The sequence below is a fragment of the Pistacia vera genome, unplaced genomic scaffold, assembly GCF_008641045.1.
Source record: "Pistacia vera cultivar Batoury unplaced genomic scaffold, PisVer_v2 Contig953, whole genome shotgun sequence".
Classification (NCBI taxonomy): Eukaryota; Viridiplantae; Streptophyta; class Magnoliopsida; order Sapindales; family Anacardiaceae; genus Pistacia; species Pistacia vera.
Genome location: NW_022196838.1, coordinates 1 through 72,089, shown reverse-complemented (window position 1 = coordinate 72,089; position 72,089 = coordinate 1). Strand labels below are relative to the sequence as shown.

General features: G+C 34.2%; 4 protein-coding genes and 1 pseudogene across 4 annotated transcripts; 4 read left to right on the top strand and 1 right to left on the bottom strand.

The window, feature by feature from the left end:
- The first annotated feature begins 27,720 nt into the window (after window positions 1-27,720).
- Window positions 27,721-33,259, top strand: LOC116120967 (pyrophosphate-energized vacuolar membrane proton pump). The gene is made up of 8 exons (XM_031406938.1): window positions 27,721-28,088; window positions 29,593-30,167; window positions 30,298-30,680; window positions 30,806-30,892; window positions 30,972-31,302; window positions 32,064-32,474; window positions 32,639-32,698; window positions 32,773-33,259. The coding sequence occupies exons 1-8, from the start codon at window positions 27,818-27,820 to the stop codon at window positions 32,980-32,982; spliced, it is 2,328 nt and encodes a 775-aa protein (XP_031262798.1). The 5' UTR covers window positions 27,721-27,817; the 3' UTR covers window positions 32,983-33,259.
- Window positions 33,260-40,531: 7,272 nt separating this feature from the next.
- On the top strand, window positions 40,532-43,850 carry LOC116120968 (arogenate dehydrogenase 1, chloroplastic). Its single transcript, XM_031406939.1, has 3 exons — window positions 40,532-41,702; window positions 42,108-43,084; window positions 43,547-43,850. Exons 1-2 carry the CDS (start codon window positions 40,618-40,620, stop codon window positions 43,078-43,080), a joined length of 2,058 nt encoding a protein of 685 aa, XP_031262799.1. The 5' UTR covers window positions 40,532-40,617; the 3' UTR covers window positions 43,081-43,084; window positions 43,547-43,850.
- Window positions 43,851-47,118: 3,268 nt separating this feature from the next.
- On the bottom strand, window positions 47,119-49,878 carry LOC116120970 (protein SRG1-like). The gene is made up of 4 exons (XM_031406941.1): window positions 49,523-49,878; window positions 48,367-48,614; window positions 47,831-48,164; window positions 47,119-47,693 (listed from the first exon to the last, which is right to left on the bottom strand). The coding sequence occupies exons 1-4, from the start codon at window positions 49,733-49,735 to the stop codon at window positions 47,457-47,459; spliced, it is 1,032 nt and encodes a 343-aa protein (XP_031262801.1). The 5' UTR covers window positions 49,736-49,878; the 3' UTR covers window positions 47,119-47,456.
- A 15,471-nt stretch (window positions 49,879-65,349) lies between these two features.
- Window positions 65,350-67,400, top strand: LOC116120965 (annotated as a pseudogene).
- A 1,126-nt stretch (window positions 67,401-68,526) lies between these two features.
- LOC116120969 (probable anion transporter 6, chloroplastic) lies at window positions 68,527-71,813 on the top strand. Its single transcript, XM_031406940.1, has 4 exons — window positions 68,527-69,067; window positions 69,573-69,718; window positions 71,319-71,418; window positions 71,715-71,813. Exons 1-4 carry the CDS (start codon window positions 68,672-68,674, stop codon window positions 71,775-71,777), a joined length of 705 nt encoding a protein of 234 aa, XP_031262800.1. The 5' UTR covers window positions 68,527-68,671; the 3' UTR covers window positions 71,778-71,813.
- The last annotated feature ends 276 nt before the right edge of the window (window positions 71,814-72,089 follow it).

Genomic DNA, 72,089 nt, shown 5'->3' with positions numbered 1-72,089 from the left:
AATAAGTACATTGCATACATTCAAAAAACAATCAATTTTTGAATTGGGTGGGTGAATTCTCAATTACCTTCTGACAATTTGCAGAACTACATTTTGTCCAATAGTTTTGAAACTTTTCACTTTGGCTCCTGCGCACTCGAAAGCATGCTCATTGCAACGATGGATTATATCACCGCGGCGTGCGCTGATTTTCGTCGCGTACATGCACCACGTGCGATCGCCGTAGTGATGGGTTATATCGCAGCGTCGAGCGCTGATATTCAATCAGCAATCACATTAAGGACGATCGCCGCGGCAATGGATTATATCAATGCAGTGAGCGCTAATTTCCAACCAACGAGTACGCCAAACAACGATCGTCGCGGTGATGAGTTATATCACCGCAGCGAGCATACACAGTGAGCATACACTGATCTACAACAAATCAGTTCAACTAGCAACAATCAAAATGCCAATAATATTTTGCAATCAATCTAAACATCATATCTCAACAAAAATTTAGATTTCAATATACCAATCTTGCAGATCATCAACAAATTAAATTAATCAAGTATACTGATTTCTTAAAACGTGCTTTCAAGGCAGATTTTATACAGATTCAACAAGGCAACATGTTATCAATCAAATACATGTACTCAACCATACATTAAACTGTGAAATTTGGTACCCTAGGCTCTAATACCACTGTTAGGAAATGACCAAACTCATGGCAGTGGGAAAAAAAAAAGTTTTAGAGCATAGATTGTTTCCCATTAAACCAAGTTCAGGGCACAAATTATACAGTTTATATGTTAAATCAAAATCTGCAGTAATATGAAGAATCAAAGTAAAGTTTAGAGTTCATACACACGTTTGGAGGCTCCTTCAAACTTGTCTCTGGCTGGGTTCGCTACCAATTCAAAATAGAATCGAATCAGCGGTAATCCACATGAAGATAACCCAAAGAGCTAAAGAGAGATTTGCTAGATCCTCTTTAGCTTCAAGAACCAAATCAAGAATCAAGAAATTTTGATTCAATATAACAAGGGTGGCGTGAGACTTGGGGGAGGGCTGTGTGTTTTTGTTTTCTTTCAATGAATAAAATGATTGAATGAAATAATCTCTTCACACCTTAAAAAAAATCACAAAACCCTATTCCATTAAGGAATAGGCTTGGGCTTTAACCCAAACAGCTCCTATATCCAAACACTCCCAATCATAATATTTTAATTATAATTATTATTATTTCCAATTAAACTCAATTAATGTATTTATGGAAATACATTAACATATAAAAATAATAATAATAATCCATTTAAATACATGTGTACATATATTTAAATATAATCTCACTTATTTAATTTTAATACCAAATTAAATATAGGCAACAACCTCAGCAAATTTAATTGCACTGTGAGATTACCAAAATACTCTTTTGCCCTAAAAGACGAAAACGCCCCTTGTGTAAACTGATTCTTAGATTATCTTCTATGTGTGTGACCTGTAGGCTCCTCATCATACCAACAATGTGTAGTATCTCGATTAACACCAATTAATCGTCTCACTACACACAGACCAAGATTGGCCCTTAGTAAGGCATCATGGTCTCCTGATATATTTGGATTCAGTGAAGCGGCTACCTATCAACGATATGGTTACCGTGCAATCAAATCATTTCATCATGCTATCTCATCGAGACTGAGGTACAGAAATAGTGTCAACCTCAGTTACTCTTGACATGTATGTATTCAGTTACTGGACCAATGACTAGAATGATAACTTAGATTGAGCAGCAACTCAATCCCATTGTGGCCACAGTTTTAGTGTCATTGTCATTTACTAAATTACGTTATGAGATAACTTCTCCCGTACCTAGGAGTGATGAATCCTCTGTCGATCCACCATAGTCTTGATACACTTCTCGATGCAGCTAATCACTAACGTATTAACAACTTTGAATAGAACTGCATTAAGCTAGTGTCAAACTGCACCAATCAATACGCAAGACACTCCGGTGATCTCAAGTCTAAGGATCACATGCAAGTACCCATGTGTTGTACAAGGTTGTCACCCAACAACCTTGACAAGTGAGATCTGCCACTACCTTTCAACAGGGTCGTTCAATACTATGATAGCCTTACAGAGTAATATTGGGGCTACGGATAGAATGGCCACAATATGTGCTCATAGGGTTCTCACTATCAAGATCTGAAACACTTGATACCCTCGTCACGGTTCTACCATTCTAAGGACATATATCAATACATATAGATATAATTTACACGATATAGAATAAAAATGTCTTTTATTGATCAATGAACATTATTACAGAGCGTCAATTCTACAATAATTGATTGGCTCTAGGACACCTACTCTAACACTTGGTGCGTGTTACTGACCCAAGGAGAAGTCAAGAGAGTAGAATTGGTTTACCTTATCTTGGAGGGCTTGCTTTTCCGCACGAATTGCAGTGTTCTCAGCTTATAAGGCTTTGCACTTTTATTGTTCTCTTGCACAAGTGCGGTGAGGGTGGCGATCTGAGTCGCGATCAGGTAAGGGGGTTTTAGTACTTCCAATCATGATGATGGTTGAGTGAACGGAATGAGAGCAAATGAAGCAGGTCATTGATAGTCGGATGATTGTCAGGGCCCTATGGTGGGCGCCAAACTGTAGAAAGTAAAATTTATGGCTGATTCGGAAGGGATAGATCTTGTAAGGAACAAGCCACTGACAATCATGTAGACCTACAAAGACAAAAAAAATGAACGTGAAGACTCGAGGGACACTGGTGTGATGTTTGCCGTAGGCATTCCGACGCTCAATCAACATGGTTGAAGAGAATATTTAAGTATATCAATTGGCATCATAGTTGAATAATCCTTGCATCCACCTTTCAATTCTCAATAAATATCTTTCAAACACCCTTCTTCTACACATACCAACCTTCCACCCAATCCTAAAAAAAAAAAAAAAAAAAAAAAAAAAAAAAAAAAAAAAAAAAAAAAAAAAAAAAAAAAAAAAAAAAATTTCTTAAACCTTGTGTCCTTTGTTAAAGTGAGTTTGCTAAAATTCAGTTTGTCTTACTGGGTCAATGTTATTCAGTACTCTTTGTTTTATGCAGTTCCTTGGAATACCCAATTTCTGTTTTTTTTTTTTTTTTTTTTTTTTCAAGGTAATTTCTTTGGGTTTTTGAAATCTATAGAGAAGAAATGTTGTGTGAAAGAAAATCATCCAAAAAGTTGGTGTTGCCTAGAAGACAAAACAGATCGAGAGATATTGTTTTTGAAATAATGCATATTATTGTTGGAATAAAAGAGAGACTATCAAATTTTTGCAACAAGAATCAACCAAAAAAAAAAAAAAAACAAGAAAAGGAAAAGGAAGACGAAAGGAGATTGTTAGCAACAATGAGCACTTCAATGATTATTTTTTTATGATCATGGACAACCACCACAATTCAACACTAAAATCCTTGAAAAATAATCAATGCCAAAAGAAGAAAATTGTTTTAAAGTACACATGAATGAGTGCGAAAGAAATTCTTTCGTCAATAAATTTTGTGAAAATTTATGTGATCACTCCGACAAGATAAAGATGAAGGATTTTTTGCTTCATGACTTTTGTTTCAAACAGTTGGACCGATTGGATAGATGTTATCACAAATATTGGGAAATTTAAAGCTCAAGCATATTACTTGAAGATGAATTTACTAGACTTTCAATTGTAGCTAGTTGAAGATGAAGATGAAGATGTTCGTGTAAGAAATTCGAAGGCAAATTTCCTCCATCTTAGGCGTTTCGTGAATCTACACTAAACCCCTAAAGTTACAATGTATTAGGATAAAAAGCTCCTTACCTTCGTAGAATATTTCAATAGATTTTTAACGAGGTAATATCATTCCGCAAACACAAAGACAAAAGACTCAACAGAAAAAAAAGAAAGAAACACTTTGAATTTAACTGGGACTACCAAAAAAAAAAAAAAGAGAGAGAGAGAGAGATGAGAGGAAGAAGGGTTGAAAAAGAATGAAAGAAAAATATGACGGCGAAACAAAAAGTTTAACTTTATGGGAGCGTTTGGATCATATAATGTTTTATTATAGAAGTATATTATATTAACGGAAAGAAAGATCGTCTTAAAGATTATTGGGAATATTTAGAAAATGTGTTTGGTTGGTTCGAATAAATTGATGAATAATATATTTGGTTGGGAGGATAAATAAGTAGGTATGTTATATAAATTACTAAATTGCCTTCCTTTATAAATATTAATATAATAGTATTTATTATTATTATTTTTTGAGTAATTTCTTTTAACCCCCTACATTTGAAATTTTGCTAAAACACTCCAGCCATATAAACTTTAATTTATAGCAAAATCACCCCTACCCACCCCAAGCCACTGCCCGCAGCCAGCCAGCCAGCCAGCCAGCCACCACTGCCAACCATCATCGACAGTAAATGGAATGGCACACAACTGGCCATATATGGCCGGCCGTGCTTCGGCAAAGCCGAAAATGGTCATGGATCACAAATCCATGGCCGGAAAATAGCTAGATCTATGGCCATTTCACGGCCATAAAAACGCTAGATCTAGCCGTTTTCGACGCACGACTAGCTAGATTCAACCGATCCTACATCATTACCATGATTGGCGCTGGCAGCCAACGATGGTGAGTCTTGGCCGGCGGTGGTCTTGGGTGATTGTGGGTATTTTGTTAACTTTTAAACTTTTTTGTGACTATGGTGTTTAAGTTAATTTCTCAACTATAGGAGAGCTGGGTAATTATTATTTGGTAAACATTTAAGTGCAATTGTGTCCGAAATAGTTTTTAATTAAGGGCAAAATGGGTAGAAAAATCATATTATCCCGGTAATGTTTTAACAACACCCCCTAATAAGGTAATAAGATTACCCCCCACATTACCAATAGTAAACACTATTTACAATAAAAGATTATCATAATATTTTATTACTTGCAAACCAAACACAGGAATCTTGCCAAATAAACGAAGATTACCCTCGTTATCTTATTTACCCCCAATCCAAAGGGCCCCTATGGTGTATCAAAAACTCCTTAGTAGAATATTTCAATAGTTTTGCAAAGGGGTAAGATGATTGCGCGGACACAAAGACATAAAAACTCAATGAAAAAGGACACATTTTTTTTTTCTCAATGAGAGGACATATAACAACCTGAAGGTGCTCAAGTTAACTAGTTGGGGGTATTATGGTCTTTATATCAATTACTTAAAATTGAATAATATATAAATATAATTAGGTTTAATCTATCCAATAATATTGCAACACATGGAAAAAAAAAACTTAAAATTTTGAAAAAATTAAATAATATTAAAGTTTGAAATAAAATGAAAAAAAGTGAAAATTTTGAAAAATAAGAAATCAAAATAAATTCACTTAAGCAATATGAAAAATAAATAAATGAAAAAAAACTAACATTAAATAACCAAAAAAATAAATAAAATATAATTTCAAAAAAATAAAACCCAAAAATAAGGAAAAAAAAATTAAAACATCCAAAAATATATATAAAATTTTGAAAAAAAAAAAAAAAAAGGTTAAAAACAGGAAAAAAAATTTTGCTCGGGATCGCACTTGGACAAGTACAATCTTTCATGAGTTGCACCTCACTTGGTGCGATTCAAGCCAAATTGCACCTGGCCAAGTGTGAGCTTGCCTGGATCGGACCTAGCCAGGTGGGACAAGGCCAAGGTAGCCAAAAATCGATCGATGTCAGTGGCCTAGTCAGCATCCAAGTCTTGGTTAGCTAGGATATTAGAACTTGTTGGTTTTCGACAACCTTTTTTTCAATTCTTTTTGTAATTTTATAATTTGTTTTTCATATTTTTCAATATTGCAAACTTCCTTTTTTAAAAGAATTTTTTTTTCTTTTTTCTTTTTTTTTGTAAAATATTGAGATTTTTTTTTTTCAATTTTTTTTTTTTAAATTTCTCCTAACTTAATATAAACTTTGCAGATTTTTTTTCCCTTTTTTTTTTAATTCATTTATTTATTTTTTCCATTTTTTTGCTTTATTATAAATTTTTTAAAGTCAAAGGGCAAAGATGGTACTTCATATTTGTAAAAGAATATCATTGTCTTTTGTAAAACAATTAAAGAACCTATAAAGGTATTTAAGTTTTTTCGCCTAACCAAGTTAATTTTAACACCTTAGGGTGCGTTTGGTTGTGGGTTATATGGAATTATTGAGGTAATGTCATCTTCTATTACTTGATTACCATGTTTGGTTGTCAAGTAATATAAGATTCCGATAATCTTTCAATATCAATAGCAGTTACTATTAGGTAATATAAGAAGTAATCTAATTACCTCCATTTCTTAGGTATTTTAAGATTACTTAGTTATCTTCCTTTTGTTACAATTTTACCCTTTATTAATAAAATTTTGGGACAATAATGCCCTTGTTTTAAAAACGATTTACAGAAAAACCAATTGACTATTTTATCCTTATATACAAAGTTTTTAAGACATAAATACTCTTGAAATTATACAAAATTACCCAAGGGTGGTGGCTAGATTTGGCCACCACTGCCAGCCGCTAAAAATCGCTGCCAACTACGGAATGGCGCACGACCAGCCATATATGGTCGGCCATGCCCCTATAAGGCTGTTCCATGGCCCGAAACAGCCAAATCTGGCCTTTCACAGCCAGATTTGTGGCCATTTTTGGCCATGAAACGACCGTCGTTTCACAACCAAATATTTGGCCTTTTAAGGCCATATCTCCACTTTCGCCGCTGCCGACAGTGATGGTAGGCCGCCAGCAGTGGCTTTGGGTGGGTGGAGGTGTTTTTGATAAGTTTTAAACTTTTTTTGTTTTTGTTTTTGGGGTGTTTTAGCTAAATCTAAAATGTATGGGGTTAAAAGAATTGTTCAAAAAATAAATTGTATTAATATTTAAAAAGGAGGGCAATTTAGTAAATTATATAACATACCTACCAATTTATTCCTCCCAACCAAACATATTAATACAATATATCCACCAATTTATTCTAACCAACCAAACACACTTCTCTAAACATTCTTAGTAATTTTTAAGGTAGTCTATTTTTTCATTAATATAACATTCTTAGTAATATAACATTCCATGAACCAAGCGTACCCTTAAGATCGTTAGTTGTCTTCTCATTTAGAAAAAAAAAATGCTTTGTTTTCTGTTGAGTATTTTGTCTTTTAACTCCACCAAATGATATTACCTAGGGGTGTTATCGAGCCGAGCCGAGCCGAGCCGAGTTTTCGGCTTAACGAGCTCGGCTCATGAAAGAGGAAGATTTAACAAGCTGAGTACGAGCCAAACCGAGCCATAAATTATATGGCTCGGCTCAGCTCGTTAATGGTTTTGACATCGAGCCGGCTCGCGAGCCAACTCCAAATAATTCAATTTTTTTAAAAAAAAATTTGTTGGGTAGTAGTGCGCATCTGATTGTCAACTAATGTATTTCACTTTTCATTAATTTGCTAGGTAGAGGAAGAATTACTAATGTCTAATGCTTTTTGTTAAATTTTCCACTTTTCATTTATTTTGTCAAACTGATTCATTTATTTTTCGCCATCCTCAAACTAAATTCTAAATTCTAAATTTTCACTTTTCATTTATTTATTTTTTTTAATTTGTTGGGCAGCATACATGTCTGAATCTGATTGTTTGAATGTCTTCTCATGTCCTCATACATCACCCAACAATTAAACCTACTTAAAATCAACATTAAATGAAATGCTATTGCTATTAACAATTTATCATTCAACATACTGTATGTACCACAAATTAAGTTAAGTTAACTAAATATTTTTTATTTAGTTCACTTGACTTAATTAAGTTTTCATCAAAACAAAATGGGGGGTTAGCATAACTATACATCAAGCGACATCCCCATCCATCAAAAAATATATATAACAGCAAAAGATAATTGGTTGTATGTCCATTATAGCCCCACTCCTCCTACAAACAAATTAATGTGAAACACGTTAAGTACAATTGTCATTTTATATAAACTGCAAAGATGAAAATGCAAACCTAAACACAAAAGTAATAAATATAGACCTGCAGAATCCTACTACCACAGCCAATAACTCACGAGTGAATCAAGCAATCTGCTGACTCCCATCACCTAACAGAATAGGAAGCTGAATCTCCAAGTGATCCTCATCCTCCTCTTTCTAAAATGAAAAAGAGATAAAAATAATCTATATGTTAGAATAAAGTAATTTTAAATATTGAATTAAACAAAACATGTAAGCAATGGAACTTACTTTGCACCCTTTCTTCACTCCATTCAAAGTGCGACACCAGTCACATCCACATAACAACATATCCACCGTAGCTCGTGACAAAGAAGCTCGATAACTATCAATAACCCTGCTCCTAGCACTGAATGCAGACTCTGAAGCAACCGTAGTGATCGGGATGGCTAGTATCTCTCGAGCCATCGTAGACAATATAGGAAACTTGGTTGAATTTGCCTTCCACCACTATAAGGCATCGAATGAGTCATGATCCCCCACACACTTATGGCATCCCTCTCCCAAATAACAGTCCAACTCAGACTTACTAGGGTCAACAGTTTCAACCATGTCCAGAAAAGTGCTAAAATCATCCCAGGCCTCGGCTCCCTCAACCGCAGCCACCTCACCAATGGCTCCATGTCCATCCCTTTGTGATGTAGAAGCACGGGTGATAGTCACACCTTGGTTAGCTTGAACATACTCCCCATATAACTCATACAATGCATCCCGGACCGTCATCATATTTGCTTGTCCTTCTGCCTCAAAATACATCTTAGGGAATGCCCACTGAATAACCCTCATTTTCAACCGAGGATCCAATACAGCAGCCACAGACATCAACACATTACATTCCCCCCAATATTTATCAAACTTTTGTTTCATTTTCCTAACCATTACTCTAATAAACTCATCTTCAGATTCACTTTTACTATCCAACATACATTTCACTGCACACACCTCCTTTAAGAATAAATTAGACGTTGGATAATCACTTCCTGAAATGAGTTTGGTTGAACCACTGAATACTTTTAAAACTTCGCAGACTTTCTCCACTTTCTCCCAATCCTCGTCACTCGGATTATTATGATAATTGATATCCCTCTCTTTCAATCTTGGAAAAACCTTTTTGAACTTAATTGTCATTGCCAACATTTCATAGGTAGAATTCCACCTTGTTTTACAATGGAGAAAAAGTTTCTGATACGGCAATTTAAGTTGTTGAACAATCTCAGAAAATACTTTCAGCCTGATTTTTGAAATGTTGATATACATAGATGTCTTCAATGATGTGCCTAATTTGATGAAGTCCATCTTGAACAATCAGGTTCAAGATGTCACAACATCTCACATGAAACGGTTTACCTCCACAAAGGAGTTTCCCCGAAACTTCAAAATTTTACTTCAAAATTTTCCTTCAAAACCTTAATCGCAACATCATTACTTAAAGCATTATCCACAGAAATAGTATATACCTTATTTTCAATTCCCCATCCCATTAGGCACTTGAAAATGTCGTTCGCAACCGCAATACTAGTCCGAGGAGGAGGTAGACGAACAAAGTTGAGGATACGTCTATTCAGCCTCCAAGTACTATCTATCCAATGCCCGATCAACACCATATACTCCATCTTTTGATTTCTTGAATTCCATAAGTCTATAGTCAAACTGATTTTTGTCACACTCTTCAACAAAGTCTTCAATTTGGCCTTCTCACTTTCATATACCTTCATACAATCTTTTTTACAAGTATGGCGAGAAACCGAAGTCCATCCAAGAATCCCATACTTCATCATATTGTTCAAGCCCTCTTCCTCCACAATTGTAAATGGATGCTAATGCATAAGCACCCAATGGGCGATCAACTCCCTGATTTTTGACATGTCAAACTTCCCACTTAAAGCAAACAAAATAGTAGTTGCAACATCATTACCGGCACTCGAAAAACTAATATGTTGTTACCTCATGGAAGCTTTTCTCCTTAAATACCAGCTTAAATGTTTATTGAACTGGGCGGTGCTTCCGGTGGCATTAATACACAACTTGACTTTGCAATGGATACACTCAGCCTTTTTGGTACCATTAGGGAGTACCACCTCCTTGAACTCCGTCCATACCACTGATGTCTTTGCTCTTTTTTGCTTCTGAATCAGATTTTGATTTTCATCACCATTATTCGGGCTACTAATACTTTGCTCCGTATTTATTGTGGTTGCATTCAAGTTAAGGTTACCACCAGGTGTATTGGTAATTGTATCTTGTATTGTAGGGGTACTTGAGGAATTACCCTCCATTTACAAATATATAAATGGAAAAAAAAAATCAGCAATTTAATGCAAAACCAATATGAAATAATGTCAAACTACTATATTGCACAAACATCAAACCAATACATTATACATTGCACACCAATATTAATTGTCACCAATACATCCCAACATTCATTTATTCTTTAATTAGAGATGTTGGTTGAAGAATTAAATGCTCTATTTCTTCATTCAAACCCATTTATTCTTTAAATGACTATGTCGAATTATGTCTTATGCCTATTTATTGTACTACATTAATCATAATGTCTTTAATACAATTTAGAATTAATCAAATTGTATTAAAGACATTATGATTAATGTAGTACATTAATCAAATTGTTTCTTGCTTTGATCAAATTGTTTCTTACTTTGATAGAGAATTAATTCTTATATCTTTTGAGTATAAAGGCAACCCAAACAGGTCAATTTGGAGATATTTTCAAGTTAATTAAGTTGGGTTTTTTAATCTTTTCCCCAAATCTGTATTTTTCATTTGGGTTCTGTCAATATATGAGATTATATCAGTTTCCCTCTCCATTGAGATAAAAATGTTAAGAATTTTTTAGTATCCTATAATATTTATGTTATCCTAGAATTTTTTAGTATCCTAGAATTTTTTCAGTTTCCCTCTCCATTGGACTAGTTGGAGGAGTTGCATTATCAGTGAGACAGTGAAATTGGTTTATTTTGCAACTGTGAATATGTATGAAGCATGGTCTTGGCTCGACAGCTTCCCAAAACTGATACAAAATGAGCTGACATATTTTTAAATTGCCCAGTCCCCACCACCAAATGCAGAACCACATTCCCACAAACATATTTATAAATTGCCCAGTCGGCCAGTACCCACCACCAAATGCAGAACCACACTCCCACAAACATCTTTATAAATTGCCCAGTCGGCCAGTCCCCACCACCAAATCCAAAACCACATTCCCACAAAAAAATTTATAAATTAACAACCATTAACAAACTCCTTTGCAATTTAAATTTTGTCCCACAAGTCCACAACGCAACCACAATCACAATTCACAAACAATAACAATTTCAGTAAAGCAATTTAAACAAACAGTGAAACAGAACCAATACACGGCAGACTGCTCTTCACAGATAGTACACAAACATTAGCCTTGTATGGGTTTCACAACAACACCACCATGGTCAACCACCACAACTGTAAATAGTCTGCTCTTCCCTGAATTCTTTCACCAGAAAAAGCCCCCTGTTACAGACAAATAATTCACGAAAAAACAAGTTAAAATTTCATTGACATCATTCACTTTTTGTCAATCATAGACGGGTTTCAGAAGCTACCAAACCGATGAACAAACCCCAAACAAACAACCTTACCCCTAAAGTATTTATACAGTTTGAAGAAACTCAATACTCACTGATTAAAATCTGACAAAAATCCCACAAATATGACGAAGATCCCATGAAAATCTGACGAAAATTTTGTGCTGATGATGGAAAACCAAATCATGAGTTTGAGAGGAGTTTCAAGTTTGAACTTTTATTGCAAGGGTTCATCTAGCGAAGGAATTTGACGATTTGGGGATTTTAATAACGGGGGCCATGTTGTTATTTTTTAAAACGTGTATTGCATTATTTTCAATTAAATCCCGGTAGTTCAGAAAACCTCAAAAAAAATCCCTGGTATTTCGAGCCAAGCTCAGCTTGAGAGCCTAACAAGCCGAGCCGAGAATGGCTCGAACTCGGCTCGTTATCAAACGAATCAAGCCGTTAACAAGCTAGACTCCAGCCGAGCTGAGTCGGCTCGCGAGCGGCTCGGTTCGTTAAGCAGCCCTAATATTATCCCTTTCTAAAATTTGTGACCATGTTCCAAATAATTAATCAATCTTACCAGGCTATATGAAATTTACCCAGTATGTTAAATCCACTTCCACTTGTCCCTAATATATTCATTCAAGAGGATTGTTATGACATATACGTGTGGCTTTCCACCTTTACACATGGACAAAGCCTTAACAAGTGGCAAATTGTAATTAAGACAAATTAAGATGTATTTGACGTGTGCAAATGCATTTGTATGAGATATCACATCTGAAGAAGCAATATGAGAAAGCAATTATGGAGAAGCTTTCTACTCTTTTTTTTATTTTACAACATATTATTAGCAGAACAAAGTTATGTAAGCATTCTGATCTTATATTGTATATTATTTGGTATAGTTATTCTTAGAAGTATGCTCTGTAATTACCACTAAGCTAGATCTGTCACATCAGAAAATAAATTACTAAGATAAGACTAAACATATCAAATCTTGAAAAACTTACCATTAGGACATTTGATAATTGACCCAAAGTTGTGTAACTAAATATGTGTGGCTTTCTACCTTTACACATGAACAAAGTCTTAACAATTGAGAGTTACGGAAAAATATATATCAAATGCATACACCAACAAACATGACACCATCTTCTTTTCTTAAAAAAAAAAAAAAAAATTATAATTAATAGACGGCCATAATGATGCCATACCTTTTGATGTGTGAATTCGGTTTATGTTTTTCGAGAACTATACCATTTTTAAGTGAGAAATTGTAATTAAGACGAGTGAACAAATATTTGACATGTGTGCATGCGGTGTCAAGCAAACGGGCTTGCTTTGTAGTTTTAATGTTCTAGAAATATGGCCCTAATGCGTTTGTATGAGATATCACATGTGAAGAAGCTATATGAGAAGGCAACACTGAAATGCCCTTTCTATTCTTCTTCTATTGTGGTTTAGTCATTCTTTTGTTAAATATTACATTCTCACCCTCTCATAATTTATTTTTTATTATATTTATTTTACAAGAAGGATCAAATTTTTTTCAATATACGTGTAATCAACTCTAGCCCAATCAACTCACCGAGATTGTTCTTGCCACACGCGATATACATAGCCACGGCTATCATATCCGTGTTGAGCATCAGCTGTAAAGGTGCGACCCCAAAGTGATTAAGGATCAACCTTATAAAAGGATGAAAAGGAATCAGTGCTTCACATTTGAAGATATTCTCAGAGATCACAATCATTCCCTCTGGCGAATTCCGACCTGTATGCGTCCTGTATTGGTAGATGTCTACGCTAAGTGCATATTGGTCAACTGCTTTCTGTATTTTCTATCCTATGGCCACCGACAGAATTTCCTGTGAGGGACCACTGGAACGTCCTCCACTGGCAAGCTCGTCCCCTCGCCTATCCTGGTCGTTGAAGGGTCCATCTCTTCTGCGGTCTGAAAAAGAGCAACATGTAGGGATGACTCGGTCTTCATAAAAAGTTTTGTACGATGACATGAAAGAACAGAAAAACACAATGTGTCTTCCTTAAACCCTAGAAAAAACCTAAGAATCCTTGGGGACCACCTCCAAAGATTCATGCCCTAGAAAAAAGCCCATTCTCAGTTCGATCGCCCACAAACACCCACTGTTATCGCATGGTTATCTACAAAACATAAAAAGGAAAGTAATGGAAAGGTCTTCCTTACCTCTTAGGTGTGGGGATTGAACCTCCTACTATGAACGTCAAATGTGCACCAACTCGAAAGATGGAAAATTTGGTCTCGCGAAAGCTTTTTGCTTTTTCTGAAAGAGTGAGTGTTGTGACATTGCTTAAGGCGAGCCTGGGATTTTATAGTGGAGACAGTCGCAATTGGTTTTCCCGAAGCCAAGCGACATTTGGACAGAAATCATCTCCCATTGATCACGACCACGTGTCGTCAATCGACGAGAAGGAGTAACCGCCACACTTCGAGAAATTCAATCGTCGCTTCTCTCCATTGAAATAATCAAGCGATGGCTCGTTTCCCTCCTCCAAATTAAACGCGCTCTCATCCGCAGTTAATGCCCTGATAAAGAATGTCGTTTCAGCATGGCTTATATTTAATGCGCATGGCTGGCATTTATTGCGCACATGACACATTTGTCATAATAAAGGATACTTCATTAATGGATTAGCTGCAAAGTGCAACGGATAACATCTGAAGAAGTCGTTGGAAAAGAACACTCTTCGTCGCATGTCAACTGCGGAGCGATCTGATTCCTTGCGTTCAGCAGAAATATGCTAAGTATAACTAGGACGTAGATCTCGGTTAAGATAAGAGGCAATCGATACGACACTGAATAAGGTCTAATCCAGGTCGTCGACCTTGCGGAAGGAGACCATATCAGGTCGCTCATAGGAAAGTGTGTTGCGACCTCCTTGTAGCTAAGTCGGATTGACCAAGCATCATTCGGGACATATCAATTCAAGGCATAATTGTAAAGTTCTCAAGGTTAGATTCTCAAAACCTTAAAAACTATGGGACTTCTGTTATGCCTGAAAAAGTAGGGCTGACGCGGAGTCTTGTCAGCATGGGGCTGTCAGAACTTGGGAAGGTTCTGCGACTGTTCAGACGCAGCCACGTCGCGTAATGACGCAAAAGTGGGTGAGTGCCAGGTTAGCGGATGGTTGGAAATCATCCACGTGTCCAATCCCTGCGAAAGTTGAGGAAATCACTCGGACAGGTGAGCAATGGGACGCAGAGAATGATTTGCACGAGACCTATCCAATTGCAAATTTAGTAATCATTACCTTGGTTTATCCCACTATAAATAGAGGACTCCCCTCTCATTTGTGTGATTAATTAATTTCACTCTAGAATAGCTTACTCTCTCTCTCTCTCTCTCTCTTGTATTCTCTAAATTGTAATTCAGCTTGCTGAATGCGACATGACCTTACTCTCATTAATACAATATCAATGGATGTATGATTCGGCTTTGAGCATCTGAACCACTTTAAACATTGTCTTTCACTCTTTTTTTTTTAACTAAATATTCTTATATCGCGTGTGACTTCGCTTAGCATTTCTCACATGTGAATAATTAGTATCAAAATCAAGCATCAATATTAATCAATCTTACCAGGCTATATGAAATTTACCCAATATGTTAAATCCACTTCCACCTATCCCAAATATATTCATTCAAGAGGATTGTTATGACATATAGGTGTGGCTTTCCACCTTTACACATGGACAAAGCCGTAACAAGTGGCAAATTGTAGTTAAGACAAATTAAGAAGTATTTGACATGTGTGCAAATGCATTTGTATGAGATATCACATCTGAAGAAGCAATATAAGAAAGCAATTGTGGAGAAGCTTTCTACTCTTTTTTTTATTTTACAACATATTATCAGCAGAACAAGGTTATGTAAGCATTCTGATTTTATATTGTATATTATTTGGTATAGCTATTCTTAAAAGTATGCTATGTGATTACCGCTCAGCTCGATCTATCACATCAGAAAATAAATTATTAACATAAGACTAAACATATCAAATCTTGAAAAACTTACAATTTAGGGCTTTCGATAATTGACCCAAAGTTGCGTAACTAAATATTTGTGGCTTTCTACATTTACACGTGGACAAAGTCTTAGCAAGCGAGAGTTACTGAAATATATATATATATACCGAATTCACACACTGATAAACGTGACATCATCCTCTTTTCTTAAAAAAAAAAATTCATAATTAATGGATAGTTATAATGGTATGTTTTTCGAGAACTATACCATTTGTCAGTGAGAAATTGTAATTAAGACAAGTGAACAAATATTTGACATGTGTGCATGCGGTGTCAAGCAAATGGCTTGCTTTGTAGTTTTAATCTTCTAGAAATATGGCCCTAATGCGTTTGTATGAGATATCACATGTGAAGAAGCTACATGAGAAGGCAATACCGAAATGCCCTTTCTATTCTTCTTCTATTATAGTTTAGTCATTCTTTTGTTATATATTACATTCTCACCCTCTCAGAATTTATTTTTTATTATATTTATTTTACAACAAGGACCAAAATTTTGTCAATAATTAAGTAGGGTGAGTGAAGGTGACTCTTTCAGAAACTGATTTTACTTGAAAATATAAATATGCGATGTTCAATAACTCAAATAAAAGGTGAAAGCAACTCTATATGTAATATCCAAAGTTAAAATAATCCAAAAAGAAGAGGACCAATCTTAAAAAGGTAAAATGGTATCAAAGTGTTTTACTTTATCAAAGTTCAAAGGCATAGTAAGATTGGCCCAAATTTCTATATATTCTATTTTTGGGCCAATCCAAAAGGATTTCACCGTATAAAGGTTCTAAAGGAACCTTCCTGGCATGAATTTTAAGAATATGACAAATGGCAAGTTTATGATTGATAAATAGAACTTTCCTTTGATTTTGATTGCTTCCAAACCCGCTTATTTCTTCGAAACACTAATCATATAATGGTACTTTTAATTAACAAAGAATAAACCTGGTGACCAAAAGCACTTGATTCTTTTGTTTATTTTAACACTTTCATATGCTTTTTATTTGTAATTTCTCAAATGGGATTCCTTATTTTCCTTTTTTAAAGAAGAATAAATTTAGGGCAGAATTCTCCAACATTTATCTTTCACTTTTTTTTTTTTTCCCCTCTTATGGATTAGACACCTGGCATAAGTTTGTAGTAATGTATTTGACTTATGTTGAAAAGAGGGGAAAAAAAAAAAAAAAAAGTTAGTTCCGTGAGCAACTCATTTAAATATAAGAAAATATTATTGGCACTTCCTACAATCATATTAGCAATGCATGAATGATGAGTAAGATAAGGACGAAAAGGTTACCATTATCTCCTAAATTGGATGATATTGTATAAATTTCGAAGGGAAAATGACAGATACATAATTTTTTTACCTACCCCGTGTTTTGGAAACTAACAGCAATACCCCTGGATTTTACTCACAGTTTAGTAAAGTTGCCTCTAAGACAGGTTTAGAGAGAAATCTCTAAAATGACCTTAAGGATTAATTTTTTTAATAAATAAAATATTGTTAACAGGGAAAGCTTGATAAAGTGAATGATAAACCCCTTGAAAAACAAACTCAAATCAAATAACATTTCAAAAAATAAATTTACAATTAAATTCAATCTACATAACAATATCCATCAGTAATAAAATAAAAATAATTATTTACAATAAAGTTCAAATTCAATATAAAAAAAACGAAATCATTCCATAACAATTACACATCACGATTGCAGAAATAAAAAAGGGTTAAAGACATGTATCACCCAAAGTATGATATAATAACAAAAATTACCCTAAGGTTTCTGAAATAACAAAAATTATTCTGTCATTAATAAAATGTTAGTGTGTCGTTAAACTTTGCTATGTTACTTGTTAGTAAAATTTACCAAATTACCCTACTTTCTTTTATTTTAAGACGCTAATTTTTTTTTTATTATTTCTAAAATTTTAAGAAGATTTTTGTTATTTTATCATCCCTCGAGAGATTAATTCATTAATCCAATAAAAAACACTGGAGAATTACGAAAAATATAGGAAAAAGAAAATTTCACATCTAGCAGACCACATTGTTCCGACCATGGCATCTGACAAACAAGCTATAGCCACTTGCAATTTGGGCTTGTGAGTTGCGATCCATGACCAGCCATGTTGCAAGGTTATCACGTCGTTGTCACTGGTCCAAATTTGAATTTTTGGCTATTTGAACTCCCACACCAATTTTGCCGCCACGCCACCACCATCAAAGAGTTGCTGCGAACATAACCAACTCAACCTAGAGAAATATGTATAATATGTTTTTCTTAAGTGCTGAACTACTTGAGAGTTTGATCTTTTGGTTTGTTGATGTCGTTCTAAGGTAACTATAAACAAAATACAAAGTTACTTAATTAGCCTTCTACAGTTATAAGTGTGGTTTCCACCACATTTTCTTCTTGTGTACTTGGCGGCATTTTTCGTTGACACTTGGGGAGGCCAATTCATTTCTTTTGGCTACCACTTTGGCTTAATTTCGTAGCTAGGGCTTGTACCAGTATAATTATAGCTTAACTTAATCTTCCTAAGGTACGAATATAAGGCGAACCCAGCACTTGTTGAGGGTGAGCCAATTTTTTTTTTAAAAAAAAAAAAATACTAATTTCTAGATTTTAGCTCATCTTAACAAAAATATTAATGTATAATTAGTTTTTATTTTAACTTATCCTAACAGAAATTTCTAGATCCACTACTAGGTATGGTATAATAACAAAAATTTCTTTGAAGTTTTAGAAATAACAAATATTTTTACCATTAATGATATGTTAGTAAATCGTTAAAATTTACACTTTTATGAATTAGTAAATATTACTAATTTTTTCTTCGATCATTTATTTTAACACTTAAAACTTAATAGTAAATGGATTTTTGTTATTTCAAAAAACTCAAAGGAATTTTTATTATTATATCATATTTAAGGAGATTAATGTCATTAATTCTTTATGAAATAAGCATCTTTCTCTCAGTTTACTTACACTGTTACTTTGTTATATTATTTATTTTTGATGACTCATTTTGCTTTTTTTTTTTTTTTTATCTTTTTTATAACTGCTATAAGAAGATATTTTGCTGAATATCAAAATTTTGTTTTTTTCATCTTCCTATTAGGAACAAGAGACAAAAATAAAAAAACTTGGATGAATGTAGTAATTAAAGTCATGAATTATTTTAATGATTCTATTTATAATATTTTCAAAGATGATGATACATAAGTGATTTGAATCTATACCCGATATCTGTGAAGATATTTTTGAAAGCCTATTTAAAATCATACTTTTTTCACTAGAAGCCCTCTTCAACCTGGAGATAAATTTACAGATCTAAAGAGGTTTTCTTCTTTTATTTGGTCAAATTTAACCATAATTTTACTAATCATTATTATTTATTGTTGACACTGGATTTTGGACGCCAACGACTCGTACATACAAAGTGTTAAGAGGGTCTTAGAAATTACACATGATAGATCTATGAGATTTGAATACGGAACTGAGATTATATATGTTGCAAAAAACATAAATAATAGGCTGACAATAGAGATTTTTATAGTGGTTCGAATGCTAAAAGCGACTCCTATATCCACTGTTATTTTATTAATCTCTAACTATTTCTATGATATTGCCCGTAAGACATACAAAGATGAAGAAATACAGTGTTTACAGAGAGAAAGAATTGAGCTCAAACTATGGTTAGCTCTCATATGCTCAACCTCTCTCTTCGGGAAGAGAAGTGCCAATTTATACACATAAATACTCAATGTAATGAGTGTTTTGTAAGTTGACTTGACACATGGAAGGCTCTCATACATTCATTTCTTGAAATGAGATAGGGTTGATAAGAATATCTTTAAGAAGATATGAGCTTGGCAGCTAGTACAAAAAGATATTTATTAGGCTGATATAAGCGTGACTTTTTACGCATAACATTTATTATCGAATAATGTTATAAAGATTGTAACTAAAATAATGCTAAACGGTGGAATAGATAGGAAACCCATTTGGTAGATTTAAGGGGCAACAGAGTGGCCTCGGATTCGAATACCTAGTCATATTTTAAAAACCCAAAGCCGTTTGGTACACAATTTTTCAGTATTTTATTTTCTATTCTATCTAAATTACGCATTTATTCTCTTATTCTCAAAATATTATTCTATATTATTCAAATTTTTTAAATCCCTTAAATTTGTTAATTTAACTAAACACCCCCCAATTTTTTTTTTAGAAATTGACAAAAACACCCCAGCAACCCACATTTGCCAGATTCTGACCACAATCGTCAGAAGCTAGCCAGAATCTGGTATAATGGCTCACTACTAGCTGAATATGGCTGGCAGTGTGCCACCGATCTAGTCTTTTCTAGCCAGATCCACTGTGGATCTGATCGAAAAATATCCTATTGGTACACAACCGATCAGATCTAGCCGATCGTGCATCAATACGGTGACTCTAATCACCCTCCGACGGTAGTGATCGACTGTCGGTATTTAATAGATGGGTTGAAAATGTTTTCGTTAATTTTTAATATTTTATTATAAGAGTATTTAATAAATAAATAAATAAACATAAGAGAATATTTTTGTTAATTTCTAAATTCTTCGTCCTATTACCCACTTCATTTTATTTTTTTAAAATATTATTCAAAAAATATTCATAATAACCAAACGAACGCAGGTATTTAGGAAAATAAGTAATATTATACTTACATTATTTTTTTACATCATTTTGTAAACATTATGATGTGTCATATGTTACAATCACATAAATTCTATTATAATATTAAAAATTTAAAATAATTAAAAATATATATAATTTGATATATATCATATCATGATGTAATAAAAATAATATAAATTGTGTAAAACAATGATTAAGTATAACATTACTATTAGGAAAAGTAATTAATTACTTGATCTTTCAAAATTCAAAAAAAAAAAAAAAAAAATTAATTGAGATCGAGGGATGGTGTCAGGTTGGCCCATTATTAAATGTCTAATCACTCACTCAACGGTAGCCTCTTCCCTGTCTCTTCTACTTCAATACTGTGGTGACAAATCACATAATTAGCCTCTCCCATTTTTTTATAAAAAAAAGAAAGGAAAATGGCTATAACTTCTAAGTACGGGATTTGGCACTATAATCGTTAAATAACTTTAATCTGATATTCGTGTAGATTTAGTATATAGCTTTTATCAAGTATGATATTTGTAATTTTCGTATCATACTAAGCAAACTATATATCAAATCTTGAAACTATTTGATAATCGAATCATACTAAACAAACTATTTGAGTCCATCTTACAATTTTTGGTTTTGTTATAAGAAAATAAATAATTAAAGTTTTGGGTCATGGTTGCATATACGGACACTATAGTTAATAGACACAGGCTGGCACGTGCCTTTCCCACGTTTCCTAAAATCTTATTAATAAATGTTCATAATTATGATTTATGGGTAAGGTTATTAAATTAATTAAGAGACCCTACCAGTCATAATTTTTAATATTAATTACATAATATAAACTAATTAATGTAAGAAACATGAAATTATAAATTTGAGAGATAATTTCATTTTACCATTAAATATTACTAGTTTTCTAATTGATTAGATTACGAGACACTTCGATTGAATTTCAAAATTGATTTGATTTTCTATGGTAAGAAGGTGCATCATTTGGTGTATTATTACTACTATCAAGTACCATTTGACCATAAACTTCTTTGGCTTCTAACTTGGAGGAATACTTTCCAGGTGGTGCTTCAATTGTTGAAGTTTGTGATCTTTTGCCTTTTGATACCCTCAAAAGGGGGGCGAGTGACCAGCCCAGCAACGATTTACCTGTGGATGGCCATGAAGGGTCATTAGCCATGGTGTCTGTTGCTCATTACAATTCAAACGCCGAAGATGCCAAAGTGGATTTCTACTCTGACATTGAGTGGCTCATGCTCCAATCTCAGCACTGTAGACCTTCAGATCCACTGACATCTAAGAGTAAGAAGAATAAGAAGAAAGGGGGACGATCTTATTCTCTTCCCTTTCCTTTGTAAAGTCTGCATGCTCATTTTTGGACGTCTATGCCTGATTTTATTTTATTTTTTCGAGTCTTTGTGCTCTTTTGGGTGATTGTACCTTGTTCGAGCATAAGTGCTCTTGTGTTTGGGCCTTTGTGTCTCAAGTGTTTTTTGTTGTTTTCTTTGGTCTTTATACTAATCATGTTACTTTGTTAAAAAAAAAAAAAAAAAAAAGTAAATTGACCGAAATAGATTATTTAGTGATAACATCAAATGAAAATTAACAAGAATAGTTGGGAACCGACTAATAACACCAACGGCCTAATTTTAAGGGTTTTTTTTTTTAAAGAATTATTTTTGGGCATATTTATGGTATTTTAATACCAAATTTATTGTATTTCATTTTTTGAACTACTTGAAACTTACACCTTTTTTTTTTTAAAAGAGGGGGGGGGGGGGGGGGGGGGGGGGGGGGGGGTGTACTCAATTAATTATTCAGACCTTGAAATACGATTGAATAAATCTTCTCACTAGTCGCCTCTATTATGACCTATGAGACTCGAACTCAAACTTATGTTGGATACTTTGCTCTTTTACCATTAGACCACTCAGTAATAATTGAACTTATACCTTTTTTTTTTTTTTTTTTTTTTAATAAAGAAAATTATCCCCTAGACATTTCTTATTAGTTTATGTGGGATATTAAGAAAATAAAATTAGAAGTTAGAAATTTATATTCCGGAACTTAGCATGATTAGGAAAATAACACTTTATGGTAGGACAATTATGTCAATATTGGTAAATCTCAAAATGACATGAATTCTGAAAGAATAAATCTAACCAATGTTCATTCCATCGAAAGATTGTTATGTCAATCCCATGACCAAACTTTAGATTCTTAACATGGGTCCATTCCATATATATTATGCCCTCGGTTTGCTGTCAGGCTATTATCGAATTTGGGTGGACGGTCCTGATTTTTTTGCCCCAATTTCACACCACCTAGTTGCATCATTCACCCCGAAAGTGAAATTCCATCAATCAACCCACACTACAAATCAAACACATTTTGATTTGGGTACTTATTAATCATTGATTTAGAATTTTTTTAATATAATATAACTTCGTAATTTAAAATATCTAATATGGATATTTTTGTCAATAATTTATAAAATCTAGCTTTTTTAAAAACTACCTGAAGTTACTTTTCAAATTGGTTTATACACGTGATGATATTATAAATAGCTTGACACTTTAATCAATTTTAAAAGTTATTTATCCGGAACTTATTAGTATTGTGCAATGTGCGTTCGAAGTTTTTTCTTTATTTTTTTTAAATTGATAAAATTAGGTACATAATTTTAAAGGTAGGGAATAAAACCAAGGGATTTGTCATCTTTATAGAAAAATAAATCAAAAAATGAAAAGAGAAAAAAAACAACGGAACAAAGGAAAAGCAAGATGAGAATGAGAGATATATTCGGCCACGAAATGCGTCTAAGTTACGCCGTTTTGATGGCTCATCCGAATAATGAACATGTCAGCTCCAACTCTAATTTAAAATTTAAAAGTTAAATCTGTAGCCCTTCCAAGAGAGACATTTTATTGGAATAGTTGGGTAGATGATAAGGCTTATTTCCTGAGACGGATGTCATTTTCATTTCCCTCCATTGGCCATAAATTTTCTCCATATCAAAAATTGTTCATTTTAATTAATTTAATAATGTACCAAACACCTCTTATATTAATAATTAATTTAACTTAAAATTTGTAATTACAATGTGATTATTCCCTGCCTAAATGGTTTATCCGCCCCCGCTAAATGGTTAAAGATTTTTGAAAGTATTTTGGGTGAGTTTAGTACATTATTTTTATTCATATTCCCAAAATATTGTTTGATATATTATTTGAGAAATATTAATATTTTTTTAATTATTTTTAGACCCTTTGAGTTTATTAATTTCATTAAATACCTCAGAAAAAAAGTTTAAAAATTAACAAAAATACCCCCACCCCCACCCACTCATACTTGCTAGATTCTAGCTACCACCATCGGTGGTAGTCGGAATCTGTCATAACAGTGAATTAATGATCGGAATTGGTCGTTAATTCACAGATCTGGCTGTCAGCGATGGCCAAAGAAATGGCCGTCGTTGACCGACAACGACAACCATATCTTTAGCCGTCGCTAAAGGCCAGATCTAGACTTTTATCACTGTTGAGATCTGACATTTTTTGACCAGATCCATTGTGAATCTGACCAAAAAAAGCCATATCGATGCCCTATATATCAGATCTGACCCCATTTTCCAGCCAGATTCTGGCGGTGGTTACCAGAATCTGCCACTGTGGTGGATGAGAGTATTTTTGGGTGCGTTTGGTGTAGTATTTTGGATAGGATTTTGAGGATAGTATTGGATTGTTGGATAGGGGAGTATTACGAGGTAAATTTGAAAAATTTATGAAAAAGCCCTTAGGTTTACTAATTTAATTAAAGACCCTACTATATAAAATGACAAAAACACCCCCACCACCTGCAGTGTCAGATTCCGGCCGCCACCGCCGGAATCTGGCCGAAAAATTTCGTTACGGCACAGACCGATCGGATCTGTGCCGTAACGCATCATTATGGCCTTTTCCGGCCAGATCCACCACGGATCTGGCCGGAAAAGGCCAGATCTAAGGGCCTGTTATGGCCGTCGACGGCCGAAAAGGCCAAAACGACGACCATCTTTGGCTGTCAGCGATGGCCAAAGATGTGGCCGTCGTTTTCGGTCAACGACGGCCATTTCTTTGGCCGTCGCTGACGGCTAGATCTGGCCTTTTCCGGCCAGATTCGTGGTGGATCTGGCCGGAAAAGGCCAGATCGGTGTAATTTCGGGCATTATGGTCGGAATTTAGGCCGTTGTATAGATTCTGGCTATCACCGGCGGTAGTTGCTGGAATCTGACAAGTTGGGTTGATAGAGGGGTTTTTGTTAATTTAAAAAAAATAATTTAGGGGGTATTTAGTGAAATTAATAACCTTATGGGGTCTAAAAGTAATTAGAAAAATAAGGTAATATTTCTGGAATAGTATGCCAAACATTATTTGGAGAATAGGATTGAGAATATGGATAAAAATAGGGAGCTAAACGCACCCTTTATCATTTTATAAAATTTTTCTATATTTAGGTGTTCAGTTAAATTAACAAACTTATAAAATTTTTAATACTCTTTTATTTAATTAATTAATATTATTTCTAAAATTCAATTCAAAATAATAATGGCAAATGTTCGGTGACACTAAATATGATTGTTAATTTGTTTGGTAATTAATGAAGGGTCATGTTGGCTTCGTGTACCACACTTTTAATGAGGAAAAGGGGGCCCATCTCAACAGACTCTTTTATTTTATTGTAATCAAATATTTGTATTGATGAATGATGATGTGGACGTGTTGTGAAACTGCCAACTTTCAGAAGGTGAAGCAACGATTTCACTTTCAATATTCTCTAATCTTTATTGCTCTTTTCCTTTTTCTTTTTTAAAAGTTAATTTCGTAGACTTTCCAAATTCATATCCTTACCCAAATAACATTTATAAATTACCTTTTTTTTTTTTTCTGAGTTAATTTGTATGTATCTCAATTAATTCCTCCAAATCTCTGAAGTTAATATACTCTTTATTAGTAAATCGTACAAATTCAAACTCAAAATTTTTTACGTAATATATTTAAAAGTCTTNATAACATTTCTTATTAGTTTATGTGGGATATTAAGAAAATAAAATTAGAAGTTAGAAATTTATATTCCGGAACTTAGCATGATTAGGAAAATAACACTTTATGGTAGGACAATTATGTCAATATTGGTAAATCTCAAAATGACATGAATTCTGAAAGAATAAATCTAACCAATGTTCATTCCATCGAAAGATTGTTATGTCAATCCCATGACCAAACTTTAGATTCTTAACATGGGTCCATTCCATATATATTATGCCCTCGGTTTGCTGTCAGGCTATTATCGAATTTGGGTGGACGGTCCTGATTTTTTTGGCCCAATTTCACACCACTTAGTTGAATCATTCATCCCGAAAGTGAAATTCCATCAATCAACCCACACTACAAATCAAACACATTTTGATTTGGGTACTTATTAATCATTGATTTAGAATTTGTTTAATATAATATAACTTCGTAATTTAAAATATCTAATATGGGTATTTTTGTCAATAACTTATAAAATCTAGCTTTTTTAAAAACTACCTGAAGTTACTTTTCAAATTGGTTTATACACGTGATGATATTATAAATAGCTTGACACTTTAATCAATTTTAAAAGTTATTTATCCGGAACATATTAGTATTGTGCAATGTGCGTTCGAAGTTTTTTCTTTATTTTTTTTAAATTGATAAAATTAGGTACATAATTTTAAAGGTAGGGAATAAAACCAAGGGATTTGTCATCTTTATAGAAAAATAAATCAAAAAATGAAAAGAGAAAAAAAACAACGGAACAAAGGAAAAGCAAGATGAGAATGAGAGATATATTCGGCCACGAAATGCGTCTAAGTTACGCCGTTTTGATGGCTCATCCGAATAATGAACATGTCAGCTCCAACTCTAATTTAAAATTTAAAAGTTAAATCTGTAGCCCTTCCAAGAGAGACATTTTATTGGAATAGTTGAGTAGATGATAAGGCTTATTTCCTGAGACGGATGTCATTTTCATTTACCTCCGTTGGCCAAAAATTTTCTCCATATCAAGAATTTTTCATTTTAATTAATTTAATAATGTACCAAATTCTGATAACCCACCTCTTATATTAATAATTAATTTAACTTAAAATTTGTAATTACAATGTAATTATTCCCTGCCTAAATGGTTTAAGATTTTTGAAAGTATGTGTGTTTGTTTTATTATTTTTTATTTTATTGTCAAAATACATATTTATTTAATTATTTAAAAAATATTATTCTATTTATTTAATTATTTTTAAAATCTTTAAGTTTATTAATTTAATTAAATATCTTGAAAAAAAAAAAAAAGTATTTTAAAAATTTCCCTAAATTAATGGCAAATGTTCGGTGACACTAAATATGATTGTTAATTTGTTATGGTAATTAATGAAGGGTCATGTTCGCTTCGTGTACCACACTTTTAATGAGGAAAAGGGGGCCCACCTCAACAGACTCTATAATTTTATTGTAATTAAATATTTGTATTGATGAATGATGATGTGGACGTGTTGTGAAACTGCCAACTTTCAGAAGGTGAAGCAACGAATTTCACTTTCAATATTCTCTAATCTTTATTGCTCTTTGCCTTTTTCTTTTTTAAAAGTTAATTTCGTAGACTTTCCAAATTCATATCCTTACCCAAATAACATTTATAAATTACCTTTTTTTTTTAATTTTTTTTTTTCAGGTGTCCAAACTAATTTATATGTGTCTCAACTAATTTCTTTGAATCTCTAAAGTTAATATACCCTTTATTTGTAGATCGTACAGATTCAAACTCAAAATTTTTTACATAATATATTTAAGAGTCTTAAACAAACCATAAAAAATTATATAATAGAACATTAGTCATCCAATTATAGAACATTATATAAATAGATAAGGGATATTATTATGAATGGTAAAATATTATTTAAATATTTAAATATTTATATACTCAATTAGCTTAATTTTTCCACAAAAAATAATTATTATTTTTGAAAAAAAAATTGATATCCAATTTCATGGCTAAGTTTGAAGGCTCCAACTAAGGTTTGATAAAATAAATTGACTAATTATACTTCACTACAGAAACGGATCAAGATTAAGAACATTGTCATAAATTAAGATTAAGATTAAGATACATAACAGAAACGGATGAGTATAAAACTCAACTTGGCAGATGACTATTTTTATGTTTAACCTTTGACTAATTATAATTTAACAGCATTTAGACATTTTCTTTTTATTTATTTATCTCTCTAATTATTTATTATTATTTTTATACCACCACCACCACAAGCTTTCTATCACAGCGCTGCTTCTATATATAATCGCACTGTCTTCTTCGCAAAACTCACATGCGTTTCTTCCTCCATTTCGTTTCTCACTTCCTTCTGTTTACTTCCAAATAGTGTGAATGGGTGCCACAATTCTGCCAGATCTCGGAACCGAGATTCTGATTCCGCTTTGTGCGATAATTGGAATCGGCTTCTCTTTGTTTCAGTGGGTGATCGTTTCAAAAGTCCAGTTATCTCCTTCCAGAGCCTCCTCCACGTCATCGCCTAACAGTGGAGCCGGAGCCGCTAACAAAAATGGCTACTCCGACTATCTCATCGAAGAAGAGGAAGGCATTAATGACCATAACGTCGTCCTTAAATGTGCCGAAATCCAAAGCGCCATTTCTGAAGGTACATCGTTTTCTTAAAGTTTTTGACTTTTTGTTTTAACGTTTAAAACTTTAACACTGAACACATTTTACGTGAATTAGAGCTAGATCTTTTCATGTTAGGAAACATTCGTCTCTTGAATTGGTGTCAAAGCTCACAAGAAGACGAGGAATGAGTCGTTCTAGATGAAATATATTTATATTTATTAATTTTGATCGGTGGATATATTTTTTGGGGGGAAAGGGTTGCTTAGAGTTAGAGCATGTGTAAGGTGGCTTCATTATTATTATAAGTTTTGTGTAAATGTTTTTGAGAACAACTGGTGGCTGATCCTGAAATCCGGGACCACAAGTTTTATTAATATATTTTGTGATCAACATTGATTTTGTTTGCTGTAAAATTGACGGTATTGTTGAGATCTAGTGCTTGTATTATATAATTTATATCTGGTCCACTATGATTTTTGAAATCTAGCACATTGGTGTGCAGAATAATAATAACAGAAGGAACTTTGTATTGTTGTCTGGTTTGATGTTTTAATATGATGCTGGATGGCTTCATTGAAATTATACTTTATCTGGTAACTAGTGTTATTTTATTAAAGGAATATCGTCGAAAATTTCAAAACTTAATCGATCTAAGCCTTTTTTTGACTGACCAGTGGTTTTTTTCTCTGTTCCCTCGTTTTCAATATTGCTTCGTGTCTGAAATTGAAATCATCAGATGTGAGGATGTCAGCAATGAATAGACTTTGTGTTGGTTTTGTGAGAAGCATGAAAATGAATGATACAATAAGGATCATTTGATGACCCTGTTTTCCGAGGATATATATATATTGGACACGATACTTAATTTTGAGTATTTTTTTCGGAGGCCACATGTGCAAGATGATTTGCGTTGGGGAATTTGGAGTTTGCAAGATATGAGTTGCATGAAGGAAACTATGATTTTTAGATCAAATTATTGAAAGTAAATATATAATAATTAAATCCAAATCTTTTCTTCGTTCTATTTTATTTTAGGCTAAGAACATCTTCTACATGTGCAAATTATTAATTTGGGTTATTTTTTATTGTTTTATTTCCTTTGTGCCCATATAATTTTGCTTAGAATTCACATTTGTGTTGAATAAAATATTTTTTACAATATCAAGTAAGTACCTATTTTTATATATTCAGAAAAAAAAAAAAAGTAGACCAATTTTACCAGGAAAAAATTATTGAAAGAGTTAAGTAGTATAATACATGAAATTCTATAAAGTTTGTATTTATACTGGTGTCAATTGTCAAGTAATTAGTAGAAGCACCATATAAAATGCAACAGAGACAATCAAATGCAATGCATATGGAAATAATAGTGTGTACAGATATAAACATTCTGATGATGGTTATTGAAATTTTTTTTTTTGGTTGCATTATGTTATTTATCAATTTTTTTCTTGCATGCTACACAAATAATATCTTACTAAGTTTGTCAGTGGAAAGACCTTTCAGTTTACTAACCTTCGGTTGTATTGATGTTACAGGGGCAACCTCATTCCTTTTCACTGAATATCAGTATGTTGGTGTTTTCATGGTTGTGTTTGCAATCTTGATTTTCGTTTTCCTTGGTTCTGTTGAGGGTTTCAGCACAAAGAGCCAGCCTTGCACATATGATCCATTCAAGATGTGTAAACCTGCTCTTGCTACTGCTGCCTTCAGCACTATATCTTTCTTGCTAGGTGCTGTAACTTCAGTGGTTTCTGGCTTCCTTGGGATGAAAATTGCTACCTATGCTAATGCAAGAACCACCCTGGAGGCAAGGAAGGGAGTTGGGAAGGCTTTTATCACTGCATTTAGATCTGGTGCTGTTATGGGTTTTCTCCTTGCTGCAAATGGTCTTTTGGTGCTTTTCATTACCATTAACCTATTCAAGCTATACTATGGTGATGACTGGGCTGGCCTTTTTGAGGCTATAACTGGTTATGGCCTTGGAGGTTCCTCCATGGCTCTCTTTGGTAGAGTTGGTGGAGGTATCTACACTAAAGCTGCTGATGTTGGTGCTGATCTTGTTGGAAAGGTTGAGAGGAACATTCCTGAGGATGATCCGAGAAATCCAGCTGTAAGGAGCACCTCTGTTTTAAGATACAATTTTGTGTTGTACAATGTTAAGATATTATGTTATGTCATATGATGGAGTGGTTTTCTTTGTAGACTTTTATTGATCTATATTTCATATTTGTATTTTTCAGGTGATTGCGGACAATGTTGGTGATAACGTCGGGGACATAGCTGGTATGGGATCGGATCTTTTTGGCTCATATGCCGAGTCATCTTGTGCTGCCCTAGTTGTTGCATCAATCTCTTCCTTTGGAATCAATCACGAGTTAACAGCAATGTTATATCCTCTCATTGTTAGTTCAGTGGGTATCATTGTTTGTTTGCTCACCACCTTATTTGCTACCACTAGTGCCTTTGAGATCAAGACTGTAAAAGAAATTGAGCCAGCCTTGAAGAGGCAACTCATCATCTCCACTGTTCTAATGACAGTTGGAATTGCAATTGTTAGTTGGATAGCTATTCCTTCCTCCTTCACCATCTTCAATTTTGGAACCCAGAAAGTTGTTAAAAACTGGTAACCTCTACAGTGCTTGTTCCTTTCTGTCGAGAATGGAGAAATATATACCTGTCATTAATATTTTTGATAGAAACCTAACAAACTTCTGATTTGTGAATTGTAACATGAAATTGTGGTTGCAGGCAACTGTTTTTATGTGTTGCTGTTGGTCTCTGGGCTGGGCTTATTATTGGGTTTGTAACTGAGTACTATACAAGCAATGCATACAGGTAAAAAGTTTTTGTTGCAGTTAATTTTCCTATTTTTTATATCTTAATAATCATTCATTAACTGTGGTCTATGTTGCAGCCCTGTGCAAGATGTTGCTGATTCCTGCCGAACTGGAGCTGCTACTAATGTTATTTTCGGCCTTGCGTTAGGCTATAAATCTTGTATTATTCCTATTTTTGCTATCGCAATCAGCATTTTTGTTAGTTTCAGTTTTGCAGCGATGTATGGTATTGCTGTTGCGGCCCTTGGAATGCTGAGCACTATAGCTACTGGATTGGCTATTGATGCATATGGTCCTATCAGTGACAATGCTGGAGGCATAGCTGAGATGGCAGGCATGAGTCACAGAATCCGAGAAAGAACTGATGCTCTTGATGCTGCAGGAAATACCACTGCCGCTATTGGGAAGGTTTGAAAATTTCTTTCACTCAAATTGTTATCAGTTGATTTTTGATATATGGCAGCTGTTTTCCCATAACTTACCATATTAAAAAATGGAATCATTTCTTCAATTGAAACAGGCTAGATATGCTTGCCTAGTAGAAAATTTTCTGAAGTACTGATCTCAAAATGGGTATAAATTAATGTTGTCTGCCACTTATTTTTCTTCAAACATTCACTTAAGCATTATCAGCTGATTTTTGAGATCTGGCTCTGTTTTCCCCTGACTTACCATATTGAAAAATAGATTATTTTTCCAATTGAACAAACTAGATTTGCCTGCTTCCAAGGATATTCTTTGGATTACTAATCTCAAAATGGGTATAATTTAAGGTTCCCTGCCATTTCTTTTTCGTCAAACATATGGCTTTAGGAACAGAGAAAGACCCCTCAATGTGTTTTCATGGTTCTGAAGTTTGTTCTTGACTGATGTGATTTCTTTCCCAGTAAAAGCCCGAAGGCATCTGTAATACTAGTTGTAGTTATAAGAGTAAACTTCTCTATATTTCTGTGGCCTATTACTCTGGTAGAAAAAATAATAATAACACACGATCAGCTGCATTTAACAAGAAATTGTTGGAGCAATTAACACCAGATCATGTATTTGAGTCTAAAATGAAAAAGTAAAACACACATGTACACTTATACACCCCAATATAAAATTGCTGTATCAATAAATATTAGATCTTTATCCAAATGACCTAATATATGTTTTATGCTTGTGTCCAGGGATTTGCTATTGGTTCTGCAGCTCTTGTGTCTTTAGCCCTCTTTGGTGCCTTTGTGAGCCGTGCATCTATTTCAACAGTTGATGTTTTGACTCCAAAAGTTTTCATTGGTTTACTTGTTGGTGCTATGCTCCCTTACTGGTTCTCTGCCATGACAATGAAGAGCGTGGGAAGTGCAGCTCTAAAGATGGTTGAGGAAGTGCGCAGGCAATTCAATACCATCCCTGGTCTCATGGAGGGCACTACCAAACCAGATTATGCTACCTGTGTTAAGATTTCCACCGATGCATCCATCAAAGAGATGATCCCACCTGGTGCCCTTGTCATGCTCACACCCCTCATTGTTGGAATCTTCTTTGGTGTGGAAACTCTCTCTGGTGTTCTTGCTGGTTCTCTTGTCTCGGGTGTTCAGGTAAATGCTAAATAGTAACATGGTTCTCTCTGTATTTGGTGACAAGAATTTTATGTGCCTTTTTCATTATGTTTTTGCCTTCTACAGTGCAGTCTTAACCATTTTGTTTGGTGTAATTTACTCTATTAACTTGAACTTTAAATTTTGCTCTGATACTTTTACAGATTGCTATCTCTGCATCCAACACTGGTGGTGCCTGGGATAATGCCAAGAAGTACATTGAGGTATAAATATGACTTTACTTATTGTATATGCTTCAAAATCTTATTTTGTATTATTGCTTATGCTGTGATGACAGGCTGGTGCTTCGGAACATGCAAGAACTCTTGGTCCTAAAGGATCAGATCCACACAAGGCAGCTGTTATCGGAGATACAATCGGAGATCCTTTGAAGGACACATCTGGACCGTCTCTCAACATCCTAATCAAGCTAATGGCTGTTGAATCACTTGTCTTTGCTCCCTTTTTTGCCACACATGGTGGCCTGCTTTTCAAGCTATGGAACTAGAGAGCGTGACAAACAGCCGGAGATAGCCTACCCGCCCCTTGTTTCTACCAGATCTTTTTCTTTGTACTCTCCTTTGAATGTATATTAGTTTGTGGTTTATGTTGACCCTTGAAATTGTATCTGTTAAGGTTGAACCGGCCGAGAAAATTTTCCAATCAAGTGGTTGACATTTATGATAAAAATGATCCTAGTGAAGAGTTTGAACTGCGATGTTAAATATTTTCAGTAGTAACAACAGTTTATTTTCCATTTTCACTAATATGCTTTGCTTCTGTGATTCTCTGTGTGCACTGTATAACCTTGTGCAGTTTTTTTCACTGGCCTTTTTGACCATATTTGTTTGCAGGTCTTGATGGCTTCAGATTCAGACCTGGATTGGCTGTGTGTACTTGTGGAGATGTGGTTTATTTTTTATGTAGTGATTTTAGGGTCATTTAAAAGGGTAAATGACTACTTCCTTATGAGTTGGTTTTTGGACTGTTATTATATTCATTCTCTTCCCAAATGTAAAATTCTCAAAAACCCTATAAAAAATTACAGACATCCCGCAGAAAGTTTCAGAAAGCCCCTACAAACTAGTACAGCTCCATTAAAATTTCCAATAAAATGCTCCAAAATTAGTCTAGCCCCTACTTATTATTTACAATTTCTAAAACCCCTCATTTTATCAATCAAACCTCGGCGTAAAGCCTAGATAGGCCTGGTCTGGGTTTGTAAAACCGTGGGATTTTTTTCTGGGGTCTAGGCTTGTATTTTTAGGAAAAAAAAAAAAAAAAAAAGGTAATGACTTGGAATCTACTTCTTTACCCTAATGAACTGGACTATTGTATTTGTTTTGCTTGGGCCATTAATTGATTTGGGCATAGCCCTTATCTCATTTCATTGAGCTTGGTTTGGTTACCCATTTGATGGTCTTTTGGGGTTTTCAGCCTTTGTCTTGTAGGTAATATTACATTGACAGACGAATCTCACAAATTTTCTTTTATAAACTCGACGTGACACTAAGCTAGCATTACCATGTCAACTCACGGCTTTAATTAGACATGAACGATCATTCTTTAGGGATGAACAGCTGCTCATCGTATAAAGAATGATCATTCCATGAAGAAGGAATGGTTGTTCCGTAGGAAGGATTGCCATTTCCATCATAGAATGGTTGTTCCTCTAGGTGGAATGGTCATTCCGCATCTAAGGAACGGTTTTTCCATCCAAGGAACGACCATTCATTTATTCCTCCATTCATAACAGCTGTTCGCTATGAAGGAACGACCATTTCTTCGTTCTAGTCGAAATCATTCTGTAACAATTATGGTGGAAGCTACCAACTCAGGTGCCACATGAGGTTTGTGGGAGAGAGTTAAGTTTGTGAGATACGTTTGTTAGACTATCTTTATTCAAAATCATTATCGATCATTTAAATAATCACGTCACATGTCATCCAAACATTAAATTCCAAAAATAAATAGTTAAATATCAAAACATGTTCCTTGAGTTGGAGCAACACAGGAATGAAGAAATCTTCCGAAAAAACCTCTACTAGCATGATTTTTATTTATCATGCCTTCATCGTTGAATGAATGCATGACTTTTATTTATAATTTTAATAGCTTTTGCTTAGGACCTACACCACAAAATTACTATACATTCTACAACAATTATGGTGAGGATTATCAATTTAGGTGCCACGTGAAGTTTGTGAGAGAAAATTAAATTTGTAAGATACGTTTGTTAGATTATCTTTATTCTTATTTTATACTTAACAAAATTCAATTACGTTAAGCTGCGTTAGGTGATAATATAATATGATATACATTTTTATATTAATCGAATAACATCGAAATCATTCTCAATCCTTTAAATAATCATGTCACGTGTCATTCAGACATTAAATTCCAAAAATAAATAGTTAAAATGTCGAAACGTGTTCCTTGAGTTGGAGCAACAGAGGGATGAAGAAATCTTCCAAAAAACCTCAACTAGCATGATTTTTATTTATCACGCATTCATCGTTGAATGAATGCACGAATTTTATTTATTTTTTAATAACTTTTGCTTGGGACCTACACTACACAATTACTATATGCAATGTTAAATATTCAATTATGAGTTGATTTTCATAAATTTGTGATTAAAGTTTAATAGATCTTTAATATTCAATATTATTGATAGTCGGAATTATTTAAGTAATAAAGCTTTACAGATATATGTTTAATTAATTTAATTTCTTTGATTTATTGTTTTTCACTTAATTGAATATCTTAAATGTTTAGAAATTAAATTTTAAGACAACAAAAACTTACGTAAGATTTATCATACTGAGTTTAATTATAAAATTTATACAAGATAATGGATTGATTTTTAATTGTCACCTTAAAAATTTTGGGAATTAATTTATAACTAGAGAAGTGAGAGTAGTTAAATATATAGATTGAGTTTAATATTAATAGTAGTTAAATTTATTTTAATTAAAAATAAATTCTTATGAACTATGATAGTTTGATTAAGACTTTATTAATTAACAACTTCTATTACTCCAACCTCATATTTTGCTTGGTCTACATGCAATGGATTCATACACTTACAACAATTCTAGATTTTTTAACATATAATTTTTAAAAACATATTCATTTACTGACGACTTTTATTTAAAACAATCATAATAAATATTTTTTATTATTACTTTTTTATTTTTTAAGTTGATTATTTTAACGATCATTACTGATTATGATATAAAATTAATAATGTTTAAGGATTAAACCTTTGACATCTCAGTTTAAGATTGTTATAAATATCTTAATGACTTATTATTATTATTATTTTATATTTTTGCTATAAAAAATGATTTTAACAAATGAATTTAATGTTATTTAAGTATGTTCCTCATTAAATTAAAGTAATGTGTGTCTTGATTAGAGAATCTATTTATGTATAGTTTTTATAAGGGAGAACAACATTTTCCCGCCCAAGGTTTGATGAAACGACACTTTCCCACCCGTCAAGTTTCAAAATGACACTTTCTCACTATTTGTTAATTTTGTTAGTTTTTTTTGTTAATATTTAATTAAAAAGATAAAAATACATTTAAATAGTTTATTTCTTAGTTAGTTTATTATAAATTAAAATTTAGTTAATTCAAAGTTTTTATTCGATTATTTATTAGTCTAAGTATAAAGATACATTTTTTTCTTTGTTTATTTAATTAGTTAGGAATATTGATTTTTTATGTTAATTAGTAAAATGAAAAATATTATAAATAATAGTGATGTGATATTGATGACAGTATAAATAAATATTAAGATTATTTAACTTTAAACAATTTTATAGTATTACTCTTAACTTTTTAGATGTGTCTTAACTATTTTTTCTTTTTTGAATTTTTAATATTTGACTTTTTGGCTAATTAAAAAATAATAAGAAATTTATAAAGTAAAATATTTAAAGATATTTTCGTCTTTTCAGTAAAATATTAATGGAAAACATAATAGAATCTAACGAAAGGTGGAAAAGTATCATTTTGAAACTTGATGGGTGGAAAAGTATCGTTTCGCCAAACCTTGGGTGGGAAAATGTCGTTCGCCCTTTTTATAATTGAAAGTTTAGTTGCCTCTCTCTCAATTATTTAACCTTATATAGGCTACAATGATAATTGAATACGAAAATCTCAGTTGCAGTTGCACACATCTTAAATTAAGTTGACTCTTCACTTACTTATTAAATACAAAACCATTTCTTTAATTTCTTAAATTGCGTAGCTTCACCTTGAATACCATCTAATCTGTACATTTTATATTGACAAACTATTTTAGGGTGAACTATAATAAATGCCTACGGTTGATATTTGATTTTGACACCAATGACTCGCATGTGTAAAGTGTTAAGTGGACTTAAAAATTACACGTGATATGAAAATATGCAACAAGAGAATAAACAAGAGATAATTTTTAAAGTGGTTCGGATGCTAAAAAGCGAATCATACGTCCACTATATTTGTATTGATGGATGATTACAGTCAGGTCGCGGGTAGCAAGCTGAGTTACAATCTAAAGAGAGAATTTAAATACAGAGAGAGAGAGAGTCTGCTCTTGGAAGATTAAAAATGAACCGATCCCGTAAATGAGAGAGGAACCCTCTATTTATAGTTGAGGGATTTAAGATAATAATCATGATTTTGCAGTCGGACAGCTGTGATACAATTCCTAACCTGCTTCCCATTGGCTGACCGTACAGGAGATATCCTAAATCGCATAGAGCTTGGGCAGGTGGACAATTCCTAGCCACTCACAAGGCAGACTTTCACCTGCCACACTAACGACAGCCTTACCTCTTCCGTCCTTATGCGATGTGGTAGCGTCTGGCACTGTTTTAAAAACCGAACCGTCTGGTCCAACCTGTTGGACTGGGAACCGGTCACGTGTCCGGTTTGAGTCAACCCCAGAACCGCTTTAAACTGTTTGAAAACCGGATAATTTCAGTGAACAGTCGGTCCAACAGGACAGGCGGATAAATCGGTCGAAATTTTAAAAACCCCTAAATCCCTAATACGCGACGCAGCCCTTTCTCTGTTTCTCATCTTCTTCTCTTTCTCAGTTTCTTACGAAAATTTCTTAGCTTCTTCTCTGTTCTCTGCAAAAATTTATTAGCTTTGTCTCTGCAAAAATTTATCAGCTTTGTCTCTGCGAAAATTTCTCACCTTTTCTCTATTCTCTACGAAAAATTCTCTCTGAAGTCCCACCCAAATGGCAACTGAACTCTCTGAAATCGCCGACGATGTCTTCCTCCCTCGCCGGAAATCGACGAAGTCTTCCTCCCTTGCCGGAAATCGACGACGACAGCTTCGTTCCTCGCTGGAAATCGACGGCGACAGCTCCATTCCTCGATCCAGCTTCAATAATCAATAATGATTTCGTTACAAACTTAATCTGGAGCAATAATCAATGCGCCATGGCTTTAGTCATTTGTTCTTCAAAAAACTTTTGACTGTAATCGTTGTATTCTGTGTAGGCTTGGCTGTGGCTGGAGGCATTTAATTCACGATGCTTGTGTTTATCTTTGAGTTAGTTTGTTTATTGAGTAGCTGTAAGTCTACTTTGACAATTAATATCTAAATTTGATCTTTTTGTTGCATCTCTGTAATCACCCTTAACTGATGTTTGGGGAAATGCATGTATTATGTAGTTGTCCAATGTCCCATTGAATTTCTTTGTTTAGAGCATACAAAGGAGCCCTAATGCTCAAATATCTAGGATGTATTCTTCACCAGAAATTTAAGTGTCAGCTGCAAACAGGGGCGGACCCAGGCCATTTGAGAGTAGGCCTGGGCCTACCCTCAAATGAGTAAATAAAAATTTAAAAAATTTTACTTTTAATTTTATGGGATAACCAAATAATGCGTGTGAAGAATCCAAGAACAGAGGGCATTTTCATTTTTCACTACCATATTTTATGCAACAAAAACCACCGCAACTTTAATGATGCAAAAATGCCTCTGCAATACACCATCTCTTCCTCTTAACTCAGAAGCTTTTGCAGAAACAATTTAAGTACTCATTCCTAGCAATGATGTCCTTTGAAATTTAGTAAAAACATTCAACTTTGACAAGAATTCCTCCTGAAGTTTTACAGATTATCATCAAGAGTAAACTTTTAATATAATCAAACCCTTTCTGCAAATGACCTTTCCAATTTTCTGAAATTAAAAAAAAGACAAAAACTTATACAGATAATTGAAAGAATGAATCATTATTTCAGAACCAATAATTGTCAATTTTGTGCAACTTACAAGACTTAACCTTTGAACACAAACTCACGCTCGCTCTTCTCTTCAACTTCAACCTCTAAATTTGAAGGTATTCACTCTTTTCAATTGTTTCTTGCATGTTGGTTTCGAGAAAATGAGGTTGATTTTTCCACTTTTTTCTTTTAATGTGTTATTTTATTTTATTTTTGTGCTCTGAATTTTTAGTTTTTTCGTTTAACTGTTTCCTTGATGAGAAAATGAGGCAAAGTTTTGTTCATTATTATTATTATTTTTTTTTTACTGTCTTTATCTTTCGTAATTTTCTCTAAATTTATAGTTTTTATTTTATTTATGCTATTTTATTTTACTTGTGTTAGAATTGTGATTGGACTATAAATTTGTATGGAATATTTTTGGTAGATTGTGGTTGCTATGAACTCTTTTGATTATATTAGATTTAATAAATTGTTAGATTCTTGTGATTTTTTGCTCTCTTCGCATTTAAGAGATTTTTCCACATCAAAATTTTCTTGTGTTTCCTTATGAGTTGGATGTGATTTTACATATTTGCTTTCAAGGTTTTGCTTCTCGTAAATTTATTTAAGTAGGAAAGTAATGTGTTATTGCATCATTTTCTTTCAGCTTCTTGATATTGTATTATTTTCTTTGCTTAAGGTTTGATGGTTTTTTTTTAAGTTTTCAATAGTTAGTTAACAAACAACGGCGGAGCCGCGGAGGCCCCCCCTCAACATAAATCCTGGGTCCGCCACTGGCTGCAAAGGAAGTGGATACTTGTAACTTTTGTTGCACGACTACAATATGATCTGTCTGAATTTTATTTCTCAAGAGCAGCTACCTCAAATATGAACAGGTGTAAATATATATGAATTTTGTTTCTGCGCACATCAAGAGGAGAATTAGGTTATTAAGTTGATGGTTCATGTGCAAGTATATATCATCAGAAAGTTTTATTTGAATTGGAGACTTATAATGTTTATGAGGATTGGTGGTACTGTAAAAAAAATTGTTAATATGATTCCAAGCATTTCTATTTCTAGTGTGCATTAAGTTGGATATGAGGGATTTTGCATTGCTTAATGTACTCTGCCCATTAATTGCCCACATGAATGTGCACCAAAATATTGGTCCTAATAATTTTTGAATGCCCATAATATTTTCATGAATGTGCTGACATCATCATGATGTGTGATGATGTCACTAGTCTAACCAGTTGGACCGGTTGAACCGTGACTCGACCATTAGAGCGGGTTGTCCTCCAGTCCAATTTTTAAAACAATAGCGTCTGGATGATACAAAACCTTCCTGAACTTTGATTGACAATTGTTGACGTTAGCTTACGTTAGCCTTGATTTTTTAGACATAATACCTAGAAAATCAAATTATAAAAATAAAATAAAACCCGTTTTACAATCGTGGACTATTTTGGCTTTTTGGAACTCAAATAGGATATTATATTTACAAAATTACTCTTTTTAATTTTATTTTACCCTTTTCTTGTATAAAAAAGTTGAACATTTTCCATCTTTCATTTGAGACTTGGATTATAGTGTGTTTAAATAACCCTATTGTCAGAAATATTTATATTAAAACTCTAATAAATATTGATTGATGAGATAAAATGACATTAATTAAAAGAGTAATTTATGGCTTTTTCTTTTATTTTATTAAATGAATTGAAAAGCATGTGTGGCACATGCGTATGAGACATGAATTTGTCAGAAAGCAAAAACAAAATCAAACAAGAAATGATTATCCCAATCAGCAATCAGTCATATAAATCCGAATCCATCTCCGTTGTCCAAAACCACAATGTAATCAATTTCTCTTCTTCACGCAGCACCCTCCCGCCATTGTCCTCTCTTTCTCTCTCCACCGCAATGCTTTCTTTATCCCCCCACCACCACCTCTGCCTCCATTCACTTCCCAAACCCTTTCTTCATTCTCTTTTTTCACCTCCACCTTCACCTCTCCGATCCCTCTCTTTACACCCCGCCACCTCACTCTCTACACCCCTCTGCATTCAATCCATCTCCGCCACTGCTCACCCGGAGCCTGTCAACCCCTCCCAGTCACCCCCCTCTGATCACCGCCTCAAAATCGCCGTCATTGGCTTCGGCAACTTTGGTCAATTCCTCGCCAAAGCCTTCGTCTCTCAAGGCCACACTGTCCTCGCTCATTCCCGATCCAACCACTCCCAAACCGCCAAAAAACTCGGCGTTTCTTTCTTTCAGGACCCGCATGACCTCTGTGAAGAACACCCAGAAGTTATTTTACTCTGTACTTCAATACTTTCCACGGAAAAAGTTCTTAATTCCTTACCACTGCAACGTTTAAAGAGAAACACATTGTTCGTGGACGTTCTTTCGGTGAAAGAGTTCGCTAAGAATCTTTTACTTGATGTTTTGCCTCCTGATTTTGATATTCTCTGTACTCATCCCATGTTTGGTCCTCAAAGTGGTAAAAGAAGCTGGAAAGGCCTCAACTTTGTGTACGATAAAGTGAGGATTGGAGAGCAAGAGTCGAGGGTGTCACGCTGTGAGAAGTTTTTAGATGTTTTTGCGAGAGAAGAGTGTGTGATGGTCGAGATGAGTTGTTCGGAGCATGATCTTTTTGCAGCTGGGTCACAGTTTATGACGCATACAGTGGGGCGAGTGTTGGGGATGTTGGAATTGGAGTCTACGCCGATTAATACGAAGGGATATGAGGTTTTGTTGGATTTGGTGGAGAATACATTTGATGATAGTTTTGATTTATATTATGGTTTGTTTATGTATAACAAGAGTGCGCTTGAGAATTTGGAGAGGCTTGATTTGGGATTTGAGGCGTTGAAGAAGGAGTTGTTTGGTAGTTTGCATGATGTGGTGAGGAAGCAATTGTTTGGGAATGGAAAGAGAGTGCAGAGGCGTTTGCAGGAGAGTTCTGGAAATGGGATTGCATTGGGAGTTGATAAAGTTCGTGTGAGGTCAGATAGATTTTTTATTTTGGTTTTGTGGTTGATTTGATTCTTGAATATTCCTAATTTAGCTTTATGAAATTTTTACATTTGATGTGTTTTTAACAAATTATGTGTAAGATAATTTTAGGTGTATTAGGGTTCATGGTTTCTGATTTTGGTGAGATGTGCGGTTTGTGTTTGAAGTATTTAAAGCCTAACACTGTCAAGATCATGGATTAACTTGTTAGTAAAACAAGAGGTGAAGATAAGTCTTTTATGAATTTCAGCTTGTCGAAGATAAGCTGAATTATGTATTCTCACTGAGACTGGTAATTATGGATATATTACAGATTAACAAGACTAAAAAACTTGTTGTGCTTGTCTCGAAATCATATTGATTATATACTTATAAACTTACTTTGGCTTCTACAGGTCGGAAGGAGCTCTTCAGTCACATGAATACAAAGCACAGGCTTCTGATGGTACAAATGACAGCTCAAAGCTAAAGGTTGCTGTTGTTGGATTTGGAAACTTTGGTCAGTTCCTTGCAAAAGCAATAATACGTCAGGGCCACATAGTTCTGGCCTATTCTCGAACAGATTACTCTGATGTGGCTCGAGAAATGGGGGTTTCTTACTTCTCTGATGCAGATGATCTTTGTGAAGAGCATCCAGAAGTCATTCTTCTTTGTACGTCAATTCTGTCAACGGAAAAAGTTCTTAGGTCACTGCCAGTTCAGAGATTGAAGAGAAGTACTCTGTTTGTTGATGTACTCTCTGTAAAAGAATTCCCTAGGAATTTGTTTCTTAAATATTTGCCACCATATTTTGATATTCTTTGCACACATCCTATGTTTGGACCTGAGAGTGGAAAGAATGGGTGGAATGGTCTTCCTTTTGTTTTTGATAGGGTCAGGGTTGGAAATGATGAAGGAAGAGTATCAAGGTGTGATGCATTTCTTGATATATTTGCACAAGAAGGGTGCCGAATGGTGGAGATGTCTTGTGCGGAACATGATTGGCATGCGGCAGGGTCGCAATTCATCACACACACAATTGGAAGAATTTTGGAGAAGTTGGGGTTAGAGTCGACACCAATTAACACTAAAGGCTATGAGACTTTGTTGAAATTGGTGGAGAATACAGCTGGGGATAGCTTTGATCTTTATTATGGTTTGTTCATGTACAATGTAAATGCAATGGAGCAGCTAGAGCGGTTGGATTTGGCTTTTGAATCATTGAAGAAGCAGCTTCTTGGTAGAGTGCATGGTGTTCTTCGAAGGCAACTGTTCGAGAATGCAGAGACATTCACTGATATGAGGGAGAAGCCGACAGCACCTAAGCTTTCTCAAAATGGTACTGCACATGAATCTTCCTTGGAGACTGTTAATGCGCAAAAGAATTAAGCTGGTAAGTAGTATGTGTATTTGTTTTATTTTAATCAAGTACTCCGTTTATTTATTTTCTGTTCATTTTATATATTTTCATGGTATGTTTGTCATATGGATTCAACTTTTTTAGATGTAAATTTCTTGTGCACATGAATCATCTTGGTCAAATCTATTTTACTTTGAGCCTACCTTCATCATTAATAACTGTCTCCAACTTTTTAACGAGTATTACTGTTATTGTTTTTGGTTGTGTTTCTTTTTGTTTTATTCTTTTTTTGAGCTAGGCTAGTTAAATTGGTTGCCTGATAAGGTTAACTGCTGGATTTTATTTACTTGGATCTATGTGATTTTATCCATCATGGAACTTGGTCACTTGTAGGAATGTGAAGTTGCATGAGTTCAATCATGTCTCACTGATCTTTTTTTCTGTTATAATCATTAAAAAATGTGGTTTTAATCTTGTTTGCTAATTGTTTTCTAGGATTCCCTATGAGTTTCTTGGTATTCTACTAAATTGGTCAGTTCACCTTCAATGGACACCAAGGTGAAGAAGACACTAGTGCAAGTTTGCCAATTTATGCACTGCATTAATATTCTCAAGGATGGAAAGTGAGGCACAATCAGCAATGGATGCATTTTAATTTTGAAGCTATTTGATTCAAGTGAAATATGTTGTAAAGAAAAGATGAAGGCTGGAGAAGAGAGTGGCTTCAAACGGTTGGAGAAAGCCACAATGGTCTGATGTCGTGGAAGGTATTTGACCAAAATAACAAATGATGTTAGATATATTTAGAAATGTTGGATTGTTCCTCCTTTTCAGCTTCTGAGGAGTTTGTGTTGTCTTGCTCCCTTCAATCAATAGGTCAGGTGTTTATTTTATTTCTTAATTGAGTAGCAATCAGAGCTCCTTTGATGTTTGTTGTATCTTGTATTTGATCATTCTTTCGTTACTCATTCCTTCTCTATGTAAACTATTCTACTTAATGTTAGAAAATGTCTCACTAGCTAGGGAATGTTGGCTGTTAATTTTAGGCAGCTTGTATCAGAAACTAAAAAATCCACTAATAAATTTCGGGGATGAATTATTTCGTCAGTATTATGCGGGCTTTGTGCAATGCTGCGGGATATAGAATTATTATGATTCTCTCCTATTTATGCAAAAGTTCTCCTTTTTCAAGTTGCATGTATGATATATGGTTAAGATTAATTTCTCTTTTAATTGTTTTTATCAAACATGATACAACTTTGATCAAGGAAGAATCCCCATTTGTTTGTCTCTAATTTTGTAGTTATTTTAATTTTAATGTCTTGTTTCTCAATCTTCATTTCATTGAACAAATATTAGTAATTAGAACCATGATTTTCCGCAAAACATGTAAGGGAAATTTGAGAATTTGTCCTGTAAATGTATTTCAAAATTTTCATATTTATTAAGCGTTAATACTTTTACACCCCCTAGAACTCGTAAAACTACTTATATCCAGTAACAAATATGGGAGTGGACTGAATTTGACCAAAATACAGTTACGAATAACCCTAATTATATAATTAACTTGACTAATTTACCCTAAAAATTATTAACAACTCAATTTTAAATAAAAAAAGGTAAAATAGCTAATAAAGATTTATAAAATTCTTAAATAACACAAATCCTTAACCTAAAATCAGAAATACTAAATAAAAAAAGAATAAAGAAAACTTTGGAGGATTTTGAAAAATTAAGAATACTTAAAAAAAAATAATACTAAAAAAACCTTAAATAAAATAAGAAGCTAAAATCTAAAAAATATTTGCCAAGTTCAATTTTTTTTTTTTTTTTTTTGTAACTTTTCAAATTTGTATTAACTTTTAAAAAAAAATTTAAGTAAGTTTTTCAATTTTTGATCATTTCTTTTTATTTTTTTAATTTCTTATTCTTTTCAGTATTCTAGATTATTTTTTCATTTTCCGATTTTTTTTCCATTTTCCGGACTTCTTTATTTCCCAGATTTTTTTATTTTATTCTTTTTTTCTATTTCCTTATTATATTGTAATATTTTACATAATTTAATATTTTTTTAATCCTAACATCGGTGCTGAGGGCTGAGTTGGAATTGATGGGCATAGAAAGTGATTTACCCATTGATTGTTAAAAATAACCAAAGACATTGACAACATGGGGTTGAGAGAGTACATACCACATGGATGTTGAGAGTAACTTTAGTTTAGTGCCATCCATAGGGGGTTTATGTTGATTTAGGCCAAACCTAATCCCACAGTGTACACAATTTTTTGGAACGTGGTAACCCAAACAGGATAAACCACGGACCTAAGTCATCACAAAGAAAAGCACAAATTCACTATGAGTTAATCATACAACATGCACATGATAACAATAAGATAGGTACATCTTCCACAACTTTACTTCTCACAATTATCTCCAACGCAACCCATTTGACAACTCGTATTTGGTCCGATGGAACCTATGCGAGTTGATACAGTTGTTTATGAGAAAGCTAGTGAGAGAGTTAGTCTACTATATTTATTGTTCACAACCCTCTGCCAGATTTGAGACTTTACAAACCAAACTCTTCAATCACGACCTTCTATGCAGAAATTAAGCACTTCACTCACTCACACTCCCAACAAAACCACTATTCGAAAGCTTTGAGAAGGTTTCTCCCCTTGAAACTCTCTCTAAGAGCCTCTCAAGTTTAGTTTAAGTTTATTATCGTACAAACACTAAGACTGAAAACTAATCTTTCTAACTATACTAATCTATCTAACTTTGACTTTACGTGAATTGTATGCACTAATTGTGGGATTTCTTTCCACTTCCATTAAGCACTCATTTTTATAGTGTTATTATTCACTCCTCCAATTGTTCTTTAACAATGTGGAATATTGAACTCAAAATCTCTCAAAATTCGCTATGGTGAACAGTTTTTGCTACAACGAAGCCAAACTTACTACGTGAATTAATAGTTAGCTACTGAATTTGACAGCAATTCACCAACTCTCGAATCCAAATCCCAACTTTCATCCTCACTTAGATCAATCTCCTAATGACTCAAATGATCAAGTAAATAGTCCTAAACTTATTCGGTCAAATATAAACCTCATCTAAGCTTTATTCTTCACCTTTCTAAGACTTTCAAACAATTCTGTAAACAAACTACTTCTCCAATTCATTTGTTCTACATAACGTTCCTCATTCTTAAGCTAAACTAACCTATTCACTTATATTCCAAAATTTAAACTTCAGTTATTAACCTCAAATTTCCATTTATTCATTCTGAACTTCTCTTCACTTAATATCTGCTTCCATATTGATTATCCATCTTGTCTTTAATAGTTCTTCAACGATCTTCAATAGTCTTCATCAGTATCCTTCAACTTAAGACTTCGCTTAGACTCGAAATGACTCAATATTGACATTAATACAACTCTTTGTGTTTCCTCACATCACTCTTATGAGCATCGTCATCATGTATCTTTACTACAAAGACACTACTCATACATTACATACTGTAGCATATTGACTCCCTTACATACAAAGATATATACTGACAAATCAAGCTTGTCACCTAATGACACATGTACAGTTCTTCACAATTCTGTTCACTAAGACCTTCATATTACATATATAATAATCAGTAATATTATACCCACTGTAATGTTTCTTCTTGTTTTCAACAAGGCTCCTAATGCTCAATCAATAAGTACTTATCCTTTCTCCATATATTGTAGTTCATTTTCTGATATAGTACATAATACTTGGCAACAATATATATTAGCTTCAAAAAAGTAATATAGAAAAGTGTTTACTTACTCATGTATTGTTCTCTAACTTTACTTTGTTCTGCTCTTCCTCTCCTATGCATCACTAGATATATTTCTCTTCAGATAAACCGTTGATCCAACATTCCTTAGTCATGTTCATGCTCTGTTCCTATTACATATGTTCTCTCAAACATACTCATAACATGCTTCTCTAACATTTCATATGTACCAAACATACTTCATTAATAATATCTAAAGTGAACAACAGTAGATAAACAATGACTCTTTTAATGAGATAAAAATAAAAGAGAGGCAGTTTCATAGTAGGAGATTGATACTGCAAGTGTTTGAACAGCTGATTACAATTGAGGTTGTTTATCATGGGCTTATTCTATCATTTCGGAATCTAAAGTGTTATTTTGACTAAGGCCCTAATGGAATTGACCTAATAATATGCTTCCCATCTGTTGGATTTACAATTTATCAAAAGCTAACATGTGTAACAAGTTGTTCTGTTCTCTTTCCCAACAGATGATCTAGAATTAATACATTTATTTTGATTTCAAATTAATTGCTACAATACAGCATCTAACTTGTGTATAAAAAAAGATTTAGACACACAAAGAAAGCTAAATTATTGCAGCTTCAATTGGCCTCCTACCTCGCTGGTAATATTGAAAATAGATACTAACATAATCTTTCACCTTCTTGTACAATCTTGGCCTTGTCTTATCAATTAATCCATTCACTGGTTCAATCTCTTTATCTGAATTTGGAATAAAGAACACTGCCAGAGAAATTCTTTCCCTTTCTTTATTTGTCACCACTCTGTGCACAGGGCTCTTGAAAATTCCATTGCTCATTATCTGCATGCATCATGTCAAACTCAATGAGTTGAAATTTTTTGCAGCCCGCAACAATAAATCAAGAAAATTATAGAACAACAAAGCATGTTTTGAGCATTCTAGAGCGAACTCAAATCCTATACAATAAGCATGGTTACCTCTCCCTGATCCCCAAGATTTATGACAAGAGCTTCCGGAATGACCGGAACTCTGTACCATTGATTGTCTTTCTGGACTTGGAGACCTTCCACCTCTTTGTCTTGCAAGAGAATGGTGAGTGCTGTTCCATCTGCATGAGGCTTGCACCCAAGAACCGTATCAGGCCTCGGACATGGAGGATAGAAGTTGAATCTTGCAATTATTAAGGCTTGTAATTGTTCTCCAAACATATCCAAAAAGCTGTTCTCTTCCAAATTTAATGACCCCGCCATTGCCTTAAGGAGAACCTCAGTCATCACCTGTAATTTCAAAGTGTATTCATTTAAAATTTCCCTGCATCAGTCACAACAAACAAAAAAGTTTAATTCTTTTCACCAACAAGGGCTCTCTTGCTAATGTTGTTTCCTTTTGCAACTATCATTTTTCCGTCACAGATTACTACCTAGGAATGTGACATTGTTTCATTTGTCATAGTGATTAATTGTTTGCTTATGCATTATATGATCTTCAATATAATACAGCACAACTAAATTACCTAAATGTTTCAGGGTATTCCGGCCAGAATCTGAGTTGTCTCCGTTCTTGTGGATTTACAGTAAGAAACAATCGATCACTCCAATCCAGTGTCTGATTCTCCGTGATGATCATGTCATTCCCATATCCCTCAGTGCTGTCATCTTCTCTGTGGTATTTCTGCTTCGTTTCTTGAGGAAGTGCAAAGAATTGCTTGGTGACTTCACGTACTTTGTCTAGATATGTAATTTCTATTCCATGATTCACTGCCTGCAACTCAAATGTTCTGAGTATAACCTATTCAAGTTTAACATAATAAAAACTAGAGAGATTCATACAAAGAAAATTCTGGAAGAATAAGTGATTACTTTTTTTTCATTTTTTTAGTTTGATCTTCTAGAGTTGTAAGTTACTTTTTGTTGACATTGTCAAGCGAACACAAACTTCTGAAAGTTTCATACTACAGCTAATTGAGCTGAATTCTTGATTTTGCATTACGTGTATATATGATTAATTATTCAACAAATCAAGAGTGCAATTGTGCGAGTTCTTGACAGTCTCAATAGTATTTTAAAATTTTATTCTGGGTCGGTAACAGGACAGTAATTTGAGAACTCTCAAATCCATTGGTACCTAAGGCTGATTATTACTGGTCAGTCTATGTACCTTAATTAGTACCTAATTCAATTCAATTGATTTTCCAGAATGTTTAATTTTCTTTTGGCAACCATTCTATCATAAATCTCCAAGGGCTGCTTCATAGGGTAATGTCATCCCTGTGAAATAGCAGTTCCCTTCGTTGAGACAGACAAAAACACTTTCCAGGAAAGGAAAAAAAAAACATGAACACTTACAATGCTTCTTAAGGAAGCATTTAAGTGCTTTTAAAAGTAATTGTACTCTTCCAAAACCAAAATAAAGAGAGCTGCAATGGAGGATGCCCTGTTAACAAAGAGAGGCAAAGGAGGAAGCCGTGATCACTGATGAATATCCTAAGTAATTTTAGTAATTGAGATGGCCAAAATTTAGGTATTTTTAGAGTAGCTTCGAATAAACTTCTGCTTCTCAGCCTATACAAAATCACATATAGAGCATAAAGTAAAATCGAGTATGTGAAAGAAAATGAACCGCTTTTACAATCTAATATCTTTAAAAATTGAGAAGTGGCAAAACAAGACCTGGAAAAAGCCCCACGAGCTGAGAGCTGAACGAAGCTTCTCAAGTTCTTCTATACAGGATGATGGAGACGTGAGAAGACCAAAATCAATAATTGGAACCTCCATGAACGGAAGAGAAGCATCAAGGAGTCCAACATCACTGCCTTTGTAGATATAGTTTTGTGGTAAATCTTGGTCACTGATGCTCAGTTCTTGGACACTTTTGGCTCCCATGTTGCTTCGGAAAGGCAGCAGTTCTTGGATAGTTTAGACTGAGCTTGAGAACCTGGTGATTGCTGTAAGTCAATACTAGGTTTGTGTATATTAACGGCATTTCATATACATATATTGCAAATTGTGTTGTGGGGGGTTCAAACCTCAAATTAGTTTTACGTCATTGATGATTCGTTGTATTTATATTTTAATAGAATAAATATCTTTTGCTGAGCTGCGGTGGCAACCAGTTTTTATGGATAGAATAGAATAGAGTGTCAGCTGACGTGACAAGTCACATAACACTTTACACATCAGCATCTTTTAAATATTTAATATTTAATTAATTATATTAATTAAAATATTTCAATTAACCTAAATTTAAAAAATAAAATAAAATTTGATTATACTAAATCAAAAATCTGTTCCAATCCTTCAGCTTCGTCTTGTTCTCTTCTCCTCCTCTTCCTTTCTTTTTTGTTTCCCAATCTCAACCGCACCACCACCGTTTATCCTCTCCCACCACCACTTGCAACCGCATCGTCACTATTGAAGAGGCACTGCCAAAGTGCGGCCCAATCACCAATTCCTTGCCTCCCGCAGCACTGCCAGCCACGCCAACCACCAATCCCTGGTTTTCTCTTCCTGACATTTTAGTTTTTTCTTCTGTTTTTTTTTTTTTTTTTTTTTTTTTTTTAACTCTCCATCAAAAATACTCATAAAACATAATTAATTACAATCCTTCAACTCCAAATTCGCCAAGTCTAATTTCTTAAGAAAAATAATAATAACTGAAGAAATAAAAAATTTTATATTGTTATATCCAGTCTAACAAATATTATTACAATTAATACTAAACAACCTAGTTAATTAATTGGAGAGAAATTCATAGATTCAGTTTAACAGATTAATTATACTGGATATCGATCGTCTTGAATAGATCTTTTTTTTTTTTGTTTCGAGTATACAAGTAAAAGTAAACAAGAGATCGAGAGAATTTTCAAAACTGAAAATATAACTTTCTCTGATAACATGTACAAGGCTTCTCTTTATATAGAGAAGTCCGATTTCAAAATTTTTGAATCCGTGAATATTACAAAACATAATGTCAATCAAAACATATGTGATTTGACTTTAGCTAAACAAAACCTACACAGTAACTTAAAGAAAATAAGAACATAAAGAAAATATGACATAGGTCCTATGTGTCTCCCCTGTTTAAAACAAACTAAATTATTACATTACACATGTTATTTACATTTACACGTGTTATGACACAAAAATCAAGATTGCTTTAAATATCCTGCGTTAAATTTTGTCAGCAAAATCTTGATGGTCCACGTATTATTCCGGTTGGATACACGTCAGCGTAGTACGTGTTGGACGTTTCCGGTTGTCCAAATTCCATCCTCCAGATTTTTATCAATCCTTGAGTTATCCACTTCGATAAGATCAATAAAATCTTTTAGAGAGTCATCTTCTTGGGCTTCCGGTCGTGGGCTAGGACCAACCTTAGAAGATCAATAGTACCTTCCCTTAAGGCCTGCTTCGGTAGATGGGCTAAATCGAACCCTTCTAATAGCGTTTTCAACTGGGCCTGATTATGCTGAAAAAGTGTCCTGGATCAATGCTACCTGTCTGGTATAACTACCACAATTCCATTCTGATATGGACAGTAGCATTATCTCTCACGAGCTTTCCAGTTTGGATTTACACGTAACATTTTAGCAATGTGTAACCTGGTCCAATCTTCCTCTTCTTTCTTCTGAATCTTCTAGTGCAAAAGAACCAATTTTTACTCCACTATGAGCATAATTCGGTACATGGTTCTCTACAAGAAATTCCCATATCTGTACAGGCTGAACATCATAGCTCTCTTGCAATGAGGAAGTAATCATGCAAGTGAAAGTGTCAACTTTCCGTATCAATACACAGAGCGTTTGCTTAACCATTGGTATATTCGGATCCACCATCGCTTCCTGATGTCAATTTGCATTGTGTCGATCCATATTTAGTCAAAGATCTCTACAGAAACCTTTTCTAAAGATTTTCCATGGAACGAACATCCATAGCTCCATTAGGATAAACTGCTAATCCTTGAACCCCATCCGTCAAGTCGTTTTTCCAATTTCACATTAATTTATTCAAATTCTCGAGTTTGAGTTTTGATATGTCAAAAAATGACATTTTCTCATTACCTCAAGTTTTGAATTCCTGCTTCATAGAGTAAAGCAGTTCCTGAATCCTCATCCTCATAGAACAGTTTGTAGTTCCAGCCATGCTAACCTTCTGCTAGCTTTTCTAAACACCTCTGCAGCTGTACTTCCCCTTGTCCTATCGCATCGCGATCTAATTTGGTTTTCAGATTCTCCCAGAGTGTTTGACTAGCTGAAGTTAATCTTATGCTTCTGGAAAGCTAAACCTCTCAAAAATCTGCGCGTCCATCACAGCTTTGTTTGTGGAGTATGTGGAGTCACCACGCTTGTAGCGCCTGACGATTCCTCAGAAATTTTTATCTTGACAGTGGACAATTAGCCCGTTCATGTCCTCTGCTTACAAGACCAGCAAACCTTTGCTTTTTCTGAGTTGTTTTCTTCTTAAGAGTAACCCTCTTTCAGACCCTTCATAGAAGTTTCACCCTGCAATCGTTGAAATTTTGGGTTTCTTCTATCCGAAGTATCAGAATCATAGTCACGATTCCTCCCTTCAACCTGCTTTACCGCAGTAACTGCTGAAGAAGAAGCCACCTGCTTATCCGCAGTTTTCTCCTTTTTAGCAGTAACCTTTGAAGTAGAAGTAAACCAAAGGACAATCCTTCTCAAATGTCCCCGTGCTTACACTGGAGCTGAGAAGTGATTTCCAGTTTCCTTCTTGTCCGCCATTATCCTGCAATTCCTCTGCAAAATGTCTAGACAAAAAGTCAGCAACAAAATGCCATCTGATTAGTCTAGCTTTGTCATCCTTTAAAGACAGTTTCATAAAAGTTTTATATTTAAAGTCTGTCCTTAAAGTAAATTCCTGACTGATTACGAACAATCGAATCGGTCAATACATTCTTTCGCTGCTAAAACTTCCTTCTCATGGACAGGATAGTTTATTTCAGCGGGAGAGAATTTTCCTGACGCATATCGAATAATTCGTTCAATATTATCAGTACTTAGCCTTAAGCACACCTCCCCAATACAAGTAAGATGCATCAATTCTATAATGAGTTTATCCTCATCTTCCAAGAGTTTTAATGGTTTAATTGCTTTGTCAAGGCCTTGCCGCTTAACCAATTAGTGTCTTCAGTGTCAAACCTAGGGCACTTTATCACTAACTTTAAGCGTCAAGCCATTAATTACATTAGCGAGATTAGGAACATACTCGCGCATGTAATTGGCTAATCCCAGAAATTGCTGTAACATGTGCTTATCTTCCAGCACATCTGGAATTCCAGCAACTTCTTTGAGATATGTTCTTAGAGTTGAATACCTCCTTCACCTATTCAACGCCTAAGAACTTCACCTTGTTCTTAAACCATTCTACCTTTCTTTCAGATAGAATCATTCCATTATCAAGGAACCTTTTGCCACCAGTCTAAGATGATTTTCATGTTCTCCATGGTTTTACTAAAAACCAGAACATCATCAATATAGACTACACAAAAGTTAGATAAATCTCTAAAGATTTATCCATTTTCCTTGGAATTTGATGGTGCCTGCTTAAGTCCAAAAGGCAGAACCATCCATTCAAACAACTTTCGGACAGGTGAAAGCCGTCAAAGGAATGCTTGACTCCTCATTCTGATCTGCCAGAAACCTGACTTTAGATCAAATTTAGAGAAGATTTTCCAAATCTAGCTTTATCAAGCAGCTGATTTGTTTGGTATCTTATAAGCATCGTCAATGGTTTTTTCATTTAACTGCTATAATCGATAACCATCCGCGCTTTACCTTTAACTGCTACTCTATCATAACCATGATGCTGGCAAAGATGTGGACTTTACTGAGGTATCAATTGCTTTTCCAGCAATTCCGGTATTTGTTTATGAATCCTCCTCTGCATCAAGAGTGTAAGGATAGGATTTTTATCATCCTTCCTTTTCAATTCAAGTGAAGCATATATACCGTTTTTCCCATAACTTTAATGGTTGATCATCAAAGCATGGAGAAGTCTTCTTTAAAGGATTTTTAAGTTCCCAATCCTAAAGAGTTCTTTTGGCTCTCGTTTTCAACTTCAAGATTTTTTCCTTATGTATGAAATATACGCGGCTCTCAAGGCAGCACCAGAGGGATATCCTCCTGCGATATCCTCGTGCGATCCGTGTGATGTAACTAGGATATAACCTTTAAAAGAAAAAATTACAAGCCTCCCACTTCTTCTGCTTCAGAAGATTTCAACCACCATCCTGTGTTCCAAAACCTGGAAAACAATGTGATATCTTCTTGCCTTAGTTTCACGGTCTAAAACCATTTCTCACTTTTGAAACTTCAGGCTTAGCAAGAATAGGGATTATGTCCTCCTAGGATAATGTGGCGTTATCCTAAGTGAATGGCCTAACTTTGCTTGACCTCGCAGAAAGCTATTTCCGAGAATAAAATCTACCTCCAAGTAATCCATCACTAGGACTTCTTAGGTGAATTTTTTTCGTTTAACAGTACAACCACGTTTTCTACCACATCGTGTCATACTTTGACCCCCATCTGCAACCGTTTTAGGTAGGTTTTTCCAATGGTTTCCAAAGCTCTTGTGGAAAACATTGCTTCCTTGCAATACATTTGGTTGCTCCTGTGTCTACAAGAATATCCAGAGTATATTCCTCATATTCTGGAAAACACAGTTTAGCACATATGCATGTGTCAATAGGCCCTGAACACGCATGACAATGCTTCATGACTCATCATTTTCGTGCTTGGAGTTTTCTTCTTCATATACTGGGATTTGCACAGATTTATACCCAACTATTTTCCTGCTATTGCTACTCCAGCATCACTAGCAGTATCATCTGTTCCAGTATATTTTCCTTGATATAATAGGTTGAATTTCCTTATTCCGCTCTAGAGACATCGAGTTTCTAGGCGTAGGAAGAGTAACCTCAACCTCATTATCAAGTTCCTGGATTTGAATCCCGATTTGGGTTTAATTCCACCCTGCTGGGCTGTGTAGAATATTCCAAAACCCATCGTTTGGCCAGTAGAGCCTTAGCATTGACTACCGTAGGTCGAATTGGAATTACAAAATCCTGTCCGGGCCATGAACCTAGTATCTGCACTGGAGTTCATACGTATAGGATTAACAGAATTTATCAACCGATAAATTAACCTATACTGAATTGCTATTCCATCACTAGAAGCCATCAAGTCTTCTAGTCCTGAAGTATGAATTCGAAGAACCATAATCCGTTTGAGATTTGGATCCTGGAGACTACCATATATCTGGTTTAACAGTCCCGTAGGCATCTCCTAAAGCTAAGTTAGGTGAAAAATGCCAACAAGGCTTTACCAAATGTAAAGCCATCGTCTGTTCAGTAAAGCAACTTGAACAGGTACATTATTCCTCCACAGAAAGTCCCTGCACACGAATCTGTACACACCAAGTTGTACATAATTATATGCATTGCCCGTTTGGCAAGATTTCGAACCTTCCGTAGCCACTCCTCATCGAGAGTACAATTCTCCCTCTCGAGATTGAGATAAAGCTACACGAAAAGGTTTCGTGTACATCTTCCAAGCCTTCAGCTTTAATAACCACTTAGAGCGTTTCTCAAAAACCTCTCTAGGTGTTAACTCGGAATTACCCAATTATCAGGGTTACCTGAGTGATCCTCGTAATTAGATGATGAACTAATTACCGAGTTAGGGTTTTCACTTCATTCTAATTGGGATAAGATCATCCTCATCACCAATACCGCTATTCCTAGGATATTCGTTAGACTACTAGTCTTTTGCATGAATATCCTACGCGTTGAAGATTTGAAAATTGTTCCTCAAAAGTGAAATCTTTTGAGGCATCCTCTGAAGAATCTGAATCATCAGAGTAATCTGAAATTAACTCATAAACCTCATCATCAGAATCATTTCGTATCCCAAACTGGCTCAAATTCAGAAGTTTGACTTTTCGCGTTGACTTCTAAAAATCTTACCGCAGCCTTCTTCTTTCCTTATGAGGGCATTTATCTGAAAATGATTCTTGTCACACAAATCCAGCAACAATACAATCTTTTCCGTTTTTGCTAGATGGGCAGGTAGCACAAAAATAGCGTCCACGTTCTTAGCGTTAAGTCTACCTTTCCTGTTCGCTAATAAACCTTCATGATCCGGAAGATTCCGTTTATTAGTAACAGGTTGTTTTACCATATTACGAAAACGTTTCGGCTTAAATTCTTTTTACCGAACGATCCTTTTCTCTTCATATGGTTTCAACTTGATGTTTAGTCGAACCCCTCGACTCAAGCCAATATGTCCTGGCACGCCATCAAAGTTTTGACAACAAGATCGTTGAACTCAAGCTTTTAGCTTCCTTATTCAGCTTGGCGTTCAAAACTCTGTGCTCACGAGTTGCCTAACAGCTTCTATTCTTCCTCCTAAAGAATCAACAACCTGATTCTTTTCAAGTAGAAGCTTAAACGCCTGTTTGTGCCTTATCCCATCCTGGGGGAAGCTTAGCAAAGAAAGTATTCTTCGTGACTTCCTGTGTGCCACCAGGCAACTGATAAAAATATGTCTAACCACAGACGAAATTTTCAAACAGACACATGTCACAAAGCCTAGTTGTTAAAGTTCTAAGGCAACTACCTCTGCGAGATTCCTGTTGGTAATAGTTATTCAGTAAATTCTCGACAGAGCATATCCTTGAAGAGTGCAAAGATAGCCTCTTTGTTCTTCAACTCACCTACATATCTAACAGACTCGTTCCAGCTTCTAGACTTCTCAAAAGTTCTTGCAGCTCCCTGCAGTGTGGATCTTAGAACTGTAAGTATCACTGAGTCCAAAATTCTTGTTCTGAATATGAACCCAGTTAACAGTTCCCATGCTTCGATTGCATCCGTTACATTCGTACATAATCGATGTTAAGAAACTTCTGCTAGACGGTATCTCCACCATTCTAGGTACTCCCGAGGCATAAACTCCGACTTACCGCGTTGGATAAGTTTGCTTATATTTGGGTTTGGAGATTTCCTTAAGGATCCTTCGAAAGAATTTAAAGGATTAAAATTCCTTCAAGGGGATCATCTTAAACTCAGATTTCTGAGTTTCGAATTAGTCATCAAGCTCCGCCTTTTTAGGACCTGGACCTGGAGTAAGTTCAATCCTCCAGTTTCGTTTCGTTTCCTTGTTTCTTCATTTCTTCCTCATAATATCTGCTGATTCGTTCAGCATCCGAGGTAGAAATTTGGAATAAACCTTCCGTTTTCCATCCATTTAGAAACAAAGTCTTCTTCCTTGACACCTTTCATAAAGAGTTTTTCCGCCTTTTCCCAATCACCTTGGGTTTCTTTGGCCACAAACTGTGCAATCCTGGAGGCAATCCGAGAATTGCCTGCAAACTAGCTGCGAATGATCCAAAACATCCTGACCACCCATGGTCAATCTGAATCAGTCTCAACTCAGTTGTAAAGTCTGTCTCTTTATATGGTGTAGGATCTGGATTCGGCTGGGATTCGCCGTACCAGTAAGGAATTACCGCCTCAGCTTTTTCCAACCCTTATTCCGAAGCTCTAGCTCAGAGACTTCATGGTGGAAATCCGGCAAATAAAACACAAAATCTTTGTGCACCCTTGACTAAAAGCCTTTTGAATAGCATCCAAAAGTCGCTTACACTAGCCAAGTCAGATACTCTTTCGAATATCTGGGTTGCCGTTACAGAGGTCTAACACAACCGTTTAACCTCTTGTTTAGTATATCCTTCAATAGGCACACTTGTTCGATGTCACTCAGCACCAGAGACATCTCATTTTACCGGCTTAGTAAAATAGTTAGAACATGTTACGTGTTTGACCTTTTGAAGTACAGAATTAACCTTCAATCTGGTTCCCGATCTGGGTTAATTTTCGTTTAGAGCAAATATACGACACCGTATAATTTACTCTCTGTCTAAGTTTTCAAGCTTCTGGGTCAAAAGCTCTAACTTATCTACGACAGTATTTAACAAACCGACTCCGGTTTACCTCGAGACCATGATCAAATGAAAACAAGTCTTATTCAAACAGACTCATCATTTAAATCATTATTCATGCTACCAAGAACTTTTAACAGGTTAACAGGTATAAACACATATATCCCCCGTCTTCCAAAGCTCTGAACCATTTACACCCACATAATATTTGTGGAGGTGGTAGAAATGGGTTGGGTTAGGCTAGTCGATCAAAACCCAGCCTGCATCAACTCGACCGACCCATCTTAATGGCGGGCCAGATTAAACTCAGCCCGGAGTGTGCCACACGAACGGGTTGGGACTTCATAGGGCAACCCGGCGACTGACATATTGTTTTTATTATTTTTTTTTAACCCCTTCTAACCTGTCGGGTTGGCGGTTGTCGACCCGATGGGTTGACCTGCGAGTTGGACAAAAAAAAAATTATAATTAAAATTAATTTTTTTTTTTTTACAAAAACCCATTTATTCAAATATAGCTGTTTTATAGTAGTGGATAGGTCTTTTTGGTTATTTTCTTTTCCCTTTTTTCCTATAAATAGGACCTAAACTTCTCATATTTCCTTACATCCTAAATTCTCTCATTCTCTCAATTTCTCTATAAAAATCTCTCAGTCTCTCTTTGTTGTCAATTTGCTCTCATTTTAATTTTTATTAGTTTTTGTAATTTTCAATTTTCAATTTTTATTTCCAAATTCCAATTCTCCTTCTTTAATTCTTTTATATCCATTTTTTTTTTAACTAGAATGGATAGATATTTCCATCCCACCATCAATTTTGATGATAAAAAAAATTATCATAGTCCCCCTGAATTTACTAACGTAAATGCAGTAGATTCAAACAGTCTCGATTTCCCATTCTCAGAATCCGATACACCTCATAGTATTCCCCTGCCTCCCCATGCTGCTACAGCTCCTGATGGTTTTAGAGGTCGTTCTCGTAATCTTCGTCCTCGTCTAACTCCATCTAAAGTTGAAGCGGGTTCATTAACTTGAGCTACCGGAAACGACGACAGGCACACATTAGACGTTTGGGTGCATCTCGAAAAGTTTTACGAGATCGAAAATAAAGTTCAAGTGAAGAAAACAAGACGCAAGTATTGTGGAAATTTATAAAGTTGATGAACGTAATAGTACTAGTACTTTGAAAAGACATGTTAGTAAACATATAAATCATTATAGAAATAGAGAAACCAATCAAACTCAAATAACTAGTATGAGTAATACTTGACGTTATAATTCTTATGTATATAGGAAACAATTAACTTTATATATTGCTACAACTGATCAACCTATTAATATGACCGAGGATAAATATTTTGAAAAATTTATTAAAAATCCATTTTTTTCCAAAATTTTAAACTTATTCTAAAACTTCAACTAGAAATGATTAATAAAATTGTTTAAGAAAATGAAATTAGAATTAAGAAATAAAATACATAGTTGTTATGTTAGTGCGGCTCTAATCGTCGATATTTGGAGTTGTAGAGCTAAAAAAGATTATATTTATATGACAAGTCATTATTTTGATAACGAATGTAAATAAATTTTTATTGGGATTTAAATTAATGGATGTGGATCATAAGGGTCAACAAATTTATAATAAAATTGTTGAATTTTTAGAAGATTATGATATTGTTCACAAAGTGATAAGTTTAACTTTAGATAATGCAAGTGCTAACAGTAAAACTATAGATTTTTTAAAAATAAATTTTCCCTTTTATGACAATTTGAAGTTTTTTCACCAATGTTGTGTATATCACATTATTAATTTAATTGTAAAAAGTGGTATGAAAAGAACTTAAAAATAATATTGATAGAATTAGTGATTATTTAGCTTGAATTACTAGTAGTAAAAAATCAAATTTGTCTCCTAGAACTTTTGCATTAGACATGCCTTTTAGGTGGAATAATACTTATTTAATGTTTGATTCCTGGTTACCTTATGCAAATTTAATTAGTTATTTTGTAGTAAATCATAGAAGTCTTTATTATTTGGTAGAGAGTGATTAGCATATAGCTCAAAAATTTCATTTTTTTCTTAAAACCTTTTATCTTGCCATTTTAAAACTTTCAAGTGTGTATTATCCTACTAGTCCATTGGTAATACATATAATTATAACAATTTCAGATTTATTTGCTCGAAACATAAACAATGAAATTTTAGTGGGACCAATAGAAGCAATGGAATTAAAATTTAAAAAATATTGGAAACCAATTCCTTTTCTTTTTTGTTTAGTTGTTATATTTGATCATAGGATTAAATTAGCGGATTTAAAAAATGGTTTAGACACATTAAGTGAAAATTTGCAAGATGAATTGTATGTCAATCAACTAGGAGAGATAAGACAGTGTCTTGGAGAGGTATATTTGCAATATAAAAGCAAGTATGGGAACCAGCAAAGATAGGGTTGTTCAACAAGGCAAGCCACTCGCGAGCCAACTCGGCTCGGCTTGAGTATGACTCGTTAACGGCTCACCTCGTCTGGAATCGAGTCAGCTCGGCTTGATTCGTGAGAGAGTTTGAGCTTGCCTTGGCTCGGCTTGTTAGGCTCGCGAGAGCCGAGCCGAGCTCGAATTATTGGGGTGTTTTAGGGGTTTTATTAAGTATAGGGGATTAAACTAAAATTTTTAAAACAAAAAGTTTGTAAAAATGACAAAGAACACCTCGATGTTAAAATCCCTAAAAACGCGACTAAAATCCCTTCCCTTAAAACCAAACCAAACCATTTTAGGCAAGTTGTCGGCGTCAGATTTGGTGGAGAGTGCAAGGAAACAAGAAGAAAGAAGGAAAGAAATCAGAGTTGGTGGAGAGTGCAGGGGAAACAAGGATAAAGAATGAAAGAAAGAAAGAGAAAATAAGAAAAACAGGCGTCATTAGAGGGAGAGAAAAGAAGAGAAAGCCAAAAGTAATAAGTAACAAAAGATAAGAGAAGAGGAAGAGAATAACTTCAGAGTTGGTGGAGACTGGAGAGAGCAAGGGAAACAGGGAGAAAGAAAGGGAAAAAAAATAAAAAGAGAGAAACGTGAGCCATTGTAGTCTGGGGAGAGAGAGAGAAAAGAAGAAAGCAAATCAATAATAAATTAAAAGGGAAAAGGAGTGAAAGAGAAAGAGCAATAAATGAGAGAGAGAAAATCTGCACCGAATTTCAAAAAAAATTTGCATGCTTTTTATTGGCTCGCGAGCTGGCTCTAACTCGGCTCGTTAAGCTGGCTCGTGAGCTAGGCTCGAAATCTTTTTCTCTCTTTACGAGTCGAGCCGAGTTAGGAAATTAAAGGCTTGGCTCAACTCGGACTCAGCTCGAATTCTTTTTCCTTTTCACGAGCCGAGCTCGTTAACAGCTCTAAGCAAAGAGGCACAATACTTGAGGAAGTAGCAGCAGAAGACACAAATGAAGACTTTGACTCCTGGAATGCATTTAATAGGCAGAAGAAGACTCGAGCCCGAAGCACAAGGTCCTCTACAGAAGCATCAACAATGCTGTCCTCCATGCAACTATAGAGTAATGAGCTTCACCAATATTTGGGAACCCCTGACTTGCTGATCCACAATAAAGAGCCAACTTTAATGTCTTAGAATATTGGCAAACCAGAAAATGTATTTTTCCAGTATTATCAAAAGTTGCCCTGGATGTTTTCTCTGTTCTTGTCTCAACCGTCTCATCCGAACAAACGTAGAATTTTAAATGAAAGGAGGACTAAACTTTCATCAAAATTGATTGAAGTCCTCATATATTTTCGAGATTGGGAACGGTCGCGCTATCAGGATCAATACGAGATTGTTAACAATACTTTAATAGAATCATTTCAATTTTGTAATTTAGATGGTACATATGAGGGAGGTCCTATTCAACCCTCATATTAGTTGTTTTATAAATTGTAACTTTGTAATTTGTAAATTAACTTTCAATTATTGCACTCTTCTTTCCTTACCAAGTTTTTGTCCCAATTGGGTTTTTCTTGGTAAGGTTTTTAACAAGGCAATAATTGTTGTAATTTCTTATTTTTTATTTTATTTTTTGATAAATGAATAAATCTAATTTTTCTTATATTACAATTTAATTATATAAAATTGAATTAATATTTGAAATGTTAACTAAAAAAAATTAATCTAATTTAATTGATATTTGAAAAGTTAACTAAAAAATTGCACAAAAGAAAAAAAATTAAAAAATAAAAACAAAATCTAGGCCGGCCCAGCCTGGCCCACACAAAAACCCGTCGGGTTAGGGTTGGCGAGTCCGGTTGGGCTAACCCTTCTGGTCAAAGATGTGGGCCTAAGGTTGGGTCGGGCCAGGCCGAGCGGGTTAATTTTTCACCTCTAGGCAAGATTCAACCACTGCCCAAGTGCAATTAGAGGAAGATGGAGAAAGACAATAAGAAATAAGCAGGAGATGGAGAAGAAAGGAGGAAGAGGAGAGAGAAAAAAAACTGATAAGAAAGGAAGAAGACTAGAGGAGGAGAAGAGAAGAAGGAGAGAGGAAAAAGATGAAGGATGAGAAATAACAGTGGAAGGTTAGAGTTTGAATAATAGAGAGGGAATTGGGGATTTTTTATTTAATAGAATCAATTTTTTTTTTTTTTTTTTTGAATTTGGATTAATTGAAATATTTTAATTAATATAATTAGTTAATTATTAAATATAAAAATGCTGATGTGGAAATTGGTGATGTGGCTTATTGTGCCAGTTGTCATGTCACTTTGTACAAAGACTTTTTGTAAATCTAACATTTCTTGAATCAATAATGTTTTGCTTACAAATAAGTTGTACAACTGAGTTATACAAACAGACAAAAATTACACAAAATTTATGTAAAATGATTGCTTTGTCCTTTGCTTTTTATATATTTGTATGACTCAGTTATACAACTTAGAGGGTGTTTGGTTCAGGGAATGTTGGATTACTAGAATCTTATATTACCTTGAAGATTACTGGGAATATTTAGGAAAATGTGTTTGGTTAGTTGGTGGGTATGTTATATTAATATGTTTGGTTAAGGCGAATAAATTGGTGGGTATATTATTTAAATTACAAAATTGCCCTCTTTTTAAATATTAATATAATATTATTTTTATTATTAATTTTTGAATAATTTCTTTTAACCCCCAATATTTCAGATTTAGCTAAAACACCCCCGCTTATATAAAACTTTAATTTATGACAAAATCACCCCATCCCCTGCCACCGCCTGTCGCCAACGCAAACCACAACCGAAAGTCTCCGAAAGTCACTGTGAGTAGCTCACCGTGACCACGAGGCTCTGATATGGCTATTTTTCGGCCATATCAGGCTAGAGTTTTCTGGCCAGATCTGGCCTGATATGGCCGGAAATGGCCATATCGAAGCCTTCCAGCGAATCTCAGTCATTTTTGGGGACCCTGACGACTTTCCACAACGGTCCGTGGTGGTTGGCCCACTGCCCGCGGTGGTAGCTGGGTGGTCGTGGTGGTCTGTAATTTGTTTTAAATATAAGGGCATTATTGTCTAAAAGCTTAATTAAACAATGATAAAATTAAAATGATATATTAATGTAAATTTATTTTAAACAGGGGCATTATTGTCCAAATTTTTTATTAATAAGGGATAAAATTATAACAAAAAATAAGATTACCTTGATAATCTTACAATACCTAAGAAAATGGAGGTAATCAAATTACCTCCAATATTACCAACGGTAACAATTATTGATAATGCAAGATTATCGAAATCTTATATTACTTGACAACCAAACATGGTAATCAAGTAATATAAGATAACATAACCCCAGTAATCTTTTATTACCTCTAATCAAACATCTCCTTAATTGTAAGCATAATATTGTTCAAATTCTTTACTAACCCCCAAAGCCCAAGCCCGTTTACTTCTGTTAAATTTTTTTATGAAATGACTATTTGATCCTTGTGTAATTGTTTCTCATATAAGAATATTTTCCTAACTGATATAAAAATAATGGAATTCAGTCGGTTAAATACATGTAGCTATTTTTAATATTTCAATTAGAAATATATTCTTATATGAGAAACAATTACAAAAGGATCAAATAGTCATTTTCTCAAAAATTCTAACTGAAGTTAGATAGATGGATTTGTACTTTGAGGTGGAGAGTAATGAATTTTTTGGGGCAGATTAATTACAAGGGTAAATGACTTTTTCCCACCCAAATAATGACTTAATAATATTTTTTCACCTACAGACTTTTAAAATACCATTTTATTATCTAAATTTATATTCCGATTTCGATTCCAGCATCGTTGCGACCCCACACCACCATCATTCTCTTTCTCGATCATCATTTATCAAAACCCCTCAAACCCTACTGCCATCAATCCCGCTAATTGATAGAAATCGAGCGATTATGGTTTGCGTAGCTGCTCCTCTCAATTCAAATTCTGATAAATCTCAACTATCAAAATCCAACCTTCCACTACCAAAAGACTCATTGGTTTCTTCTCTTCAAAACCTTAGCAGCCTAGATAGAGTTTACTCTCTGTTAGTTGCCAGAATATAAATATAAATAGTAAAATAATATTTTAAAAGTCTGTGAGTGAAAAAGTGTTATTAAACTACTGTTTGAGTGGAAAAAAGTTGTTAACTCTAATTACAAAGATAGAACTCACTCCCTTAGTATTATTTTGAGAAAAGCAGGAGAGGTGAGGATTTTTGCCCCTTTTTAAAATATATAAAGATAAAAAGTTTAGTATAATGGAATCAAAGTACACATATTTTGATATTCAATTTAATTGAAGTAAAAATAATATTTTTCCCCCTAAAATATGGTGCTATGCATTCCCGTTACGTACTCTAAATTTTATGTTTTGTGTACTGAAAAGAGAGTACGACTTTTTTGCCACCCAAAGTTGTCTTAACACACTTTCCAATCTAAAAAGTTTTAAAATACCACTTTCTCACTTAAAGTTTATGTTTCATTAATATCCACAATACATTTCACTTTATCAATTGGCATTTGACGAGTTACCACGAGCCAAAATAAGAAGGTTTTGTGGAGTAGATACCGATCGATCAATGGTAGTTACCGATTGAATATTCACCTAAGAATTAGCGAAGAACAGGAAACTATAGTTTTACAATAACTGACAATCGGTGAGAAATTAGGTGTTAAAGTGAGAAGAGTTTTATAAAATAGAGATCGAAGGTTCAAATGGTGGTGATGAAGAGAATTTTCACAGGCAGAATTGATTTTGGATAGTAATAAAATATTAACTTTGGGTGAGAAAGTGATATTTTAAAATTTTTTGAGTTTAAAAAATGTCATTAAGGCAAACCTTGGGTGGGAAAAAGTCGTTAACTCACTCAAAAAATAGATTATTTAAATGTCAAACAAAGTGGAACATGATAATATTTGAAGGCTTAAATAAATATAGAATAGTAACAAGAAACCAAATCATCAAGGACTCCAGCAATATTGAACTACCCAACATGAAGACGAAAGTGATATATATAAATATGGTATTAATAGACACCACCCAAAGAAGCCGACTTACAGAAATCATAAAATTCTCAATCCAAGTCCAAACTACCTTAAACTCGCTGATTTTCTGAAATATCATGGGTGCCAAAAGTGTTCAAGAACTGAGCATGAATGGCCAAGAATTACCTCAAAACTATATCTACAAAGACAGTGATGGAGGAATCTTTGATGCTTCTCTACCGATCATGGAGATCCCAATTATTGATATTGCTCTCATCACCTCTCCATCATCCAGTAAAGAAGAACTTGAAAAGCTTCGTTCAGCTCTCAGTTTCTGGGGTTGTTTCCAGGTCTGGTTTTTTTAACTATGAATAATCTTTAAAGAAAGTATATCTCACTTGGTTCAATTTACTTTCTGCCACAGACATGATGTTGCATCGGCTGAGCCATTAAAATGTGTGAAGCTACACAATACTTACTCAAATATTTAAGCCATCTCATCCCAATCACAAAGATTTATATTATGAGCTCGGATATCCATCTCAGCTTCCCCTTTGCCTCTTGGTTTTTTGAATTAATATTTGAACTTTAAAAAATTTGAGGATGCTTTAAAATATAAGACATAAAGAAATTTGAAGCTATAAGAGATGAAACTAAGTAAATTAAAAGTTAAAACCCTATAAACACTGATTCGTCCAGAATTCATCTTTGTATTGATTAATGTTGATCTTGCATTAATTGCTTTTACTATTATACTTTGAGCATTTGAGTTGCAGGCAATGAATCATGGTATAGAAAAAACATTTCTGGACAAAGTGCGTGAAGTCACCAAGCAATTCTTTGCACTTCCACAAGAAAAGAAGCTAAAATACACCAGAGAAGATGGTGGAATTGAGGGATACGGAAATGATATGATTGTTTTGGAGAATCAAACACTTGATTGGACTGACCGATTATATCTTTCTGTAAGTCCAAAAGATCAGCGACAACTCAAATACTGGCCTGAAAACCCTGAAACTTTCAGGTAATTTAGTTGTTTATTCATAATGTATAAGCAAAGAATTTATCACTGCAACAAAAGAAAAACTGTCACAGGACGTTTGGTACATTCTGATTCTGTTTCTCTTTTAATAGAAATGAGCACTATTTTTGCTCACAAATTGAATGATGGATTATGCATGCTAACCTTGTTTGTTGTATTAATACAGGGAAATTCTACATCAATATACTGAGAAGACAGAAGTGATGATTGAAGTCATCTTTAAGGCCATGGCGAGGTCATTAAGTTTGGATGAAAACAAGCTTTTTGGATATGTACGGAGAACGAGCCACATTAGTTGCAAGATTCAACTTGTATCCTCCATGTCCAAGGCCTGATGCGACTCTCGGTCTGAAGCCTCATGCAGATGGATCAGCTCTCACCATTCTCCTGCAAGACAAAGAAGTAGAAGGCCTCCAATTCCTGAAAGACAATCAATGGTACAGAGTTCCAATCATTCCTGAAGCACTTGTTGTTAACGTCGGCGATCAGGCAGAGGTAATCAGGCTCATTGTATAAGATTGAGCTCTCTTTTATAAGAATTCTCAAAACATGATCATTGTGGTATTATTTTCTTGATTTAGTGTTTGTGGACTGCAAAATTTAAAGAATTTAAAGTCATTTAAGTTTTGGATGATGCACGCAGATAATGAGCAATGGAATTTTCAAGAGTCCTATGCACAGAGTGGTGACAAACAGAGAAAGAGAAAGAGAAAGAATTTCTTTGGCCATGTTCTTTACTCCGAATTCCGATAGAGAGATTGAAACTGTGAATGGATTGGTAGATGAGACAAGGCCAAGACTATACAAGAAGGTGAAAGATTATTGTAGCTTCTATTTTCAATATTACCAGCGAGGTTTAAGGCCAATTGAAGCAGCAATGATTTAGCTTTCTTTGAGTAGCCGGTTTGTTTGTATTGTGGGTTTGATTGGTGCTTGTACGCTTTGGTTTTCGGATTTCCGGTTCAAACTGATTAATTGGTTTTGAACACTCTAGTTTATACATTTTTGTTTCTAAATGGGCAAACATTAGTAGAGTTGCCAGTTCTATTATGGTATTGATTAAAGAAAATATATATTTGCTATTGAGTTTGTGTGGAAGAATTTGAGTTTCAGTTAAAAAATATATAATTTGTTATTGAGTTTATATGAGAGTTTGTTTTCAAACCATTTAATCTATCACCAATTTGTTAATTTAAGATACTTATGGTATGTTTGACACATGACATTATATAGCATTAAGCAAATTGCATTGTGTTCTATAATGCTATATAAAATGTTATCTCATATTTGATAAAATATGGAATTGTATTATTTTTATATTATGTTATGTTTGGTGTACATTGTATAGTATTGTTTTTGTTAATTTATTTATTAAAAAATAATATATTATCATTTAACTAATAAATTAAAAAAATTCCAAACTTGAAAGGCTAGTTATCAATTTTGGTCAGCGAAAGTTAAGATGATAGTCAAATATTGGTCAACACCGATCAAACCATTGCATATTTAATATTAAAATTAATTGATAATGTTTATTTATTTAAAATTAATACTAAGTAACATTGCATTCACCAATACAATGGTTTTAGTACAGCATTATTTAATGTAGAATAGATTGCATTATTTAACTTGGTATTATTTATACAATGGAGCTTCGTTACTAAACATTGTATTGTATTTGTATTATTTAGTGCTATATAGTTTAGCTTATACTATGCTATGTTGCTTGTAAATAATAAACTAAAAAGTTGAGAAAAAAAAAATTGTAAAATAACTAGCTTACCAAGGGTAAAATGGTCATTGCACAAGTTAATTTTAAATAAAAATCAATTATCACACTTAACACATGATCATAACAAAATTTAATGGCAAAATTATAATTCTACAAAGGGCCTTTTTATAACTTAACAGTAAATATGGTACAAAAGGCAAAGGGTAAAATGTTATTTGACTACCGTTTCCTCTGACTTCGTTATCCCTCGTGTGGCGGGATGATAAAAACCCCTAGACACTCATTAATTGTTTATTTCATAAAAAAAAAAAAAAAAAAAAAACTCAAATTTATAATTTATATGTAATAAGATAAGAGTACTAATAATTTATTCAGACAACAAAACGGCCAATAAACAGAGACCAAGTCTCAAAAGTAGGCTCCACATAATATTCAAATTAATTGAAGCCACAAACCAGGTGTTCCGTGGCCACCTCAACCACCTCAAGCCGTTAAACTTTTGCCTTGCCATTCCATGACTTCTCTCTTCTCAACTAAAACAAAGAAAACACTAAACACCACTCTCTACTTTCTGTATATTTCCTTGCCCTTCCTCTAAACTCACTCGAAACTCAAAGGAATGGCCAGACTTACACTCAGAGCAGACAACTTTTGTCTTCTTTCTAACAGTGCAAGCTCTCAGAGATTAATCCTTAACAATCCCACTTCATTCAACCGCCATAGTGTTCTTTCATTTCCTGCTAAACATGGTTTGAGGTTCAGAGTTTTATGTGGCATCAAAGAGAAGGAAAATGTAAGTGAAATTGGGGAGTTTGATGGAGTACTTACTGGTCTACGAGTGGATGAACTTGAGCGAGCGGGTTCGGTTTCAGAATCAGAGGGAGAATTAGGCCACACAAGCGGGTCTGGAGAAGTGGGTTTTGAGTCGAATTGGCCGCCGTGGAAGGATATTCCTCAGAGATATAAACTTATTGGAACTACTTCGCTTGCGTTTGTTATTTGTAACATGGATAAGGTAGTTCTTTGTTCACTTATTCTCGGGAATTTCTACGAACATGTTTTGTGGCATTTCTGCATAGCAAAATTTACAAACATATGTTAGCCTTCCACCTTTATAATTCAGTGCATATATTTGTTTGTCTTACTATTCTTATGCCTGACGTTAAAGGATCACACCATAACAAATGAAACCTCGTTTGCTTTTAGTGCTTGCTAAAAGTATCTGAAGGGCTCATTGTTATCTGAGCAATTAATTTTAACTGTTGTCATATTCATGATCATCATATAAACATTTATTTGATGTTCTTGCGAATAAGGTTTCCGTGGGATATGGGCACTTAAAAAAGAAGCAAATGCACTTGTTTTTGGGGTTATTAAAGGGTGAAGGACAGAAAGATTAATCCTATGATGTAAAACCGCACGTTAGAACAAGGGGTCTGGATATAAGTGTTGCTTGTTTGATACTTGGGTTTTGGTGTTTCATTTTGATTCCGTTCTTATTATTTTATTAACTTTTATAGGTGAACTTGAGCATTGCAATAATTCCAATGTCACACCAGTTTGGGTGGAATTCATCAATGGCTGGATTGGTTCAATCATCGTTCTTTTGGGGTTATGCATTGAGTCAGTTGCCTGGGGGTTGGCTTGCCAAGATATTTGGTGGGAGGTTTGTTTTTGATGACTTTGTTTACTTCTATTATGTTTTATTATCTATTCTTGCAATAAAAATAACTGTTTCTCATCGTACAATCATAAACTTTGTTGTCCTTTCTGAGAAAAGGAACAGAAATCAAGTCTTTATATGTCAAAGTTGAGGAATAGGTTTAATTAATAGTTTTCACATGTGCTCGGGTAGATGAACTGGTTTATATAGACATGGGCCATTCTAGGTTTTGGCATATTCAATGTTACATATTAAGAGATCAGAAATATTGAATGGGTTATATATCAATTTTACCAGTTAATCCCAATTTCAATCAAAATTACCAAAGTTCAATTCCATCAAGTACATCAACAAACATATCATCACAATATGCATTGATTTAACATAATCATCAATCATTTTCAGTGTGTATAATCATTTTCAGTGTGTATGAAATATATAAGTTTGAAAACAAATCAATAAGAAGTAAATCACGAAGGAACATGAAACTTTTTAGCATGGACAGCCATCACTAAGAAGAAACAAATCCATATGAGAAAGAAATCTACTATGAAAGTCAATAATAGTATAATCGACTTAGACATGAGTTCAATTACCTTGAACACACGTACTTTGCCCTCTCTAGGGAACTCTATTGGTGCTTTTTGATATCAAGTCCTTAAATGATTGTACCTCCACATTACATGCTTGATCTCCCAACAAGCCTATCAAGTGCAATCCTTGTTAATAAATGGTTTTATACAAGATTCCCATGAGTTTGGCCGCTTCTCACAATGTGTTTCTGACAAAAACACAAAATAGAATGGAAAAAATCTGGATTGAATAATCCTAGTTTCTAAAATGGGTTCCTCTGTAGAATAATTTATGTTGCTTTAATGAGTATGAAAATATAAAAAGTCATTTCAGAAATGATCTTGATGTGTCCCAAAAGCCCTCTTTCTCTCCATGCTGCTAAAGGTTTGTCTAATACTAATACTTGGGAAATATCAAACCTAAACTCTTTATGAATGACATCTCCTTTTAGAAGAAAAAATCTTAGGCTAGGGACTTAACTGTTTAGAGCACTTTTGATAAAAAGGTAATAATAATAATGGTAAAAAAACAAAAGAATCAACCTAAAATGGGAAAACTTTACCAAATTTGTTGCATCCTTGCTATGGCAATAGACTGATATAACAATTCTTGGCCGACAAAGTTTTTCTTGTTATGGTGAGCGGTATCCTTTCTATAGCTCGCTTTAAAGAAATAAATGCTGCATAAAAAAACTTTAATATAAATGGTTTTCATTCTATTCAATAACCTATTTTATTTAATGTAAATAAATAAATAACCATTATCCAGGCTCAACAAAACATCAGGAAAAAAACTGAAATTTTATCTAAACATATTTTTTCATTTCTTGTTCTAAATTCATTTTTTGGTTACAGAAAGGAAATTGTACTTTGCATTTTGACCAAGCAAAAGAAATCAGTTAGTTGTTACATGCTTTATGTCACATAAACCAAAAACAATTATAATCAAATGAGAAAAGACTGATAATTTTCTTTCGCTCACTTTGGTAATAGCAATCAGAGACTCCTTAAGTTATATTCTTCTTCTGCAGGAGAGTGCTTGAGATTGGAGTGCTGACTTGGTCCCTGGCTACAGCACTTGTACCTCTTCTTGCTGGATTTATGCCTGGATTAGTCCTGTCACGCATTTTGGTATGTTGGTCTTCAAATTGTATAATTGCAGTCCAACTTGAAGAAACATCTTTTACCTTTCGTCCATTTGCAAAGTTCCTATTTATGTGTAATAATTGTGATTATTCTTGTTTAATTGTAAATTTTCTTGCCAACCACCATGTTCATTCATGCATCCTGCAGGATAGTTTGATAAGTTCTCTTGCTTTCTCTCTCTGTCCCATAAAATCATCCAGCTCTGAGTCTCATGTCTTAAATGTTTATTAGTTTTCCTATATCATAACTGACTGTGTTCTTTTATATCTTTTAAAATCTAGGTTGGAATAGGAGAAGGTGTTTCCCCATCAGCTGCTACTGACCTTATAGCCAGGCATGTATGACTTACAAAGTACTTGAGGATCATGCTATTTGATTAACTATGTCACTGAATTTTAAAATTGTTGGACTCTGCCATTGAAATTTACCAAAAGCTTTCCTAGATTTTGCCATAAAGAAACAATTAAAGCAGCTTAAACAGTTTGCAATTAGGTCAAACCTCAATAGATGTCATTGCAATTTTTCCTTAAATAAACTCCGTCTGATTCCCATTTTTTTAATTGATCTCATAATATTGATAATCCTTTGGCTGTCAATATGGTATTATTTTGCTTATGGTTTGCTTTCTGCACCACTTGATTGGCTTTTGTCCAATG

Coding starts and splice junctions, on each gene's coding strand:
- LOC116120969 (XM_031406940.1), top strand. CDS start 68,672: ATGGCCAGACTTACACTCAGAGCAGACAACTTTTGTCTTCTTTCTAAC. Junction 69,068..69,572: donor TTATTTGTAACATGGATAAG/GTAGTTCTTTGT, acceptor TAACTTTTATAG/GTGAACTTGAGCATTGCAAT. Junction 69,719..71,318: donor GCCAAGATATTTGGTGGGAG/GTTTGTTTTTGA, acceptor CTTCTTCTGCAG/GAGAGTGCTTGAGATTGGAG.
- LOC116120970 (XM_031406941.1), bottom strand. CDS start 49,735: ATGGGAGCCAAAAGTGTCCAAGAACTGAGCATCAGTGACCAAGATTTA. Junction 48,165..48,366: donor GAATACCCTGAAACATTTAG/GTAATTTAGTTG, acceptor TGACTGATGCAG/GGAAATTTTAAATGAATACA. Junction 47,694..47,830: donor ATCTTGGGGATCAGGGAGAG/GTAACCATGCTT, acceptor TGATGCATGCAG/ATAATGAGCAATGGAATTTT.
- LOC116120967 (XM_031406938.1), top strand. CDS start 27,818: ATGGGTGCCACAATTCTGCCAGATCTCGGAACCGAGATTCTGATTCCG. Junction 32,475..32,638: donor CTCTTGTCTCGGGTGTTCAG/GTAAATGCTAAA, acceptor ATACTTTTACAG/ATTGCTATCTCTGCATCCAA. Junction 32,699..32,772: donor ATGCCAAGAAGTACATTGAG/GTATAAATATGA, acceptor CTGTGATGACAG/GCTGGTGCTTCGGAACATGC.
- LOC116120968 (XM_031406939.1), top strand. CDS start 40,618: ATGCTTTCTTTATCCCCCCACCACCACCTCTGCCTCCATTCACTTCCC. Junction 41,703..42,107: donor GTTGATAAAGTTCGTGTGAG/GTCAGATAGATT, acceptor TGGCTTCTACAG/GTCGGAAGGAGCTCTTCAGT.